The sequence below is a fragment of the Arvicanthis niloticus genome, chromosome 2, assembly GCF_011762505.2.
Source record: "Arvicanthis niloticus isolate mArvNil1 chromosome 2, mArvNil1.pat.X, whole genome shotgun sequence".
Lineage (NCBI taxonomy): Eukaryota > Metazoa > Chordata > Mammalia > Rodentia > Muridae > Arvicanthis > Arvicanthis niloticus.
In genome coordinates this window covers 132779363-132850157 of record NC_047659.1, presented here as the reverse complement: position 1 = coordinate 132850157, position 70795 = coordinate 132779363, and the positions used below count along the sequence as shown (strand labels likewise).

The window sequence follows — 70795 nt, the reverse complement described above, 5'->3', positions numbered from 1 at the left end:
ATGGTAGTGCACACCTGTGTATCCAGCACTGAGAGGCAGAGGCAGGTGGATCTCTGTGAGCGAGTTCCAGGTCAGTGGAGATTGCACTGTGAAACCCTGGAAGAAGAAGAAGAAGAAGAAGAAGAAGAAGAAGAAGAAGAGGAGGAGGAGGAGGAGGAGGAGGAGGAGGAGGAGGAGGAGGAGGAGGAGGAGGAGGAGGAAAAGGAGGAGGAGGAGGAAGAAAAGGAGGAGGAGGAAGAAGAGGAGGAGGAAGATGAAGATGAAGAAGAGGAGGAAGAGGAAGAAGAAGAGGAAGAGGAGGAGGAAGAAGAAGAGGAAGAGGAAGAGGAGGAGGAAGAAGAGGAAGAAGAAGAGGAGGAGGAAGAGGAGGAAGAGGAAGAAGAGGAGGAAGAAGAAGAGAAGGAGGAGGAGGAAGAAGAGGAAGAGGAGGAAGAAGAAAAAGAGAAAAACAATCAACAGGCTTGGAGATCACTGAAGATTCTCCTCTCTCTCAAGACCTCATGAACCCTTTAGGCTCCTTCTCTGTCCCTGGTGCCAGGTTTATTATGTAAGCAAAAAATAGAAATAGATAAGAAAAGGAGGGGGGTATCAAAATTGCCCCTCTATAAAATCTGAAATGCCACGTGAAACAATAGCTATAGATTATACAAAAAGGTGGGCAGTGAGAGGCACAGGGCTTTGCTCAGACCCATCAAGGGAAGATTATTTTCCTCCCGGTAATACGTGAGTATTTTGTTGTTATTTATTTTTGTTGTTTTCTATTTTGGAGATAGGGTTACATCGTATGTTGGTCTAGAACTTAATATGTAGCCTTGAACTGGAGGATCTCCCTGCCTCAGTCTCCCAAAAGCCACACTCAGCTCCATGGCTATTTTTTTTTAAGATTTATTTATTTTTATGTATATGCTTACGCTGTTTTACACTGTCTCTGTCTTCAGACACACCAGAAGAGGGCATTGGATCCCATTACAGATGGTTGTGAGCCACCATGTTGGAATGTGGGAATTGAACTCCAGACCTCTGAAAGAGCAGTCAGTGCTCTTAACCACTGAGCCATTTCTCCAGCCCCATTGCTATTTTTTTAAATAAAAAATTACATAAATGTGTGTGTGTGTGCACGCGCACGTGTGCATGCACACTGGCACACACATTTGTGTTCCATAGGACACATCTGGAGGTAAAGGACACTTTTGGGAATCACAGGTCTGCTTTCACCATGTGGATCCAGGAAACCACATTTAGGTTGTGAACTGAGGAGATGGCTTGATGGTTAGGAGTTCTCCCCTTTATAGCATCAATTCTCTGAGTTTGAGGTTTTTTTCATCAATAATAACCTACTTATCAAAGGTGAGTCTTTTGCAATAACTAGAACTAGACACTTACCATGTAGATATAGAAATGAAATCAAACACCATCAAAAGTCCACCCTGAAATTAAAAATAGATTTGTTTGAATATTCCTAATACAAACAGAAATAATTCACAGAGTACAAATACATACACATAGGTACAGAGCCAAACAGTCTATCTAGTTTTGTTTGTTTGTTTGTTTTTAAAAAACAGAATTTTGGTTGGTTAAATTACCAAGTTCCCTTACCTTCACATTGTTGAGATAGACAGTATTTTCAATTATTATAATCTTAGGCATACTAGTTATGTTACATCCTAGTCAAATACAGAGAAAAAATAAATATATATTAAACCCAGCTCATACTGGCTAGGCTTTGAGGTTATCTGTGGTCCAGGAGTTTTTCCCTTAATGGCTTTACCAACCATTTCTGTTTCTTTTTTTTTTTTTTTTTATTTTTTTTTTTTTATTTTTTTTTTTTTTTTTTTTTTTTTTTTTCGAGACAGGGTTTCTCTGTGTAGTCTGTCCTGGAACTCATTCTGTAGACCAGGCTGGCCTCAAACTCAGAAATCTGCTTGTCTCTGCCTCCCAAGTGCTCGGATTAAAGGCGTGCACCATTCTTGTTTCTTAAAGATGCTTTTCCAGCCTGCTACTCAGCCTCATCTACATCAGATCCTAGCAATGCACCTTTCAAACAATGTTTGAAATTTGATACCTGTGTACATGAAATCTGATGCTTAGTCATTCTGGGAATCCTAGAAAGAATGACACCTTACACTGAGCCTTTGGAAAGGCTGATTAACTGATTAGAACTTCACTGATTACTAAGAAGAGATTGGAATGTTGCAGGTCCAGAGCCTATTTACAGTTTTCCTTGGGCTATTTTTATCTCTTCAGTAGTCATGCATTCCTTCCTCACCAGTCTAACCTAACATCCTGTGATTAACTTCACAGGCCTTTGGTTTCTTATCTTCCACCAACCCAAAGGCCAAGGCTACCATCAGATAGCATCAGACTGAAAGAAGAGATTTTCCTTCCTCCTCTTTGCTGTAACCTGTTGTCCACAGTGTGTTGGACCTAAAGATCTAAACCAGTGGACGCACTCCCCCAGAAACACAGACAGCAGATTCAATGCAATAACAGAGGTGTGTTGATGATAAGATGATGACCAATATACTGGGGCTCCCTTATTCACAGGTAAGAGGAACCCCAGGCTGAAGCTAAAGCAGCTTATATACCATTTTTACAGAGTTCACAAAGACAGTTAAGCCAGCTGGGCGGTGGTGGCGCTCGCCTTTAATCCCAGCACTTGGGAGGCAGAGGCAGGCAGATTTCTGAGTTCGAAGCCAGCCTGGTCTACAGAGTGAGTTCCAGGACAGCCCGGGCTATACAGAGAAACCCTGTCTCAAAAAACCAAAAAAAAAAAAAAAAAAAAAAAAGGACAGTTAATTACTTTTCAAACAATAACCGTAAAGGATTTCAAATAGCCGTTCCCAGGCCCTTAGAGTTTCTAGGAAACTCAATGTTGCACCTTATCTTTACATAAAGAGGGTCAGCTTAAGTGGCTTCTGTTTATCCAGGTGTACTGTGTTAAGGGCTCATCTCTCTGATAAACTCTTGGGCCGGTCTTCCAGGAATGTTTGAGTCTTTGAAATATGCTCCTCCCGGGATGTGCCTGGGGGCAGCTAATATTTGAGTGTATACCGAAACTCAAACTTAAGGATCTTTTCATTTTAAGTTCAAGCTGAGACCTTAAATTACATTCTTACATTTGATCTGTTTCTGTGATAAACACCAGGACCACAAGCAATTTGAGGAGGATATGGTTTATTTCAGTTTATAGGTTAAAATCCAGGAAAGGAGCTCAAGGCAGAAACCCGGAGGCAGCAACTAAAGAAAGATCAGAGATCTTTCCTTACAAGCTTGCTCTCTCTGGCTTGTGTTCAGCCAACTTTCTTACATAGTCCAGACCCACTTGACTAGGGGCAGTACCACTACAGTGGACTGGGCCCTTCCAAAGCAATAAAGATTTGTTAGCCGATCTGATCATAAGATTCCCCAATGTTTCCACCAGTGTATTTGAGACTTGTAGTTTATGACTTCATTATTTTATGTGATGGGTGATTTGCCCACATGTGTGTCTGTTCACCATGTGTGAGTGCCTGGTGCCACAGAGGTCAGAACAGGGTGTCAGAGACCCTGGGAAATGGAGTTACAGAAGTTACAGGAGTTACATGGCTGCCATGTGAGTACTGGGTCCTTTGTAAGAGCAGCCAGTGCTGTTAACTGCTGAGCCCATAGTCCTGGCCCCCTTCTTTCTTTCTCTTTCTTTCTTTCTTTTTCTCTTTTTTTTTCTTTTGTTTTGTTTAGGTAAAGTCTCAAGTAGCTCAGACTGGCTTCAAACTCCATATATAGCAGAAGGTATCCTTGAATGATTTTTTTTTTTTTTTTTTTAGACAGGGTCCCTCTGTGTAGCCCTGGCTATTCTAGAGCTCCCTATGTAGACCAGGCTGGCCTCAAATTCTCTTCTGCCTCTGCCTCTCCAGTGCTGTGATTAAAGGTGTACACCACCAAGCCCAGCCTGACCTTGAACCTCTTATCTTCCTCTCAATCTCACTTTGTGGCCTTCTAGGAATTTGGTGGGAATTTGACCTTGAGCTAGGACAAGGAAGTAGACTCAAGATTGGACACAGCTGAGGAATGTGTTCTTTGTATCTTGGGTCTTGTTAAGACTCTGACTACAGTAATCATGAGACCTTTGTCTATGTGTTTTTGTTCCTTAACTTCTTTGTTTATGCCTTGGGACTGACCATATTCTTTGTATGTACCTAGAATGGTATAAAAGCAGAATGGGAAAAAAAAAACTAAACCCACTTCAGCCTCACCACTGGCTAGAGTCATGTTATAATGTTGTCTCATTGTCTTTTCTTTCTTCAATCCTTGCTCCTTCCCTTGAGACCCTGTTGACTGACTGAACTGGCTTGGCCACTCCCTCTACAGGCCAAGCACTAGGACCCCAGGTGTACACCTCCAAGCTTAGCCTGACCTTGAACATCTTATCCTCCACCCTCTACAGGCCAAGCACTAGGTGTATGTAGACCATCCGGCCTGGTTTATGTAGTGGTGGAGTTCAAATACCAGACAAGCACTCTGCCAACTGAGCTACAATCCTCAGCCCTTAAGTATACTTCTACTAAAAAAAAAAAAAAAAAAAAAAAAAAAAAAAAAAAAAATCCTCCTATATATAGCATTTCATATTACCTATTGAATGAAATTGTTGGTTTTGGGGTGGAAGCCGAGAAAACTCATTTCCAGAGACAAGCTTAAAGATGAAAGCCTTATTTTCGGAGCACTCAGGGAAATGGCCATTTTGGAATCTGAATTTCGTTCTCCAAGGGAGACTGTACATTTTTAAAGGATGGGAACACAAAGCAGGGGGTAAGGGGGTATCGGGGAGCTGCAGTGTTATCCAGTTGTATTTTGACATCATGGGTTAAGCAAGGGAGAACCCGTTGGAGACTGGGCACCTGGCTTCAAGGTCCTTAATCAGCTTTTGCAGCTAGGTCTTCTGGACTCTGGCCTGGAATTTTAGAATGATAAGGGAACAAAGGAGTGGGCAAACTGCATAGTCAACTAGGGCATAACCGGCAATGGTTTTATATTTTTATAACTTATGCATGTTGGCTTAGATAACAGAAATTTCTATATTCTTTACTGGCTAACAGACAATTAAGAAAACATTTGGACAAGTGGGATAGGCATTCGTTCCTAGGCCTGGGAACATGCCCTTGTTTGGCCCTGCCACCAAGATAGGGAAGTTGTCCCTGAAATATCTGGACTCAGACAATTGTTTACAACAGAGGCTGCTCAGCTGAAGGGAAGTCCCCAGCTCCCTTAGGGCCTGAGACCTTGAATTTAGAAAACTAAATGGTAGCACTTAGCATATGTTTCTGTTGCTTGTTCCCAACAAAAAGAGGACAGGCCTGCTCCAAGGTATGGTTAAGGAGAAGGTTTTTATTATAGGTAAGAGAGCACAGCCAGAGGCATCTGGAAGAGTCTAGGACAAGAAGAGAAAGTAGTGGGCTGAATTTGGCCAGCAGACTGAACCAGCAGAGGGAGGGAAAGGGGGAGGAGGGAGGGAGGGAGCTGGAGAAATTTCCGGTAGTGTGTGGGGTGAGAAGAGTGGCTTTTTTTGTTTGCCTGGAACTCTAAGTAGCCTAGGGTAGCTTTGAACGCCTGATCCTCCAGCCTCATCCTCTTTAGTGCTGGGATTACAGATGCTAATGATGATTATTAAATGGCCCAACATAGCCTGTTTGCCTCAGAGTTTGCAAACATTCCATCTCTCCATAACCACAAAGTACTGCCCTGCCACAACTCAACAGTCTGGAGGATCTTTATTTAATACAGATGTCGCTTCTTCAGAGAGGTGCAGTTCGCAGGGGACATGCTATGCCTCTCTGCACCTTTGTGTCTCCTCAGATCACCAGCGCCCCAAGCGAGCCCAGAGTTGTATGCCATGAAGCCTCCGTGGCCTCCGCAACCCCAGCAGCCATACGCCCACCTTCCCCTCAAGCGCTGGGCTCCTCCTTCTTCCCTGAGTGGGCCGTGGGCGGGGCCACTTGATGACGTGGACTGGGCGTCCTGCGAAGGGCGGGCCCTGTTTCCGGCTTGAGAATTCGTCGCGTTTCTGAGGCGTCGCCTCAGCGGGCAGTTAGCCACCGAGCAGGGAGCTGGTCGGAGCGGTGGGTCTCGGCCCCAGCGTCACCATGGGGGCCGTCCTCGGCGTCTTCTCCCTCGCCAGCTGGGTGAGTCCCGAGGCCTCGATCCTCCGGGGCCGTAGGCGCGCGGGGAATGGCTGTCAGGCCGCCCAAGGCGGACCCTACACTCTCTGAGGCTAGCAGAGAGGAGCGGCCAGGCCCGGGACTGCCCGAGCCTTGCGAAAGCCCAGGCCTGATAGGCGACGTCCCGGGGTCGGGGTGCGATGGCCTAGGTTGCTCTCGGTGTGGGCAGAGGGTCGCGGGAGGCCGGGCCGCCATTGTTTACAATTTACGCCCCGCCCCCGCGAGCCTTCCGGACCCTGGGTTCCGGCGGCCAGGCGACGCCGGTGTTCCAAGGCGGGGGTCACGAGTGGGTTGAAGGCGGCATCATGAAATTTAGGGTCACTGGAGTCATCTTTCTAAATAGTGTAAATAGAAAATTTTAAATTGGCCAGTATCTCAGAATTACATGGGACCGTGAACTCCCAAGCTGCAGTTGCGCGTAGCGATGAGAGACACAATCAAGAGCGCTCCCCAGTCCCCCTCCCAGCCTGCGGTCTTTGCCTTTTTAAGCTTGTATGGATTCATACTCGGGGCTCTTCTCCCCTTTCCTTTTGTGAGAGGTACGAGGAGTCCCAGCGCACGCTGGTTTCTGAATAGAGCCTCTTGCTGGGTTGCATCAAGTGCCGACTTTTGTGGTCATTGGTAGCGAGCGCCAGCCCACAAGACTCGAGCTAGGGTGTTTCTCTTGGGGGTCTTACACTATAGCTCGGCATATGTCAGCGCTACAGAATGGGTTTGGGATCGAGGATTTTAAGTCAGCACCACTGCAGGTCGCCTGCAAAAGAGACTGGCTGTAGGCGTTTATTTAATCAGAAGCCCCGCGGCCTAAATATTTTGGGATTAAACACCCTAGCATTCCTCTCCACCAGAGCTGTAGTGAGGATAAAGTGAAGAAATTGGTCAGATCACTTTGTCAATAGTAGAACATTATTTTTTAGAAGTTAATTTTAGGCTCTCTTTAACCTACGAAATAATCTAACAAATCTGCCTCAGAGGAACATGGTAGCTTGAACTAATGCCTAATTGTTTGCTTCTTCCCGAACTGATATAATGAACCAAGGACTCAGTCTCTGCTCATGTCAATGGCATGTCTCAGGGCAGAGGTAATGTCGCAGATATCTTGTTCATTTTCCTCTGGTTTAAAACCAAAATCTGAAAATATCCTATCCTTGTGTTCATATCTAGAAACTCCTTGCATATTTTGTTAATTCAGTTTTTACCCAGCAGGGGGTTAGTATACCATAGTGAAATGAGAGAAGAGAATAATAGGAAATTAAAGGCTGTGGAGGGCCAGGCATGGCAGGTCATTTGTTACCTCAGCACTCTGGGAGACCCTGTCTCACAGCAGGGAGGTGCAAATTGTAGTTTATGGGTAGGTCTTTAGAGGCTGTGGGTTTAGTCTCCGATTGCCAGAACTTAACCAGTTTCCCACCCCCCACCAAAAAAAGGGTGGCAGGGTATCAAGGAGCCAAATCTCATAGATACCCATTCTATGCTTTTATTTTTTAGGTAATGTCTTTTGTCATTTTGGGTGTTTAAGATCCAACCCAGAACACTCATCTCTGAGAGTTCCTCCAGCTATAACTTCCAGTCCAGTCTTAAAGTCTGGAATTAAAGATTTCAAAGGACTTTTGTATTTGTTTAATTTTGCCTTATCGAGATAGGTCGGCAGCTGCTCCCCAGCATCCCATGCTGGCCTTTTCTTCTCAGTCCTTCTGATTGAGCCTTCTGCTGGGATTGTAGGAGTGTACCACTCTTGGCAAAGAAGTTTGGTCTTTAATTTTTTTAAATAAGGTTTTACTTTGTAGCCAGGGTTGGCTTTGAACTTGCAGCAAGCCTACCTCAGCATATCTAGTGCTGGAACTACAGGTGTGAGTCCCCACTACTGGTATGTCTTAACAAAACTCTTCAAATTATTATTTGGGGGACAAGATTTCACTGTTAGCTCAGGCTGTCTGGAACTGCAGGTCCCTCTGCCTCAGCCTCCTGAGTGCCTCGGTTACAGAAGTATGCCACTTTCCTGGCTTGCTTTTTTTCCTGAAAAGAGTATATGTAAGACTGAGTTCTTGCTGATGAGTGACAGACAGGTGATTAGGTCTTGCTGCTTGTATGTCTGACTTAGGAGGGAAAGAAGAAGAGGCAAAGGGGGGATTTTAGCATGAGGACAAGGATTTTTGTCTTTTGAAAACCAAAGTGAAATAGATTTGTGGTGTTTGTTTTACATCAGGATGAGAAATATTCTCCCCTACCTTTAAAACATCTCTTTAAATGGGATTTGTGGCCACATTTTCTAGAAATTGCTTCTTTTAAGTCAGATGAGAGAGACTTTGAGGCTAGTTTTTTGCCCTGAGCAACAGAAAGTTGAGTTCTTCATTTATGAAATAGAGAAAAGATAGCGCATATAGTAACAGGTAGATTGCACAATAGTTACTAATTTCCTACTATGCAAAGGTGTAAAGTACAGGCTCCTCTAAAGGGACTTATGACACAGAGAAATAAAAAGGTATATTGGTTAGGTTTTTTTACTGCTGTAAACAGACACCATGACCAAGACAGCTCTTATAAGGACAATATTTAATCGGGGCTGGCTTACAGGTTTAGAGGTTCAGTCTATTATCATCAAGGCAGGAGCATGGCAGTGTCCAGGCAGGCACGGTGCAGCAGGACCTGAGAGTTTACATCTTCATCCAAAGGCAAACAGGAAAAGATTATCTTCTAGGCAGCAAGGAAGAGGGTCTTAAAGCCCACACCTACAGTGATACACCCACTCCAACAAAGCTACGCTTCCTAATTGTGCCACTCTCTGGGCCAAGCATATACAAACCATCACAATTGGTTTGCTGGTACTTGAAAGCAAAGTACCACAGATTGGTATAAGCAATTGCAATGGGTGGAAGCAGATCTGATATTACGGTTGCTCAGGGTTGTTAACTTCTAAGGTTAAGCAGAGACTGTGCGCCTCTGCCCTTCTGGTTTGCTGATAGTCTTTACTTGTTTTGGCTTGTAGATTTGGGCTTCACAGGCCAATAATGCCAGTATGCAAAGAATTCTCCAAAGACAGAAGAGGACAAGAGAGAGCTTAGTAGATACACTACAGTACAGCTGCTGCAGGCAAAACAATAGAAACTACTGTTCTTTCTAAGGGGCTACTTTCATGGGACTGTGTCGCAAATAAATAAATAGAGTTGTAGTGCCCTGGGTGGCTATATGAGGTTCATTTTTTTTTTCTTGGTTGTTAGGCAAAAGTCTTATTATTTCCCTGAAAAATAAATTTTACAGAGTAGTTTGAATTAACTTATCTGTGCAGAGTTGTCAGGTGTTTCTGGGGGTCAAGCTTCAAGCAGAATCTGAACCCTACCCATTAAAGAATGGAGTAGGCTGGGAGTAGTGGCATATGCTTTTGATCTCAGCACTCTGGAGGCAGAGGTACGTAGATCTCTGAGTTCAAGGCTAGCCCAGTCTGGTTTACAGAGCAAGTTCCAGGACAGCTAATGACTGTATTGAGAGAACATGTCTCCTAGAAAAAAAAATTGGAATGGAATTTTCTGGGGTTTTGTTTGTTTGTTTGTTTGTTTTTGTTTTGTTTTTTGTTTTTCCAGACAGGGTTTCTCTGTGTAGCCCTGGCTGTCCTGGAACTCACTCTGTACACCAGGCTGGCCTTGAACTCAGAAATCCACCTGCCTCTGCTCCCAAGTGCTGGGATTAAAGGCGTGTGCCACCACCGCTCAGCGAATTTTCTGTTTTTTATTGTTTTATTTGTTTTTTCCCCTGAGACAGGGTTTCTTTGTGCAGCCTTGCAACTTGATCTGTAGATCAAAGTAGCCTTGAACTCAATATCTGCTTGCCTTTGCCTTCTGAGTTTTGGGATTAAGGGAATGCACCACTATGCCAAGAATGGAGTTTTTTACAGTGGTATTTGAATGCCCTAAAATAAATTTTAGCCAGAGCTTTTTAAGGTTAATTCTTCCTGCTTCTGTTCAAAGGCAGCACTCAGAGCAAAAATAGCCTTGTTGTGAGATTAGAGTAGTTCCACCCAGTTGTGTCTTCATCTAACTTTCTCCTGTACCTCAAGGTGGTGTCTAAATTGTTCCTTTTTCTCACATTGGTCTTATTGGGTCTTAACAGTTTTGATATGTTTTGTTTTGAGATAGAACTGCAAGATAGCCCTGGGATTTGTTTTTGTAGACCAGGTTGGCCTCAAATCTTTTGCTGCTGTCTTTGCCTCTGCCTCTCAAATGTAAAGATTTTAGGCCTGCACCACCATGCCTGGCTCAAAACACCTGAATTACAATCACCAAATTTGAACTATAATTTGGCTCTTTTGGACTAAGGCTGACTAGTCTAGTTCACTCTTCCTGTTGGACATACTACAATATATTGAGGCCTTTGTAGGTCAGGAATTGTGCTGTTTACTTTATATTCTGGACATGCATGCCATTCTTCACAGTGACCTTGTTCACATGATAGGTGGCATTAGGCTCATTTTACATCTGAGGGAACTTTTAAGTTAATCAGCGTGCTCTAATACAAATAGTCTGATACATTTGTAAAAGCTGTAAAGATGATTGTTGAGACCATGTCATAAGACTAGAATCATCTTTTTTGTATTTAAATGTTTTAGATTATGTGTAGAGTGTTTTGCCTACATTTCTGTCTATATACCACCTGCATGCCTGGTGCCCACAGAGGTCAGAAGAGAAGTTTGGATCCCTGGAACTGGAGTTAGCTGGTTGTGAGCTACCATGTGGGTTACTGGGAATTGAACTCCAGCCTTCATGACAACTGCACTTAGCTGCTAAGTCATCTGACTAGCTCTAGTCATCCACTGTTGATAGTTATTGGTTATAAATCTGTATTAACTTATTCTTGTACTATGATTGGATGGTCTCAAGTATCAGTGCAAGTTGGGTAGTTCCAAACAAGCATGTAATGTTGTCTTATTTGGGAGGTGAGGTGATGTTGGCAGAGAGTTTCACCGTATAACCTTGGCTGGCCTAAAACTTACTATGTAGACCACACTGGCATCAAATTCATAGAGATCTGCCTATTTTTCTTCACAAGTACTAAAATGAAAGGCATGAGCCACCATGTCTAGCCATAGTAATGTTGCCTTATGAAACCTCACTTGGGGAGCCAACAGTAAACAAAAAGTAGAATTGTTTCTATTTTTATTACATTGTTTTTACATAACGTGTTCTCTGTGAATATATTTTGGAAGGTCTTTCTGTTTCAGGCACAGTGTGGTGGGCTCATTTATTGTAGTAAAGTCTAAAGGAAGAATATTTTATTAATGACTCCATTTTATAGAAAGGAAACTAGGGTTAAGTACATTTTTGCTAAAGAGGTGGAAATAATATTGGTCCAAAAGCCTCTGCATTTTTACTTTGTCTTACCTTGTTTTGTGTTGTGAGACAGACTTCTTATGTATTCCCAGTTGTCTTTAAACTTGTGATACTCTTCCATAAGCTTCTTAAATGCTGAGAGTGGGCATGTGTGTTACTGTGCTTTGATTTTCTTGAGCCCATGTAACCTTGAACCTGTGGTCCTTCTGCCTCTGCCTTCTAAGTGCTGGGATTACAGGCACATGCCACATTAAATGGGGATTCTGTTAACACTTCTAATCCCCAGCTGGCCTCCTAAGAGCAGTGAAGGAGCTCTCATGGCCCATGGTGTTGCTCTTACAGGTTCCATGCCTCTGTAGTGGTGCATCATGTCTGCTGTGCAGTTGCTGTCCCATCAGTAAAAATTCCACCGTAACTCGGCTCATCTATGCTTCTATTCTCATCCTTGGCACTTTTGTGTCTTGCATCATGATGACAGAAGGCATGCAAACTCAGCTGAAGAAGGTAAGTAGAAGTTAAAGTGTATTAACCATGTGGTTTTTTTAAAATTTTTATATTTCACAGTACTTGTAATTTTTACTGTTATACTTGATCAAAATAATTTAAAATAGTTTTTTAAAATTTATTTTCTGTATGAGTGTTCTGTCTACATATATGAATGAGCATCAAATGTGTCATGGTACCTGCAAAGGCCAGAAAGAGGGTGTTGTGTCCCCTGGAACTGGAGTTATGGATAGTTGTGAGCCTACTATACCTACTATATGAATGGTGGCATTGAAACCCCAGTCTTCTGCAAGAGAAATCAAGTGCTTCTAATCTCAGAGCCATCTCTCCAGTCGTAGTAATTTAAGGCATTTAACATTGAGCTTAAAACTTACCTATGAGATGTTAGTCTTCTTGTAGACATAGCAGTCAGAATGAGCATTGTTGGGCTCTGATCTAACCAGAGAAAGACAGAATTTAGAAATCACTCTTTTCCTTGTTTGTGTAAATTTTAAGCTTACATTAGTACTTTACTTTGGAAGGAGTTTATTGTAGCTGAAAAATGTTGTGGGGGAAAAAGGAGATAACATCAGGAAGGTGGGTTAATTGAGGACTGAACCATAGCCTCATCCTGAGTCCTGCCACTCAGCTAACCCTGTTTAGAAAAGGGCTTACTAAATGACCCAAGTTAGTATTTTTTTAATTTAATCATTTATTTATTTATTTTTTTTTGGGGGTTTTTTTTTTTTTTTTTTTTTGAGACTGACCCAAGCTAGTCTTAAACTCACCATGTAACCCCAGTTGGCTGGGAACTTGTGGTCATCTTACTTCAGCCTCCCAAACTTTGGGATTATAGGGTTAACTGTCATGACCATTTTGTGTGTGTGTGTGTGTGTGTGTGTGTGTGTGTGTGTGTGTGTGTGAGATGTGTACGAGTTTTTTGGCTGCATGTCTGTGTGTGTGCGCACAATGTGTGCTTGGTGCCTTTGGAGGTGAGAAGAAACCGTTGGCTCCCCTGGAACTGGAGTTCCAGATGGACCGTTGTGAGCAGCCATGTGGGCATTAGGAACTGAATCTTGGTCCTCTGCACAAAGAAGTACAGAGTGCTCGTCATTGCTAAGCAGTCTTTCCATCTTAGCTTTAGTTTTAAATGTGATCTGTATATGTTCTTAGGTAATAAGATTGTAGTCAATTGGACATCAAGGAGAGAAATCTCATAGTCTTGAAATTGATAAGGGGGGACTCTTATTTATTTTTAACAATTCCCTGCTTCATAGAGAAGTAGCTTTTTTTAAATTTTATTTTGATATTCTCATGGCATTGAAATTCCTTGCCTCCTCAGATTCCTGGATTCTGTGAAGGAGGATTTCAAATCAAGATGATTGATACAAAGGCAGAGAAAGAGTGTGACGTGCTGGTCGGTTTTAAAGCTGTGTATCGGATCAACTTTGCTGTGGCCATCTTTTTCTTTGCCTTCTTTTTGCTCATGTTAAAAGTTAAAACAAGTAAAGATCCCAGAGCAGCAATACACAATGGGTATGTAAGATTGTCTTTCAATGTGTGTGCTTCCTCTCCCTCAGCAGTTAATATGCCGTTGGTATGGAAACAATGGAATACTTAATCAGTGGTCAGATGTACACATGAACAAAAATTGTCATAATTTTTGAAAGCTTTCTTTTAGGTTTCTAGATTTTTATTTTAGGTTTTTCGAGACAGGGTTTCTCTGTGTAGCCCTGGCTGTCCTGGAGCTCACTCTGTAGACCAGGCTGGCCTCGAACTCTGAGTCTCAGAGATCTGCCTGCCTCTGCCTCCCAAGTGCTGGGATTACAGGCATGCGCCACCACCGCCCCGCTAGATTTTTATTTTAAAGTACCTTGTAAAATAGGTCAGACAGTGCGTAGACATTGTTTTCTTCATTCAGAGATAAGCATGTATTTGAGACATACATAATCACACATGAGCATACACACAGCATACATACACAGTAAAAAAAAGAAAAAAGTATATGGGCTGCTGACTCATTCTTTTGGTTCCCCTTCTGACCACAGTTCCTCTCTCACATGTACTTCTCAGCTGGAAGCTGGTGGGAGCTTTGTAAATACTTTGTTTTTTATTTTTATTTACTTGGTTTTTTGAGACTGGGTTTCTCTGTGTAGCCTTGGCTGGAACTCACTGCAGACTAGAGTGGCCTTGGACTCAAAGATACGCTTGCCTCTTCTCTAGTGCTGGGACTAAAGGTGTACGTCACCATTACCCAGCAAATACTGTGTTTTTTATAGATGTTGTAACTGAGATTCAGAGAAGTTAAAATATTTTACCTAAGGTCTCTAAGCTGGGAAAGGTTGAAGATAGGATTTAAGTTATATGCGTTCCATTCTCAAAGCTTAATACTTCATGGTCTGCCATGCAAGCCACATTGACTGGTTGGTTTGGTTTTGTTGAGACAGGACTTCATCAGCTCAGGCTGGCCTTGAAATAACTCTTAAAGTTACTCATAATGTGAGTGACTTATCTTGCATGCTAATTGTTCTCTCCCAGAAATTATCCAACTCTTCTGATGCCCAGCTCTGCCTCCCACTAGTAGCTACTAGCAAGCCACCCATCATTGAATTACCAGATTATTTTTATCTAATGCCATCCTGCCGTGGGACTACTAGCCCATATACTAAGTCACACATAGACTGGGTATTGAAGAAACTCCTCCAAGTTCCCCAGTAACCTATCCTCCAGGATCTTTTCCATCAGGGTCCCTTCATATAATGCTGAAACTCTTGTGTTCTGGGGGAACTGAAGGGAACTAATGGCTTTTCCCCTTTAGGACCTCCATCTTGCTATCCATAATGGTTGTCTGTTATGGCTACGTATGGCTATGATACAGGAATGCTAATGATGCTCATCTGAAGAGTTGAGTCTCCTCTTTGTTTCTGCTGGACCAGTATAACTTGCTTATACTACTGTGTGTGTGTGTGTGTGTGTGTGTGTGTCAGAGGTTAGATTGAACCTAGGGCCTTGCATGTTCTGGACAACCATTCTACTGCTGAACTCCAACCTCAGCCACTTTTTTTTTTTTTTTACTTTTTAATTCGCTTTACTGAAACAGGGTTTTGATTTATTCTGTAGCCCATGCTGTCCTGGAATTTGCTATCTTCATACTTCAGCCTCTTGAGTAACTGGGTTCACAGGCATGTGTCACAAGGCCTGGTTTAATGTATTTTGTATAAAATATTGAGTGAAGTAGACTGGGATCAAATGAAGAAACAAGCCTAGATATTTATGTTGCAAATACTAGTTAGGCTTATATTTGTAATCAGAAATGTTTTTTTCTCAGTGTAAGAATGAAAATTCATGTTTCATAAGTGAATTTTTATATTTTAATAGGTTCTGGTTCTTCAAAATTGCTGCCATTATTGGCATCATGGTTGGATCTTTCTACATCCCTGGTGGCCATTTCACTAAAGGTATGACTTAATACTGAGGGGTTAAGATGCACAAGTCTGGTGATTAAGAGCTGCACTTCTGTTAGTGATTTGTAGGATGGCTTTTAAGACATGATGTCCAGTTGTATAACTACATATTCAGACAATGATGGATTAAAACCAGGAGGAGTCCACTTCTCAGCTTTTCTAGAACTATATGTTGTTACTATTTAATAGTTTATCTTCTCATAAGAAGAAGTTCCAGAGAGCTTGTCAATATGAGAACTAACATTCTCATGCTGCCTTTTCCCTGTCTTAATTTGCTTCTATACCCTTCTTAATTTGGTAACAGGTGACATCTGACAATCTCCCATGTGGTTTTCCTACTCCCACTAAAAATAAAGGAAGTTATTTGGAATGTGAGAGCCTATTGAAGTGACTAAGTAACACACACCATCTTGTCCTAACTGTGTTTGTATCTGCCTGGACACCCCTGTTTCACCCCCAGTAGCCACATCTATTGCATTTAGACTGTCCATGATCTTGATCATGGTTTAGATATATTAACCGAGATAATTTCATTTGTGCAAGCTTAAACAAAACTAAAACAACTAGAGGAAATACAAATAAATTGTCATGTGTTGTCTGGAAAATATTGCTAAGCTTTGCAGAAAGACAGAAAGACAGATATTACTCCAAGCCCACTCAAACACTGATGTAATTGCGGTTTTGTCTTTAAAAATAATGTACCTGGGCTGGAGAGATTGCTGAGTAGTTAAAGAGCACTGGCTGCTCTTCAGAGGTCATGTGTTCAATTCCCAGCAACCACATGGTGGCTCACAACCATCTATAATGCGGTGATCTTTTGGCATGTGGATGTATATGCAGCAGAGCAATCCCATATTAAATAAAAATTTTAAAAAGGACAAAACAACAACAACAAAACCCAAAAAAAAAACAATGTACCTCTGAGCTTGAGCATCGAGAGACATTTTGGAGGCATTAGCCTATTCTTTTTTTTTTTTTTTTTTTTTTTTTTTTTTTTTTTTTTTTGGTTTTTTCGAGATAGGGTTTCTCTGTGTAGCCCTGGCTGTCCTGGAACTCACTCGGTAGACCAGGCTGGCCTCGAACTCAGAAATCCGCCTGCCTCTGCCTCCCAAGTGCTGGGATTAAAGGCGTGCGCCACCACTGCCCGGTGCATTAGCCTATTCTTGGTCTGTCCATTTTTACAAGACTTTTATACTCTTAATGGGCTAATGCATAGTCTTGCAGATTATTTCACTAGGCTTCTTTTGGTACAAACTAAAACAAGTTTTAAAAGGGCTCAGAGGGTGAAAGGTAATTGCCACGAAACCTGATGTTCAGCCTGAACTTGATCTTTATTATCTCGAATTATGTAAGGAGGGAACGGAGTCACAGAAACTGTTCTCTGATGTTTGTGCATGTGCGCATGCGCATACACACACACACACACACACACACACACAGATAAATTTAAAATGCTTTTAAAGGCATGAAATCCAGCATGACATTCCTCAACTACCTGTAAATTTGAAATGATAACAGTCATACTGTACTGCTGGAGATAGATGATTGAATCTTTTATGCTGTTGATGACTGCTCATAAAGTTTGGCAGTCACTCTGAAATGTTATTCTTATGGTGAGAAATAACTTTTCTTTATTTACAGTCTGGTTTTTTGCTGGAATGTTGGGGGCCACTTTCTTCATTGTCATCCAGCTGGTGCTCTTGGTAGACCTGGCTCACTCTTGGAATGAATCATGGGTAAATCGAATGGAGGAAGGAAACCCAAGGCTCTGGTATGCTGGTAGGTATCTGTACTCACCTCAGAGCCTCATACTGCTGTCTTAAGTAGGATGTATAATAATGTCCCCCAGTTTTAAATATATAAACTCTCAATGTAAGGTTTCCATTTATGTATGCACGCAGCTCCTATGGAAGCCAGAAGAGGGCATCAGATTCCCCTGGGACTGAAACCCATGACCTCTGGAAGAGCAGCCAGAAGTGTTCTTAACCAAGGAACCATTTCTCCAGCTCCTATAGTTGCCTTTTATAAAGCTGGGTCTTGTCAGTTATGCCTGTTGTGAGTCGTATGCATTACTGGAAGATGAGCACACTACATACAGTTAGTTGTATTCTATAGTTTATAATGTGACTACTTCTGTTGAGGTGCTAAGCAAGAACTTTCAGATTCAGAATTACACAGCTAATTGATTATCCTTGTAAATGGAAAGGAACATTTCTGCAGATTATTTGAAAGTAGCAGATGAACTGTTTTCCCAGACCAGGGAGGTCATCTCATTATTTGTGAAGAGAGCCAGGTTAGAGTAGCCAGTGGCTACAGAATGAAATTGTCTCAAAAGGGGCCTGTTTTATTCTGCAGTCATTGTCCCTGGCATATAGTTACTATCAGCTCTGACCTTGTTTGAGGAGATGAGCTCTGTAGTTCAGGCTAGCCTTGAACTTGTGATCCTTCTGCTTTAGCTAACCAAATAATAGGATTACAGGTACCCACCCATTACACCTGACCCTGAGTGTGCTGTTGAAAGACATACACATTTTTACTTAGTGGATTTTGGAGTTTAATGGTGAATCATTTCAAAATAGTATGAAACTTTAACCTTGGGGCATTTCAACATTTCCTGTGGCTTATTGCTCACCATAGGAATGAATTGGGTGTCATCAGTTGTACAGTGTGGAAGAAAATTGACCTTTCTTCCAGCCATGATTGGGGTGGTGAACACTGTTGATACTGTTTTCCCCTTTCCAGCCCTGCTGTCCTTTACAAGCCTCTTTTACATCCTTTCCATCGTCTTTGCTGCGCTGCTCTACGTCTTCTACACCAAGCCCGACGGCTGCACAGAAAACAAGGTCTTCATCAGCCTGAACCTGATTTTTTGTGTTGCAGTTTCTATTGTATCCATCCTCCCCAAAGTTCAGGTATGGAGGTTCTCTGCTTTCTCCTGTGAAAGAATTAATGTGGCTAAGCTTAAATTTCAGACAGGGACAACACTGGTTATCAGTCCTTAGTGAATCAGTGAATTTATATCAATGGCTAGCTACTTAATATTTCTTCATATCATGGTTAAATCTTTGTAATTATAGCTTAGTAAGCAGAAGCAGGTATGTACTATTGAGTGGTGATATTTTTTCCTTTTTTTCAATTTTTAATTTTATATTTTGAGATGCTCTCACATTATAGCCCTAGCTGGCTTAGTACTCACTATACAGGCCTTGAACCTCAGGACCACCTTGTTGGCATGTGGCATCATGCCAAGCTGAGTTCCTATAGTGTGATAGCATTCATTTACCAATCATTCAAAACGAGGTGACTTTGGGCTGGTGAGATGCCTCAGTGAGTAAAGATGCTCCCTGTCCTGAGAACTGACTCCTGCATTTTGCCCTCTGACTTTCACACGGCCACATACAAGGGTGAAGTGGGATAATCCCTTAAGGACTTGGAGGCTAATCTAGAAAACTATAGTGCAGCCCTTTCTCAAGAAATCAGGAAGAAGTGTCTGAGATGCCTCAGCCAGTAAAGGTGCTTGCCAGTTGACCTTAGTACCATACCTGGAACCCCGTAGTGGAAGGAGAACCAACTCCTGATCTCCAAACTTGAGGTCTCCCACCCCCACACACACACACACACACACACTACATATTTTTTTAAAAAGAGCATGAAGGGCTAGGCTGTAGGTTGGTTGGTTGGTAGAGTCCTTTCTCAGCCTGCACAAGGCCCTGAGTTTGATCAGCAGTAGGGAAGGTGCGGCATAGATGTAATCTTATCCTCTGGAGGTTCGTGCTTAAGGATCAGTTGTTCAAGGTCATCATCTTTGGTTTAGTGAGTTCAAGGCCAGTCTTAGATTACATGAGATCCTGTCTCAAAATAGAATTCTTTGTTAGCTCACATTTAATTACTTGCCAGACATGGTACATCTCCAACCCCAGCAATGCTGTAGGTTGAAGCAGAATTGAGTTTGGGCAACAGTATCCAGAAAAAAAAAATTAGTATGAACAAAGAAAACTGAAGATTCCAAAAAGTGGCAGGTCATTTAGCTAACTTTTGTGGTATAGTTGAGCAGATTTTTTTTTTCATATAGAATCTAGAAAGCCAGGCAGTGGTGGTACATGCCTTTAATCCCAGCTCGTTGAGATCCAGGACAACCAGAGCTTCACAGAGAAACGGAAGGGCTGCCTGTCATCTTCCTGTCAGGAAGAGTACGATTTCAATTTCTGACAGTTGACTGCATCCCATGGAGGCACACGGGCTTTCAGAAGGTCATCCCTTGCGACCCAGTGACATTGTTTCTGTTTGAATTCCACAGGAACATCAGCCTCGATCTGGCCTCCTTCAGTCCTCCATCATTACTCTGTATACCCTGTACCTCACGTGGTCAGCAATGACCAATGAACCTGGTAAGGGGGTGGCTGACTCTTGATAAGTACTCTTGGTAGCGTGCACTCTAGAGCTGGAGCAGACGTGGCACAAGCACTGCAACTAGCCTTTGGTTCCTGTGGTTCCGTCTGCTCTCACCAGCCCATTGCACAGTGTAAGCTTTATCTAACCTAGACTAAGTCACACAGTTAGGAGTGTTAGGCAGGGGTGAGCTTGTTTGGCCTTTTGGCGGAATTTGTTTGTGTCCCCCCAACCCCCCATGGGACTTGATTAGGTCCCTTTTTTATAGTCCTAGCTGTCCTGTAACTGGTTATATAGACGGGCTGGTCTCACAAAGATTCTCCTTTCTCTGTCCCCTGAGTGCTGGGATTAAGGAATGACTTTCCGGTTCTTCTAAGCATAGTTAGAACTGGTGTGTGGACAAGCCAAGCTCTCTGATTCATTCTTGGTGTGAATGAGAGTGAGCTATAACTGATGTAATGTAACACCCAACTCCATTTCAGATCGGTCCTGCAACCCCTCCCTTATGAGCATCATCACACACTTGGCCTCACCAACCGTGTCTCCAGCAAACTCAACCACTCTTGCTCCTGCCCATGCTCCACCATCACAGAACGGACACTTTATGAATTTGGATGATATTTGGGGACTGATTATCTTTGTTTTCTGCCTTATATATTCTAGGTAAGTTCTAGGTAAGAGGTGCTTAATACAATATTCTCATGAAAGTGAATAATATATTGTTTTTAAACCATTGTGAAGAATTAAAATAATGTAGGGAGTTTTTGTTTGCATTTTTTTTGTTTGTTTGTTTGTTTTTTCAAGGCAGGATTTTTCTGTGTGTCGCTGGCTGTCCTGGAACTCTCTTTGTAGACCAAGCTGGCCTGGAACTCACAGAGATCTGCCTGCCTCTACCTCACCAGTGCTGGGATTAAAGGCATATGCCACCATACCTGGTTCAGTATAGTTCTTTTTAAATGAAAAGTAGTTTACATATCTTTGCAAACCCAGCTGTGTGTTTTTTAAAGTTAAGAAAACTTGTGGTCATAATCCTCGTGGTCTTCTGGAGGTATCTATCTTCATAGAAGATAAAAAAAAATCTTCATTTGATTATAGATGAGCTGGAAAGGGATATTCAAAATTATCATTTAAACACAATCATTTAAACACAATGATTTGGGCAGAAAGTATTAGTTGGAATGTAGAGTGCTTGTCTGGTGTGTGTTAAGCCCTGGGTGTGATCTCCATAACTGTCATAAGATTTTTTTGTAAGTTCTTATTTCCTCATTTATATTAAGTAAAGAACTGTAAGTTCAGTAGTCCCTGGCAGAAAGACACAGATACAACTTGCTTCATTTGTACCCACTCTCCCACTCATTTCATCTTCCCATACAATACAGTGTATTAGATTACTAATATAAAAATAAGAAACATTTAAAAATTAGCCAGGATAAATGTATTTCTATAAATTGGCAAAATAAGAAAGACCAATATATTCTCCTTTTGAATCTACTTTTACCACAGGTAACATTTTGATATATAATATTTCAGACATTTATCATCTTAGTCTGAGGAGCCTTCCAGTTTATGTATAGATTTAAGTTAATTTTTTAGCCATTTTGTGTGAATGTTTTCCTGGGGGAGCAATGGTTGCACCATGTGTGCATATGAAGGGTAATAGACAACATGTGAGACATGAATCTCTCCATGTGGGTCCTAGGTGCTGAATTGAGATTATCAGGCTTAGCAGCAGGCACCTTTACCCTCTGAGCCATCTTGCTGGCTTAGAGATCAGCAGACTGTAACCCTCAGTTAGGCTGGCTATTTTTGGGCTTTTCATTGTTGAGACAGGAGCTCATATCCAGGCTAGCTTCACACTTGCTGTATAGCTGACAATAGGCTAGAATTGGTCCTTAACCTTCCAAGTGGGTAGGTGTGTGCCCACTGCATGATACAGAGGCCATAGGACAGCTTTCAGGAACTGGTTTTCTTTCCCACTCTGCATTCCTGGGCAGGGCTGCACACACAGTATGTGCCACCATTCTGAGCTCATTTGTTTCATTATCTGCAAAATGTCTTGGGTTTTGCTTTGGTTTCATTTACTTTTATTTATGTGTGTATGTTTGTCAGCTTGTCTATGTGCACTCTTGAATTCCTGAACCTTCTATATCAGCCCCTGCATGTTGACATTCTAGCTCCACCATGGTGTAACTTGAGCTATAGAGATAGGTGCCTTCTGTATATAGGTCGGCTGAAATCAATTGCTAGCTATTTCTTTTTCTTGTCAAATTTCTGTAGCTAGAACTTTCAGTACAATGTTAAATAGTAAATTCAAAACTGGGATCTTTTCGTTTTTATATTTCACCATTAAGTATGAGGGATGTCAGCTCCATAAGTTGAAGAAAAGTGTATATTCCTACTTTGAGTATTTTCATCTTGAAAAAATACCAAATTGGGGCTGGAGAGATGGCTCAGTGGTTAAGAGCACTGATTTCTCTTCCCAGAGGTCCTGAGTTCAATTCCCAGCAACGTGGTGACTCATGACCATCTGTAATGGGATCTGATGCCCTCTTCTGATGTGTCTGAAGAGAGTGATGGTGTATCCACATACATCTTTATTTTATGTAAGGGGGGAATACCAAATTTGGTCACATGTTTTTTCTTTTTGGTTTTTCGAGACAGGGTTTCTCTGTATAGCCTTGGCTGTCCTGGAACTCACTCTGTAGACTAGGCTGGCCTCGAACTCAGAAATCCGCCTGCCTCTGCCTCCCAAGTGCTGGGATTACAGGCATGCGCCACCACTGCCCGGTGATGTTTTTTCTTTCTTTTGAAATAATCATGTAGTTTTTGTGCTTTCTCTGTATTTTTTATTTACTCATTAACTTGTTCTTTAATGAGCATTTACAGTGCTGGCAATCCAGCGATGACTATAGCTAGCAAGGCAGGATTGACAAGTGTTGGGGCAGGACACCTAGAGAGAAGTGAGAGGAAGTTTCTCACCCAGCCTAGAAAGGGATGATGTCAGGGAAGAATTTCAAGAGGCTATGACACTGAGACAGAGACGTGAAGGATAATAAGTAAGTTAGCTGGGAAGAGCTAGGTAGGTGGTACAGGACAAGCATAGCAGAGGCACTTGTATAGTTGTAGCACAGACCTTGGGCAGCATGTTTGTGGAAGCGAGCCATGGAGTAGCAACTATTAAGAGTACCGTCCTGGAAATAGCAGGCAGCAGGTTATTGGGCAGAGCTTTCAGCAGGCTTTCTGTGTCCTAAGTAGGAACAGCCCAGAAATAACTACACATATGTGAGCAAAAGAATCATTTTCTCTAAAGCACTTCCATTTTGATGTGACTTTCTTGGGATTACTTTCCAGCATCCGTACTTCGAGCAACAGCCAAGTTAACAAGCTGACCCTCTCTGGGAGTGACAGTGTTATCCTTGGGGATGCCACCAATGGAGCCAGTGATGAAGAAGACGGACGGCCTCGGCGGGCTGTAGACAATGAGAAGGAGGGGGTGCAGTATGACTACTCCTTTTTCCACTTGATGCTCTGCTGTGCCTCCTTATACATCATGATGACCATAACCAGCTGGTACAGGTAGGAGGCCTAGACAAAGTTGGAAGAGTACTCGGCCCGTGGGAATGCCCATAACATCTGTGAACTGTCCTTACTGTGGAACCCTTTGCTGCCTCAGAAGAGGAAGCTGTCTGTAATCAGTGTCCTTCTCTGCAGTCCTTTCAGTATCTTTGAGATAGTCTAGCTTCAGACTTCTAGTTATGCTATAGCAACCTGACTTCTGGGATTCCGAGAATGTGTTAACATCCCCTGCTTGAAGTACAGCCCAGTTGGAGTTCTTTGCAGTTCTAATTATTCGTGGTTTTTTTCTAGACTAGTTATTTAAGAAAATCATGACATAAAACCATTCAGTGTGACCTTGATAATTTTTTTCTGTGCTTTTAGAGAGGCCATATTAAAGTGTTCTGGTCAAAGTAATGATGTCCTAAGGAAGAACCATTTCAGGGACTGCATTTCCATTTGCCAGTAATTAGAGTCATTCAGATGGTACTGAGTGACATTGCTATAACATGTTACTTGAGAGTCGGAGTCCTGTGGCCGTAATAACTGAAAGTAGCTTCTCAACTCCATACTAGAACAATACTAGGGTTAATGGTACCAGCTAAATCTCACTGTGGGGTTTCTTGGTGTTGGCCAGGGTGGGTGGAATGGAGGGATGCAGCTTTGCAATACTAATCTCTTTCTCCCTACTCTCTTGTTTTCTTAGCCCCGATGCCAAATTCCAGAAGGTATCCAGCGAGCGGCTAGCTGTATGGTTCAAAATGGGCTCCAGCTGGGTGTGCCTCTTCCTTTACCTCTGGACTCTTGTGGCTCCCCTGGTCCTCACAGGTCGGGACTTCAGCTGAGCTCAGTGTGTCAAGGACACTGCTAAAGCTGAAAGAGTCTCCTTTCCTGAAAATGCATATCCGTTTCATCAACTAGACTATTAAGTGAATGCTTTGCAGATTTGGCTGTCTTCAGGTTTATATCAAAAGGCAAGATTGAATAATGCTTGATGCAGAGTCTGAGCTGTCATATACATACATATATTATGTTTATTTGTAAGGCTATAGCACAAAGGGAACATTTTTGTGTTTTAACATGAACTACAGCTGTGCTGTGAAGAGAATTCTTTATAAAGACCTGTAGATTCCTACAACTTTTAAGTTGTAAGTTAGAAGATTGTTGGATATTTAAGGCTATCTTTAATATATTTCTATTACAGTCTCCTTAAAAACCAAAAGGGAATGCATTAATCCACCTTTCCCTTCTTCAGAGGTGTAGCGTCCTGGTTCTTGGCAAGGAATTATGTATGTAGGTTCGTTCCCAGAAATGCAGCTGCTCATAAGGCGGAGAGAAGGCTTTTGAGTTCCTTTACTTACTTTTTATACTACACTGATGCTGCTTGCTAGAAGTCTGTGGCTTTGTCAGATGTGTCACCCCAGTAAGTGCTTTGTAGATCTGATTAAAATGAAAAGTTCACTTGGGAAACACTGCAGTGTTATGTAATGATCTTGTTTTTGAGTGTGTAAAAATCAAAGGCATGTCAGTTTATTACATTTGCAACATAAAAGTACCTAATTAAAATAGATATTTAGTTTCTTGTTTGTTTGTGTATTTGTTTAGAAAGGGTCTTTTCCATATAACCCAGACTTCCTTGGAACTCAGACCATCCTGTCTCAGCTTCCAAGTACTGAAGTGTAGGTCTGTACCATCATAGCTGGTTCCTTCTTTTTTTCTCTCCCCATGGTTTTAAAAGTTTATTGTCATGGCAGAAAATGGATGTGGCTGTACCCCACCTAGTTTCTTAAGGCTCCTTCTGCAGTGGGGTTGATAGGCTTTCTCTTGTCATGGTTTGCTTGTTCGGAGAGCCTGACATCAGTCTGACAGTTCAGGCAGGACGCTCCTCTTCTAACACTTGAGACTTGACTGGTAAAGTTTTAAGTTCATTTAGGAACTGTCTTGGGATATTTACTCTGGGAAGACCAAAGTAGGTAAGAAATAGTTTAGGCACTGTCAAAAAAGATATTCCTGAAAAGCAGTATGCAAGGAGGGTATGATAAAACAGGCTTTTCAACGGAAACTCTCCTAGTATTGGTTCTGCGCTATGCCCTGTCAGGTGAAGACAAGACAGACGGACATTCTTCCATCTAAGGAAAATGAGCTGACCTGCCTGGTAAATGACTACTGAAAACTCATAAGAAGAGATCCCTGGAAAGAGTCCAGCACAGTGACTCCCTTGAGAGAGTGCCTTTAGGATTTGTAACTTTGGTTCACACCAGGTACTGAGGCCATTCATCTGACATTTGAAATAGAGATGTAAAGGGGCTTGGGGAGAAATTGACAATTTAGACAATTTCCACATTAGTATTTAAGGGGATAGGGGAGACTGATTTCTGTGTAGATAGGTTCTATTTGGGACCCTAGTTGTGTATGAAAAGGATGGAGGTGGTTCTTTCATATGATGAATGGGTTGAGAGTCAGACCTCTTGGGTCTGACTGAGCTCTGCTATTTTCTAGCTATTGAGTGGCTGTCTAATGCTTACTGGGTACATGTTGTGCTTGTGACCCTGAGCACTCTGCCTGGGCCTCAGTCAGTGCTTAGTACCAGAGATTGTTTGAAGATAAAGTTGTCTCAGAATGGATCTGTTATAAGAATGTTTGACAGAAAGTGCCAATGTCACTATGGATTAAAACAAGACTAAATGTACTTAGAAGGTCAGAAGTGTTTGGGGTTTGTTGGAGGCTGGGTTGGATGTGCTCCTGGAGGACTAACCAGCTAGTCACATATAGATGGCTAAGAGTTGGAGGCTAGGGGAGCCGGCACCGACAGGGGTCGGGACCGATGTCCTTTAGCATCATGTGCGGAAGTCAAACTGGAAAGGATTTGTGGAGCAGGTAGTTTTGGCTGTTAATCGTAGCTGTGTGAGACAAATGCCTGTGTTTAACAGGAGGAGAACCAAGGTCAGTCCTCTAAAGGGCCTCAACTTCAAACAGTTCCCATTCTTTGCCTTATATGATCCAAAATAAATGGAGTTCTAAACTAAAATAATGTAATAAAGTTCAATAAAGGGGTTTTTTCCCACCATGATACCTTTGAGATAAATTTGAAATAGTAAGTTCTCTTAAAAACAGGGAGCAGTTACACCGTTGCTTGGCTACACTCTGGCTGTTAACACAAAACAGTCATTCATTTCAGTCTCAAGTGAATAACATATCACGTGCAGAACTGTACACGGAAGTGAAGAATGCTGGCATTTTGAGTAAGCCTGTGGGCATACTTCCGAACAGGGCATTGTTTTGAGTTATCTCATTTCAGATGAGTCCACTTGATATTTCATCAGACTTATCTGTAGATTGATGACCCTGACTCAGATCAGTGGCATGTGGTAGGAATTCATCGAAGGCAACAGCAGAGGCTAGTTACAGCTGGGGGAAAACTAGTTGGCCCATCTCAAATTAGTTTACTTTCTAGGTCAGGGGATTTCCATCTGTGGACCCCTTTGCAGAGGGGTGATGTAGATGTTGTTGTTGAACAACCCTTTTACTGGGGTCTCCTAATAAGATTTATATTACCATTCATAATACTAGCAAAATTACAATTAGGAAGCAGTAGTGAAAATACTTTTATGGTTGGGGGTCACCACATTATGAGGAACTATATTAAAGGCTCGCATCCTTGGGAAGGTTGAGAACCACTGTTCTAGGTGAGTCTTTGTTTGGAAATGGGGTCTTGCTGTAGGCTGCACTGCCCCCAAACTCACTCTGTAGGTCAGGGGTACTCTACAGTTTCAGCCCCCCTGCCCTCTTCTACTCCCTAAGCACAGATGGACTGTAGACAGCAGCCACCTCCCCCACCCAAAAATTTTATCTTTATAACCAAAGGCGATGCCAAAAATGGCCTTTGGAAGCCAGGGATGGTAGTGCATGTGTATAATCCCTGTTACTCAGCCTGCTAAGGCTGGGAGATCACAAGCTGTAGGCCTGACTTGGCTATAGGTCATGTTTCAGCCTGAGCAAAATAGGGATCTCATATCTTAAAATTAAAAAAGAAAAGAAATAGAGGCATGTAGTTTAGTGGTACAGTGTTTGCCTAGCATGTATGAGGTGCTAGGTACTGTCTCTACTAACACTCCTTTCTCCCTATAAACAAGCCATGGGCCTGGTAGGTAGGGCTTTTGAAATCCTAGACCGACCCATAACAGTAACTATAAGTAGGACATAACTGTAAGTAGGACAGCCCTTTTGTCTATGACAAATCCTTGCTTGATTGTATTTTTCTTCAACATAGGAACAAAGCTAAGTATGCTGCTAACAGGTGATCTCTGGGTCACTACCTGGCAATCACATAAAACCTTCACTGCCACTGACTGTGGCAATGTTCAACTAGTGCCATGTGCTTAGGCAAAGTTCTGCCTCTGATCAGGGAGAAGTACTGTCAGTCCTCACAACTGCCTTAAAGTAGAGGTAAAGTGTCAGGCTGTTTTCATCCTAGACTGAGAAACAGGCTTCCCTAGAGAGACTCCCTTGAAGGGCTGGCTCTACTGTGGTATGTGCACTTTTGCCTCATCGGAAGGTAGCAATGAGCTTGCATCCGGTGCTAGAGTTAACTGACTCAGTCATCATGCCAGTAGGCTAGTCATGAGGACCCAGCTGCTCTCTTCTGGGGCATTATGTCTCTTCCATAAACAAACAGCAGGTAGCAGCTTAGTATGTGAGGCACAAGTCCCAGTCCAGTACCCTTCATAGTCTGCACCCGTGTATAGAAAGGTTACAACTTCAGTCTCTGAGAAGAAAAACTATTGGGGAAGTGAGTAATGAGGCCACACTCCACTGAGGACATTACAGTCAGGAGAGGGTCATGGGGTACCACCCTTCCCTAAGTATCTATAGACAATGGTTGCTAAGGGGGAGACATTTTCTTCAGAAGTGTAGCTACACGGGCAAATGGTGTATACTCCTGTAAGTACCCCTAACTTACTGAGTAAAAGAGGGGCTAGTTAGGAAAATGGGATCAGCGGGAAGGAGAGGATAAGAGACAGTAAGGATATAAACAATACATTACATGCATGTATGAAAACGTTATAATGAAGCCATTCTTATGAAATGAACCCGAAGGAGCCAGGCCTGGTGGCTCATGCTTGCAATCTCAGCACTTTGAGAGGTTGGGATAGGATTGCTCTGAGTTTATGATCATCCTGGACTATAAGGGTAAGATTTTGTCTTAACCCAAAAGAAAAATGTACACTGAAGCACACCCATGACCCCTGTTGGGGGCCGACTTTTAGCAGAAAGCGGCTATCAGCTTTGTAGCCATCTTGAGCCATACACCCTGACATGAGACTTGGATTACAATAGCCTACAACAGCTGAGCACACTCTGATAATCTTGGTTTAGACACCTTGAGATTAAAGGTGTGTGAGATTAAAGGTGTGTGAGATTAAAGGTGTGTAATTTAAGAGTGTGATTTAGAAGTGTAGAGATCAGATTTAGAGACAAGACCTAAGGGCATGATTAAAGGTGTGACCAAAAGGCATGGCTTAGAAGTGAGATATAAAGGCGAGAGGCAGACAGAAGAGAGAACAGAGAATCAGACACTTTAGAGAGAACAATTTGGAGTAACAGAGAATCAGACACTTCATTGAGTACAACTAGGAACTAGGAACTCAAGACTTGGGACTTGGACTAGGAAGAGAGACTGAAGAATAAACAGGATTCAATCACACTCTGTCTGGTCTCCATTCTTCGAGTCCGTCCTCACTTTCTCTCTTGCTGAACCCCGACCCGAGGACCGGAGCAGCAGCTTGGGCTGGAATACAGTGGCCGCCCAAACGCGGTGCAGCTGGGGCCTCAACATTTTGCTCAGGCCGAGACAGACCCCAGCACAGGAGTGTGGATGCAGGATTGTAAATTCAGTAGCATGTTTGGTTAATGTATCAGGTTTGGATCTGATTGGACTACATAAGACCCTGTCTTAAAAAAAAACCCAGTTAACACAAAAAACCACCCCCTCCAAATATACTTACACATCTGTACATTTTTCCAGAAAACAAGCCAATTTCTGATACTTTTTAATTTTTTTAAGGAATCGAGTCTCACTTCTTAAAGCCTTTTGACTAAGATCAAATGGCTTGATGGTGGTCTGGCTCTTGTCCAGTCTAACCCCAAACCTCAGCCTCAGCTAGAATAGCAGGGACTAAGGCATATGCCAGTTTATTTGGCTCAGTTTCTCTGATTCTTCCCTCTCTGTTCTCACAGGGATTGTTTACATGAGTGTAAAGAGAGATGTGTGCCACTAAATTCTTATCATGTCCTTCTGATGCAGGTAATTTACATATGTGGGCCCCACTTTCCTCAAGGGGGCAATACACTTTATTCATGGTGTCCAAAGATTTAAATGAGATTATGTTCTGTGTACTTGGCACACATGCCCAGCCCATAGGAGCTCTTTTGGAACGATTAATTTGCATTAGAAGGATTCAGTCCAGAGAAATACCTGTCTTGAGAACTGAAAAATGTGTATTTCTCTACCACTGAGTGAAGCCAAGTGTATTTCTCTTCATACATAGCTGGTGTCGTGATCTTCAGTGGCAACTAGTGCCTGTCACAATGCCCCTTCCAACCTCATCTACAGGGCTCAAAGCTGCCCTCAGGCCCATAGTTAGGAAACCTTTGTCTATTCAGGTCATCAGGACTACATAGTGAGACTCTGTCTCAAGAACAAAACCACAATACACTCAGCTTTACAGGGATTTTTATTTTGGAGATCAAGTCATGCATACTAAAATTACATATTTTTACCATTTAGAAAAATGCACTAGAAAAATAAACTTTTTGTCAAAACACTGAAGTAGGTGAATCCACCATATGTGCCTATACTCAAAGCCAAACTGAATTTAAGTTTGAAGTAAGGAATGTGACCAGGGGCTAAAATGGTGGCCTAGATTGGTCAGGAAAATAGCCCAGCTCCCACCCATCAGAGAGGGTATCGGAGGTCTTGGCCACTGAGAAGTTTCAAGTATTTTTTTTACCTATTGGGTTCCTATGTAATATGCCAAACAGCTGAGGCACATCCACAAGAATCCAAAGTGGCTACCACTAACTGCCTGATGGGAAAATGTTGAAAACATAGACATAGGGCCCCAGGTAATTGAAAACCAGTAAATCTGGTCACAAAGCAGTAAATGTGACTCCACCTGCAAATCCCACTGGACCTTCCTGTGGAGCAAGTTCCCATTGAGAAGAAACATTTGATGGTGCTTCTTGCATTTGAAGTTGAGCATTTCCGAGGCAGGAGAGCAGAGAAAGCAGATTTACAAACTGAGCAGATCAAGTACTGAGAAGCCTTACCAGGGTGTCTCCCGACTACCCATGTATCTGGTGTTCCTGCCTGACATGACCACAGCACAACTATCCTTACATCAACTGAGTTATAGGTTTCCTTCCTAAAGGAGGTGCCGTGAGAAAACCCTTGATGAGGTATTATAATACCACCGCAGCAGTGTAGCTGTTGCCGCCCAACTGAAAAAGCAAGTTCCATGAGTAATCTCAAGGATGAAATGACATCTACCCAAATTACCTGCTAGGTAATAAAGCCGTTTCAGATATTCAGAGGGAATGGCTCCAGTCCCTCCAACTCAGAAGAAACTGCACCCTAACCTGAGGTGCTTACAAGCCGAGGGTCAAGTATGAGCAGTCCAAACCCACCTGGAGAAAGCCAAGGTTTGTGAAGCCAGCACTTCTGGCTGTTTCTGTAGATTTTATCTGTATTTCTGCAGAATACGTACATTTCTAGGAAGCTGAACTGAACTCTGTAGGGGACTTGAGAAAGAGAAGACAACTGTATTCCTAAACTAGGACATTTCAGCACCAAGCAGAATAGAGTGTTCTTATGGCCAGAGGCTCAGAACAGGATTCAGAGTTCAGCATACAAGCCCCTGTCCAGCACTCAGGGTGTTAATGTTCCATCCCTTTCTCTTCAATTCCACATGACCTTGAATTTAGGAAAAGCTGGTTTCCAGCTGTCTGAAATGTCTAGCACTTTACCCTAAAGTCAGATACTTCCAGGCTCTTGCTCAAGTGCTGGCTCCACCAGTGTGCTCCCCTCAGCTGAGGCCTGCTGCACCCCTGCTGCTCAACAGCCGAGTTGCTTTATTTTACACCAGGAGGTCCTGGTCTCTCAGCCAGCTTCAAAGCTGAGGTGCCAAGACAGGTCTCTAGAGTCCACAAGCAGCAGTAGGGACATAGCAGACCCAGACTCCTTAGAGGCTTGACGGAATGGCTCCCTCTTGGCCTAACCAGAAAGGCCTGGCAAACAGGCAACATTTCTGCTCTGAGATTTCTCCCCAAGAGTCTGGTTGTCCGTTTGTTAAGTCAAGGAGACCAAGAACTAGCTACTGATGTGACACGATTAAATTTAGGGAACCTGGTAGGACTGAGGGATTCATCTTTTCCTTTGTTTTTTCCTTCTGCTTTCTCCCAAACCACCTAAGCAAGCTTCTAATAAGACTCTCCCATCAAGACTGCTGGGAGCCATCTTGGGTCTTTTCAGGTGTCTAGGTGGCCAGGAGCTAAACCACATAGCAGAAACTCAGCAGCAGATGGTCTCAATGGCGGTCAGGAGGGGTGACTGGTGCTAAAACTCGGCCAGGGCCTAAAAGCTTAACAACTAGCATCTATGGTGAAAAGAATGTTCCCCGGAAGTGGCATTATTGAGGTAAGTTTCCATAAAGAGCTTCTGCAGACATTTTGGGAAATGTTAAGAACCAACTGACCTCTGATCTCCAAGCACTGTATGAAAGCTATATGCAATGCCTGCTTAGTCTAGGAGATGCACAACCAATGGTACTTGACACATAATTACCAAAGGGAACAAGTCAAAAGCTGGGAGATAAATCACCTCACTCAGTGCTTGAGTTAAAGCTAAAATCTTGTCAGGTGTCTATAATACCCAAATGCAGAGCTAGCATTCTGGCCAGCTGGTCCTCCCACACTAGACAAACACTGCAGTGTGCTTGGGAGGGCAGGGCCCACAGGTGAACCAGCAATAACCTGCCCCTGTATGTTTCCAGGGACAAAGACTGAAAGAGCCCAAATGTGGCAGTTACTGTGGGTGTTTCTAATGCAGTGTGGAAGGAGTTGGCACAGCATCTGGTCGGCCTCACCAAAGCCATCCCTCTCAAGTTTACCCATCATTCTGTAACAGCAGTTGGTTACCACCAACTCCCAGGACCTACTAATTTCTTTAAAGGCAGGGCCAAATGATGATATTCCTTTACATAAGGCTTGTGTACACAGACAAAACAAACACAGAGACCCACCCACCCCTAGGTGGTCATCTTTCCAAGCAGAAACCTAACAAACAACTTGAGCAGCCCCAACGGCCCTCATTCCATGTAGCCTCACTTAGAGACGACAGCTGAGGCTCACGTCTGTGCAGACACACCTGACCCCTAGTCAAATGCTTTTTAGCCAGTCCTGGAATCCAGTATTTTATGTTGACCTGTGTGAGTCCATGGAGAACCGGACCTAAGGCTTTACAGGTTTGGGAAAAGTTTCTATTGCAAGATATAACCCTGGAATTCCAGGGATGCTGTGAGGCCTCTGGCTTCCAAATTCGATCTTTAAGTACTGCCCGGGCCTGGGGTTTACCACTCAGTTAACAGTGCTTCCCAGCCCCAGCAGTGACAACTGGGGCCTGAACCTTGAACTTTGCTGATGAGCAGCAGAGGTCCACACCTAGGGTTTATGGGAAAGAGACTCAAAAGTTTCACATGTGGCCACCTTTCAGGTTGACAATTGTTTCAGAGTCCTGATCAATCACGTTATCTTCTCCTATTCTTTTCAGAGTGACTTTGACCCTTGTTCTTTCCAAGATGCATAAGAGAGATAGAGCTCTCTTATGCAGAGTAACAGTTGCAAACAGAGTACAAACATCTGGGAATCGCCAGGGCAATTTCCATGTTTTCCCTGGAAAAACCCAGGTAGTCAAAGGTCTGCCTGTGGTGTGCACGCTTTAAATCTCTACAGGAGATTTAAGCTCCAAGCAGCTGCACAGCGATGGAGCAAGGGCCTGGCATCTTCAGCCTGTGCATGTCTAAGGAAGGAAGGAAGTGCACATGGTGACTCTCCTGGAAGAGTACTAATAGCAGGAGTAGAGCTGGGACTTCACGGCTCGCATGGAGTCGTCACACTGTGCATCTGAGATCAGCCCTTCAGGTAGTAGGGGCTGGCCCAGGAGACTGTCGCAGGCAGGCATAGGCTGGCAGAACTCTTTCACAAAATCCTCCTCTGAGGCCAGCAGCACCGCGTTCCAGGAGGCAGTGTCCAGCTCTCCAGCTGTGCCCCCATACTCCTTGGGAAGGATATTCCGTGGAAGGTTTGTGTGGAGAGAGTTCAGGTTAGATCCATGGAGGAAGAACTAAAACAGAACGGTATAAAAGGTAGTCAGCAGCCGGACAGTGGTGGCGCACGCCTTTAATCCTAGCACTTGGGAGGCAGAGGCAGGCGGATTTCTGAGTTTGAGGCCAGCCTGGTCTACAGAGTGAGTTCCAGGACAGCCAGGGCTACACAGAGAAACCCTGTCTCTAAAAACAAAAAAAAAAAAAAAAAAAAAAAAAGGTAGTCAGCAGCTGTGATCACAGGCACAAGATCGGGCCTTTCAACATGCCATCATGGGGTTTGGGGAACATGAGGCCTGCTCCTTCCTTGAGGAGACATTTTCTTCAGTGTTATAGCCATTTATGTGCCCAAATTCCTGTAAATGGCCCTTTATTCAGGACATTGTAAATAACCCTAAATAAACTTATTGGATCACTAACACAGACAAAACAGACATGGAAGTAGAAGAGGGATGTAGAGAGTGAGGAGGACAAGCTGGCCACAGGGAATGACAATGACATCATGCAGCTGAGGATCATATTAACACGTCAATTGTGCTGGGTTTTTGTCAACTTGATACAAGCTAGAATCACACGAGAAGGGAGAACCTCAACTGAGGAAAAGCCCCTATCAGACTGGCCTGTGGGACGTTTTCCCAGCCCTGTGAAGGTGGTTCTGGGTATAAAATGGCGAATAGGGTAAGTAAGCTTTAAGGAACAAGCCAGTCAGCAGCATCCCCCCAGTCTCTGGTTCAGTTCTTCCCTCATGTGCCTGTCTTGGGGTCTTGCCCTGAACTTCCTGCCTTGGCTTCCCTCAGTGGACTGTGCTCAGGGATATGGAAGCCAAGGTTATGGGTTTATTACAGTATTAGAAACCTAAGATACTAATAAAAACACTTTCTAAGCACAGACACACACATGCTGGGGGAATCGGTAATGAATCAATCTCCCTGTGGCTCAAACATGTGCTCAAACATGTGCTCAAACATGTGCTGAATGATAAAGGCTCCTCTGCCCCAGGTGCCTGTAACATTTTTTTTTTTTTTTTTTTTTTTTTTTTTGGTTTTTCGAGACAGGGTTTCTCTGTGTAGCCCTGGCTGTCCTGGAACTCACTCTGTAGACCAGGCTGGCCTCGAACTCAGAAATCCGCCTGCCTCTGCCTCCCAAGTGCTGGGATTAAAGGCGTGCGCCACCACCGCCAGGCTTGCCTGTAACATCTTAATCCCCCACTGCACACCCCACTGAGTGGACCGTCAGTCCAGCCATGACACAACTACCACCCGACCAGTCCTGTGCCACCATCATTTCTCAGAGCCTCCCATCAGCCTTCTACTTGGCCTCTCAAGCTGGAGCCTTGACCCAGAACAGTATGGCTGTTCAGTATGGCTCAGGTAATGTCACTGTATGTACAGTCTTATTGTGGGGCCACCAGGCCTGTCACAGACAGGCCCTTTAGTTTCTCAGGCTTCACCCATCAGTCTCCCTACCACTTAGCCCTGGCCACACCAGCTTCCTACCTGCTCTTCCAGCATGCTGGGCATCCCTCCTGTGCCTCTGCGTTATACTGTGTTGGTCTCCCAGTTGCTGTATGGCTTACTCTCATCTCACAAGTCTCAATGGCACCAGCTCTCACTACCCAACAAGTGCACAAGCCCTTCATCTTACTATTACTCCATTCTCTGGAGCATCTTTCCCGAGTGTGAGGATCTTTGGGCAGGGATTTAGGCCTGCTCTTCCGTGTTTCATACCATCTAGAAGTTGGTTGATTACACTTTTGAATGAGTGAGCCCTGAAGGGAATACATGAGCAGCATGGGGACCACAGAAGAGGATTTCAAAGATGCAACCTGTCTGCAGATAGAGTCTTTAGGAGCTGTGATGGGTACTGTGAACTGTCACAGTGACTGAATTCCTTGGTAGACTGGACTCTGGGCATGCCTGTGAGGGATTATCTTTATTAGGTCAATTGAGGTGAGAGCTGGATCCTGGTCTGCATAAAATGGAGAGAGCAAGCCCTGGCTTCTCACTGTGGATGCAACTCAACCAGTTACTTCAAGCTACTGTCAACAAACCCTTTGTCCCTTAAGTGGCTTTTGTTGGGTGTTTATCATAGCACAGAAAGATAGGACAGGAACCAACAGGGGCTCACACCCAGCCAGAACTTCTCAAGTCTTAACAGCAAAATTACCAAGGAGACTTAAAAACCACTCACACCAGGTGCCACCCCACTCTGCTAACGGGAAGGGCCTGGGAATCTGAACTCAGATTCTAAGTTTTAGCTCTTACAGTCTTGAGATGATCTATTTCTGTATGCTTCTTTTTGAAAAGATATGAAAGCGGGCTGGAGAGATGGCTCAGAAACGAAGAGCGTCTACTGCTCTTCCAGAGGACCTGAGTTCCACTCATAGCATCCACTTCAGGCGGCTCACAACAGGCATGCAAATCCAATTCCAGGGGAATCCAATGCTCTCTTCTCAGAAGAGAGCTCGCACACACACACACACACACACACACACACACACACACACACACATTAAAATTAAGAGATCTTTAAAGCTGGGCAGTGGTGGCTCACACCTTTAATCCCAGCACTTGGGAGGCAGAGGCAGGTGGATTTCTGAATTCGAAGCCAGCCTGGTCTACAGAGTGAGTTCCAGGACAGCCAGGCTTACACAGAGAAACCCTGTCTCAAAAAACAAACAAACAAACAAACAAACAAAAAGCCCCCAAAACAAAAACAAAAAAAAGGAGAGAGATCTTTAAAAACATAAGACCAAGTGTGAAAGTGAACCCAGTGTTTGGAGTGACCTCAATGTCTCTGAGTGGGAAGGAGAATAAAGACACCAACCACATTTCCATCAGTGGTCCTGAGAGAGATGGACAGAGGAGGGGCCCGTGTGGCTCAGAAAGGAAGACTCTTCTTTAAGTGTCATCTAGGGCTGGCTGCGGAGTATGGTAGATCACTCACCAAGCAGGCATGAGACTAAGAGTTAGCAATGATCGACTGGATCCATCAATCCAGCTGCTTTGTGAGCTACTCTTTCCTTTTTCTAGTCCCTCTTACACATAAAATACAATCCTGGATAAGCCAGGAGACCAGGAAGTCTCAGTAGATTAGATAGCAGAGAGGCAGTCTAAGATAAAAATCCCATCTTCATCCTGGGCTACATGAGGCTCCATTGTAAACACAACATCCTGGTCCTGTTCACCCTATTCTTACCAGTTCCATCTTCCCCAGAGAAAAAGGATGGAACATGTTTATCTGTACCATATGCTTTCCAAATTAGTTTCTGGACAAAAATGTTGTTATTCTAGGTGTCACAAATAAATCAGGTGAGGAAAAAAAAATTGAGGGAATTTTGTTGTTGTTGTTTTGTTTTTCGAGACAGGGTTTCTCTGTGTAGCCCTGGCTGTCCTGGAACTCACTCTGTAGACCAGGCTGGCCTCAAACTCAGAAATCCACCTGCCTCTGCCTCCCAAGTGCTGGGAGAGGGAATTTTTTTTTTTTTTTTTTAAAGTATCACGTATAAAGGATGTCACTTACCCTGTTTGCAATTTTCTCCTTGAGAAATGGTTTTATGATGGCAAAAATGCCCTTAAATATCCGAGGTTCGTTCACTACGTGAACTGCTTTTATTCGAATGGGGAAGCCATCCTGTGTGGGGGAAGAGCACCTTGTTAGAACATCCCTAATATCTATATACCATCCCCTCCGCAGCTCCCCTTCCCATCTAAACCATAATAGGCCCAGCGACAATCTGGTCTGACTCTCACTGCCTCCTCAGAGCCAGCCCTGGTCTGAACAGACAGGAAGATAAATCGTGAGAAGGTCTGGGTCAGAAGAGCTAGGCAAAGGGGTGGGGAGCCGCTCTCATAGAAGCAAGCAAAGGCCCAGGTTCACAGAGGAAGAGCTGGAAAACAATAGCCCTCCCAGGTCGGAGCTGCCCCAAGCCCATTCCCCAGGGTGTGTCAGACATGGTGTGAAGCAGGGCTGCTTGGGAACACTACGTGAGCCGGAGGGATCTGGTGACCTACACAGTCAGATACATTTCCTTAGCCTCTCTGGGTGGCTCAAGCTTGCAATCACAGCTATGCAGGAAGCCAAGGTGGGAGGGTTATGAGTTCAAGGCCTGCTTAGAATACAGAGTATGGTGGTTTGAATGAGATGTCCCCCATAGGCTTGGGCAACTCATCACTTGGTCCCACTTGGTGGCTCTGTTTGAGAAGTTGAGAAGTGGCCTCCTGGAGGAAGCATGGCCCTGGGGATAGGTTTTGAGAGCACACAACCCCACACTATTCTTGCTCTCTGATTTGTTCTTTCAGCTTCTTGTCCGGCTACAAGGTTTGATCCTTGATACAAGGATTCCCTGCTATCACTGACTCTTATCTCTCTGGAGCCAAATGAGAAATAAACTTCTTTTCCTGTAAGCTGCCTTGGTCATGGTATCTTATCATCACAACAAAAAAGTAAATAATATACAGAATAATTCAAGGCTAGCCTAGGCTCCTTGGGGAAACTCTGTCTCAAAATAAAAAGTGGGTGTTTGTTTTTAAATGGCTGGACTGTGGCTCCAGTCCAGCCATTGCCTAACATGCAGAGCTCTAGGTCTATTCAAAAAAGAAATGCTTTGGGCTGGAGAGATGGCTCAGTGGTTAAGAGCATTGACTGCTCTTCCAGAGGTCCTGAGTTCAATTCCCAGCAACCACACGGTGGCTCACAATCATCTGTGATGGAATCTGATGCCCTCTTCTGCTGTGTCTGAAGATAGCTACAGTGTACTCATACAAATAAAATAAATAAATCTTTAGTTTAAAAAAAAAGAAAGAAAAATGGTAGAAGCTAAGGAAGATCAGACATTCAAATTTACAGTGGTGGAGCTATGAGGCAGGAAGATCAGGTCAATCTTTGGCTATATATCAAGTTTGAGGCCAGCCTGGACTACAAGAAATTCTGTCTCAAAAAAAAAAACAAAATAAAATGATGACCAAAATACAGAAGTGGTCTGTTTAAGTGAGTCAACTCACAGCAGGGGCCTGGACTCTGTGGACCCAGGGAAGGGCAGCTGAGCCTCGGGCACCTCACAACTCACAAGAGGCAGCACCCACGGGGCAGCCCAGTGAACAAGAGCTCAGCCTTCCATAACTGTGGCACATGGAGCAGGGATGTGCATGTATGTTCTCTAGGTCTCAGCTGCCATATCCATCAAAAAGGAAAATCAATTCTTGCCTGCCTCACTGTGTTCCATGAAGGACTGATCTGTAATGACAGCACAGGGCTCTGTGAACCGTTAAGCACAGATAAGAAGTTCCTTCTGCAGGCACAAAGAACTGAAGTTACTCTCACTGCCTGTGGAAGGTCGGGTCTGTGTAGTCCTCCATGAGATGGTAGTAAGTGGACAGGGCTGAGGGGAAAGCAGAGCCCCACGGCAGGGGCATGTGGTGACCAGGGGCCATACCTGAAGGATGCCAATCACCTTTTTGGCTATAAAAGGCCCAAAATGAGATGCTTTTGATAAGCTCACTCCCTTGTAGTCGGCCAGGATTACGATCCCGTTCACCTGGGTCTCCTCGGACTGAATGAGTTTTTCTAATGTCAAGTATACGGCTCGGATGTTCTCGGTAATGGGGTAGTTGCTCGGTATCCATCTGTCTGGGGTTACAAGAGATGGACAGTGTTACAGAATGAATACAGACAAGCGCTCAGAGAAAGACGAGTCTTCAGCTCTGCAATGGAAGAGAATGGTACTCCGCACCATGGTCCTGCCCGGCAGCTGGCATCTGGGGCTAAAAGCCCCGATGGCTCTAGAGGTTAAAAGCCTGGGCTGTGAAGTCAGACGTGGCAACCTCCGACCTTTACTAGCTGTGTGACCTTAGGCAAGATGCTTCAGCACTCTGAGCCTCTGTCGCTTAGTAAACAGGTAAGGACACCTGCCCTCCTGGCCACCTCTGCTTCCTACTATCAAGTGCTATTACATCACCACAATGACTGTTCATTCTGGACACACAAGTTGCACAGAACTGACTTGACTGACGACTCCAGGGTGGGTGAGAGATGGGGACTGGCTGGCCGAGCTGGTGTGACACTCTTGCTAGGTCACACAGAGCCAGACTTAATCTAGGGTGTGGTTCTTGGGAAGGGGAAGCTCTCCTCCCTCTCACAGCAGTGATGCTGCAGGATCTGAAATCCAGGGCCCATGAAGGCCTGAGCTGCTCTGACAACGAAGCCCAAGCCAAGGCTGGCAAAGGTGGAATCACCTCTCGAGTCCAGTCCCCCCAAGTCTAACCGAACCCAGATGTTGCCTGAGTAAAGGAGTTCTCGTTTCAAGTGGTCCAAGCTGGCTTTCAGGCATTTGTCATTTGCCACATAAAGAGTGAGCCCCCATTCATGCACACTTCTGGCAGTGTGGCAGGATGGAGCACAGCCATGTTCTACAAGGCCTCTCCTCAAACTCCTCCTTGCAGAATGCATGCTTCATTAATATTTGCATATTTAATGATTCCTCTCTTTGGGAAAAGGGGTGGCACAACAATGGTATTGTTGACTCTCAGTCACTACTTTTCTGGCTGGGATGAGGGGGTTGAGACAGTCTTACTCTGTAGCCCAGGCTGCCCTTGAACTTTCAGTATGCCTTCTGAGTGTTGGGCTAACCGCCATGGGCCGCCATGCCCAGCTGGTGCCTACTATTGTCAAGAAAATCCTTACCAAGACCTTATGACAGGGGCTGTGGCTCATGCCTGCACCCTCAGCTCTTGGGAGAAGTTCAGGTCTTCTTCAGCTACATAGAAAGTTAAGGGCCAGCCTGGGCTACATGAGACCCTGTCTCAAAAAAAAAAAATCACCCCTAAATGCTGGGGAGGGGTCCCCAGTCCTCAATTATGTGGCCACTGGTAAGATCCCCATGCTCAGGTAAATAATCCCCAACCTATGCTCTTGATATAAGCAACTCTACTGAAATGCAGCAGGCTCTTCCCACCCACCCATTCCCTGAGGGGGTGGGGGCCGGTGGGGGTGGGCACGAGCACTGAGGGCTTCTTGGGAAGAAGGAGCTTGGGGGAATTCAGAGGGAGGGGTAATAGAGGAGAATGGGAGATTATGATCAAAGTAAATATATATATATATATATATATATATATATATATATATGAAATCATAGAATACATTAATAAACAAAAGTTCACTTTGCTAGCAGTGGATATTTAATGTGCACAAAATAATTTTCTTTTTAAAAATGTTTTTGGGTATGTGTATATAATACATGCACCCAATTATGTGTAAGGGGACACACGTGCTATAGAGCATGTACGGGAAGGAGTCAGAACACATTCCTGGATTGACACTTTCCACTTTTACTTGGGTTCTAGGGATCTGAATCAGGCCTGTGGGGGCAAGTGCTCTTACCTACTGAGCTCTCTCACCTGCCCTATGCAGAATTCTCATAACCAATCTTTGCCAAACTTGGTGATTAATGTTCATGTGAATTAAGCCTGCTCTATGTAGCATAGAATCTTTTGATCACATCTATCTCAAAAACACTTAGAAAAAGGCAAAGTGGAGCCCGTCACTACAACTTCACAGGGAGGCTTCTCCCGAAGAAGGCGGGGCAGCAGGGAGAAGTCCAGACCTCATCCAAACACAAGGACAGAAGTCATCTCATAAGCTTAGCTACGAGCCAGGAGGAGGCTCGGCCAGCAAGGTGCATCTGACCATCTGATAACACTTTTATGAGGTGAGCTCACAGCAGCAGGACAAAGCTTGCTGGCTGTTTTCTAGGTCTCTTGGTGCTCAGAAATCTGCACTGCTTATTTTAAAATAAACACCTAATTTCGGAAAGTGCCTAGCACAGCAGGTAAAGCGCTCCAGCTGTCTGGCACATGGTACGGGAAGAGAAGGGTCTAGACTGTAGGGATTGTTTATAAAAGGCTACAAGGACATGAGAGGCTTCCAGGAGGGAAACCTGGGGGCAGCTATTCAGCAAACACCCTTCAGGTGACTGCAGGCAGAGGCTGCCAGCGTGCTCACTGCGTGGCCTGCTTAGGAGGGGTGCTGTCATCTAACGCTCATCTCTCCTGGGTGTTGCAATGAAGGGAGCCGCAGGCTGTGAGTGGAGTGAAGGCCCCTGCCTCAACTGCCCGGGTGCCCAGGAGACAGAGTTAGGAATCACAAGGCTGGAGTTCACTGGCTAAAACATTCTACATTTTCCCTCTTTTACATTTTTTCTCTTAGGGTCACAATTTTAAATGTTCTTCCCTTGCTGTAAATGACTGCCAAAGACCTGAGAAGAGCCGACAGATGGGGCAGGACCATGCTTTTCTTTCCTGATACCTAAGTGGCCACCTCCAGTCTACTGTTTGAACAGTGCCGTCAGTGGGTCAGAAAGAGGAATAAGCAGATGTGGTGATGCTTACTTATCTCTGAGTCTACCACAGGTCTCTGTGGAATGTTAAAAAGATGTATTGTTCTTTTTTTTTTTTTTTAAAGTTGGGCAAATGCTTTTCCCAGCATTGGGGAGGCAGAAGCAGGAATATCTCTAAGTTTGAGGTCAGCTTGTTCTAAATAGCAACTTCCAGGAAAGCTAGGGCTACATAGAAAACACTCATCTCAATAAGTAAGTAAGGAGAGGGAGGGAGAGAGACAGAGAGAGAGAGACAGACAGACAGACAGACAGAGACAGAGACAGAGACAGAGACAGACAGAGACAGACAGAGAGAGAAGAAAAAGATGTGGCTTTTAAAAAGGAAGCTACACCAAGAACCACTATGAAGTGCTGGTATCAGCAAATGAATCAAGGGGTTTTGGTCATAGCTCAGTGGTACAGTCCTATCCAGCAGGTGTGAGCCAGGGTTACTCCCAACACTGAAAAAAAAAAAAAAGGTAAAAATAAAGTGAATTCTGTCGAGGTTTAACCCAACAGAGGAGAGGAGGGGGAGGGAGGCAGAGAACAAGCGTCTTTCCAGGCTTCTGCCCAGCCCACACCGGCTCACTCAGACCTGTACTCAGCCCACTCAGAGGAGGCGCTGGGAGGGGTTGGGCAACTGTGCCTGCATCTGTGACCAAGATTCCTGAGCCTACCGCACTCTCTTTTGGAAATCTGAGTTTGCACTGACAGAAGCTCACTCGGAAGCCAGGTGGCCTGAGAGCTGACAGGGGCCAGATTTTACTTTGCCGCCCTTTGGAGGAAAAGTATGAAGAAGCTATCTGTGCCAAGCACAGACAGGGCTGGAGGCCTGTGCCCTGGGGTCCATGTTCTGGTCATACTGGTGGCATCTTCGATTCGGTAGATCTGGGAGCTATTTCTGCCTCATTAAGTCAAGGCTTCCTTGTTGTCCTTAGGTAGTCTTGAGGATGGTTTTGCCATCTGTACTCAAAAGAGCTTTGAGGCCAGCCATGATGATATACACTTAAAATCTTAGCACTTGAGAGGTAGAGGCAAGAGGGTCAGAAGTACAAGATCATCCTCTGCTGCACGGTGAGTCTGAGATCAGCCTGGACTGTTTTAAAAAGCCAAAAGCAAAAAGAAAAGACCCTTCACTAAAACAAGGAAGTGGGGGACTATGAGAGGAAACAGGGTAAAGGACAGACCCATCCCAGAGACACTCCCAAATACCTGGTCGGATGCAGAGGACATGGCAGCCCCTGGGGTCCGTGTGGGGCAGCACCGTGAGAAATCCAGAGTTGAGAACGTCTTTCAGGGCTGATGGCCTCAGGTTGCTGAAGACCTCTGGCCAGCTCCGCCTGCAGCCATGGTAGTTGACCAGCAGCTGCAGGGCTCTGTCATAATCAAACTTTCGGGCCCTCAGAAAGCGCAATAGGAAGGCATCATCCAGCGAGGTACTCAGGTATGGGTATTCCTTCCGCACCATGTCTCGAAGGGCCTGCACATCCCGGAGTCTCCACTCGGGCTTCTCCTGAAGCTCTTCCCTGGCTTTGGTGACCAAGTCTTCTGTCAGTGAGCACACATAGCCAGGAGGTTCCGACGGAGGCGGTGGCAGCTCATTTTCGGAGAGTGAGGCCACAGAGGGGCTGGTTCTCAGAGAGTCACTTTCTTCTGACATTAGCTATCAGGGTCCCTGCTGACACACAGGCCACAAGTGAGGTTAAGAACATGAAGCATGAAGCCAGTGGTGGTGATGCATGCCTTTAATCCCGGCACTCAGGAGGCAGAGGCAGGAGGAGCTATATGAGTTCAAGGCCAGCCTGGTCTACAAGTGAGCTCTAGGATAACCACAGCTATTACACAGAGAAATCCTGCTGAGAGAGAGAGAAATAGAGAGACAGAGACAGAGACAGAGACAGACAGACAGAGACACAGAGAGAAACAGAGAGAACACGCACCTTTGGTTGATGGTGTGACAGGTAACTTTTGCCATACAACCCTAAGAACCACAGTCTGATCCCAAGAACCCACAGAAAGCTGAAAGAATTAACCCCATCTGTCTCTGTACCCTCTCCTTGGCATGTATGCATGTAATTTTTGAAGGTGAAGCATTGTTCACATGGAACCCCAGGAGGGGGAAATGGGGGACTGGGAGGTTTTTTGACGTTACCTCAGGGAGGTGAGTCCCTAGGAGGAATGATCACGATCTGAGTCACATGCCTAAGTCACATCCAACAGCTAAACACTATGTCTTCTTGGAAGAATCTAGAGGCTCAACTCATCATTACACAAATGTGAATGCAAACAAGCACCATTAAGATTCAAAGCCAGTACCAAAAAAGAGGGGAAAAAGTCTTAAATACTGGTGAGAATATAAATTGAACCCTTCTACAGAACAGTTTGTCAATACTGAAATTCAAAACTAGGCTGGATGATGGTCCAGTGAGCACTGTTTTGATCCCCAGTATCCACAGAAAAGCCAGGGAGAGCTGCCTGTGAGTCTGTAGCCTCAGTGCTTGGGGATGCATCGGGTAGAGACAGGAGGCTCCCTGAAGCCCATTGGCCAAGCAGACTGTGGAGCAAGTGAGCTCCAGGTTATTAGACTGTCTAAGCTGGAAGGCCAGCAAGACACCAAGCCTAACAATGGGAGTCTGATCTCGGGAACATACGTGGTGGAAGAAGAGAATTGGCTCCCACAAGTTGTCCTCTGATCTTCACATCCACACTGTGGCATAAACATGCCCCACCTTGTCCCATGCAAATTAATAATTGATAAAGAAAGACACCCAACACTGACATCATACATACACATACACACATACACACATACACACATACATACATACAGAGAGAGAGAGAGAGAGAGAGAGAGAGAGAGAGAGAGAGAGAGAAACTGATACAGACAGACACAGGTCTTCATGAATTGACATGGAGGAGGAAAAAGCCAGAATACAGAAAACAATCAGATTTGTGTGGAAGGAGATAAAAAATTTACCAACAGTTATCTTCAAGAAATAGATCTGAACAACTGGACATTTAAGAAAAATTTTTTAAAAACTATACTGGTTTTTATTTGTTTGTTTGTTTTGAGATTCACTATGTAGCTCAACATGATTTGGAACTTGTCAACCTCTCGTCTCAGCCTCTAGATGCTGGGATTACATGTATGTGACATCATGTTCAGCTTACTTGAATTTTATTTTTACAATGTAACTTACTACAGTGATCATGGAAATGTGTCAGATCTGCTGCTAAGGAAACAGAACCAAAGGGCCCAGCTGTTGTCTTTTCAGAGACACATTATCCACTTAAGGCCAGGCTTTGTACAAACACCCTTCAATTCTCCCAGCCAGTGAGTGACCAAGAGAGACATGTGTGGCTCCAAGAGGCAACTGCAGTTCAAGGTCTCTGTCCCTCTGGCTAGATTCTTCCTGCCTAAACCTCCTTCACAGGGGCCAGACCTGCATTACAGACTGAAGGTTCTTCCTTTGTCATCTGCCTTCCCTTTGCCTGTGTAGATACTCCAATAAACTCCACACACTGCCTGTCCGTCCATTGATACTAGGGCTTGCTTGATACTGGGAAAGCCTGCACTAACTCCCTACTGGATGGAAAACAAAGGAGGTATCCTGGGAATAAGCTAGCCGCAGGACTCCCTGGCTGCAAAACCTAAGCCTCTGTCCATGAGTGGACACTGATCTTCCATCTCATGCTCAACAAGGAAAGCAGGGCCATCTCAAAGATCTTGTACATACCTGTAACGCCCTGGCTAAACTCCTGGTCGACTGCAGCCAGTGGCCAAGCAGACCACTCCCTCCATATCTTAGGGTTGCAAGTTCCATCTCGAATTCCAACCTCTAGCCCCACCAGTTTCTTGCACGTGCTTCCAAAGGTATATCCTCATTCTGTGCATATTCTGGTCCCTCTCAATGATATGTTCCTCCTCCGGCTCTTCCCAACCCACATAGACTCACCCTAAGTCCTAAGTGGATGACACACATGCACCCAGCAAATATCAAATACTTATGATGTGCCAGGTTCTTTTCCAGGCACTGGGGTTGCAGACGTAAAGAAAAAAAAATCTGTTTCATTGTGCCAGTGGAGATGGGAGACATTTCTAACCAGAATAGCCAGTCCATTATCATGAAGAAGAAAAGCGGGAGGTGGGATCAGGTTTGCAGTTTTAAATAGTGCCGTCAGGGAAGGTTCCCCTAGTAACACTTGAGCAAAGATGAGAAGAGAGGATAAGCCAAACATATGATATGGACAGTTGAAGGTATCTGAAAATACCTGGCTTTTCTGAGAAGCAAGATGCCCAGTGTAGCTAGATTGAAGGAAGCAAGGTGAGAGAAAGCAGGTGGATTCAGAGGCCTATTGGGGGCCAGTGGCTAGGGTGCGTTAGGCCCGTGAGAACTTCAAATTTTTGTGCTGAAGTAAGGCAGAGCTGGTTTGACATGATCCAATTTCTACTTAAAAGGACAACTCTACCGTCTCAAGTATCCATGAAGGGTGAGAATTGGCTCACTTGCAGCCCCAGCCTGGCTACCTGCGTTCAAACCGTGGAAATGAACTTTCCAAAACTTATAAAACCCATGTAAAGGTGGAGGGAGAGAACCAACTCAAGGCTGACCTCTGACCTCCACGTGTGTGCCATGTCATGTACACCCACACATTCCAGAAAGTGCTAGTGAGAAGTAACTTTAATTTTTAAAATGAACTGCAGGGAAGTGATGATCTAGAGCAGTGGTTCTCACCCTTCCTAATGCTGCGACCCTTTAATACAGTTCATGTTGTGGTGATTCCCAATCATAAAAGTATTTCAATTGCTACTTCATAATTGTAATTTTGATAGTCATGAATCGTAATGTCACTATCTGTGTTTTCCAATGGTCTTTGTGATTCATGACCCACAGGTTGGGGACCACTAGTGTAGAAAGTTCACCAACAATCCAGGCTAGAGGAGACAGTGACATGCTGAAGTTGGCCTCCAAACTGTCTGAGCTGCCCGGGTATGAGCTCTGTGGACTAGCACATCTCCCATTCTTGACATGTGTGTAGGTAATCAGTGTGTGATACCTAGGTCTTGTTCATTAACCTGAATGTAGCACCTAAAAAGCTATTAAAACATATAGGCCCCACATCATAAATATTTTATTTTAATGCACCTTACAGAGGTGTGCAGAGCAAGGGATAGGACAATCCTGACCTCAGGGGATCCACCCTGGGCTGTTTCCATGGCAACCTGTTTCCAACAGGTAGGTGCCTGGAATCCCAGTTTGTTGCCTGAGATTGATTGCAGTGCCACAAGCTATAGAACTAGCTTCAAAGGCCCTCTCCTGTCTCTCCTTCCCTTGACAGGGAAGACAAACTAATAACCCACCATTCCTGAAATATCTCACACATCTGACATCCTCTGTATGAATGAATACTCCTCTCCATGTTAGCTGCCAACGGGACAACTCATCCATCTTCAAGGCCCAACTGTGATGTGATCTATTCTGTAAAGCCCTCCCCCCTCCTCCCCCCCCCCCCCCCCCCCCCCCCCGGCTTCCTCAGGGTGAGTTCCTCCAGGTTCCCACAGCACTGGGTTCCTATTTGTCGTCAGAAACGTTTGCTCCATGTCACCGATGTTTACAGGAAACCCTTCAGAGTCAGTTCCCACCCGTTCATTTGTCAAAGAATTCCTGCTCGTCTCCTGTACGTGTCAGGCACTGTGCTGACTGATGCTAGGGACACAGCAGAAAACAATAAAGCCTTGCTTCATGCAGCTTACATCACGGTGGACTGATGCAAAGAGGTCAGACATACTTGAGGGGTTTGCTTTGAATCAAGCTCCGCACTGTACATCAGTTTTCTTATTTCTTCCTGTGTGTTTGTTGCTGGAGATAAAACCCAGGGCCTTGCACATACAAGGCACCACTCTACCACTGAACTAAACATTTCACCATCCCAATACTGAGCGAGCTGATTGTCATCAGTTTCCACTTTACAAAGGAGGGAGCTGACCTCCTACAATGTGAATCGCAACAGGCCAGGGAACTTGCCTGTGGAGTCAACACAAGACCCAGTGCCGGCTCATGACAGCACCCAGTAAACATCAGGGGGAGTATGGCAAGCCCTGTCCACTGAGGCAGAGCGAAGAAGTGTCAAGCCCCACCCTGGCCTCATCATCTCTTTCACCTGCAGCTTCCTGTTGTATCCCCAAGGGCTCAGCTGTGGCTGTCAGCCTGGGGAACGACATGATGGACAAAAGATAAAGCCTGACATCCTCCCCACCTGGAGTCATCTCTTTCTCTCTCTCTCTCTGGAGCATTCCCTCTCGTCCACAACAACAGGAGGCAGGAAGCCATCTCTCTCGGAGCCCCAGAGACCTCCGAGCCGCTGACAGCGGTCCAAGGCCCCTACTTCCGGTCTTCGCCCCCTCCCCAGGTGTCCCCATTTCCTGGGGTCTCCCGCCCCTCTGGCCCACTTCCGGCGGTCTCGCCCTCTCCGGTCCCTATCTCTGGCCCCTCGGGGCACACACGGGCTCGTGGGCACTCACCAGCCCGGCGGCGGGCGGAGCGCGGGTCACGGCGGCAGGAGCCTCGGCTGGCAGCGCGTGCAGAACAGACCCGCACTCCCCAGCCGGCCGGCCCGGCCCTCGCGCCGGAAGTGACGTTTGAGTCGCGTGTAGGCGGTGCCCATCCGGGAGTGCGCATGAGTGAACTTTGCAGCGTTGGCTTGGGTCTTATCACCACCTGGTGGCCCGGGCTGTGTAGCTGAGTTGGGAATGTGGATGTGGGGGAAACTGAGGCCTGGGGGAGGAAAGCAGCTGCTTCCCTGGAACATACTGCCATATGCCTAGTGTTCTACATCATTTTCTCATTAAGTCGTCGTTTTTTTCCCCAAATCCCCCTGCTTTGTGACAGAGAAGTGGCAAAGAAACCAGCTTCAGAGCTAGACCTCAGGATTATCATTTTGCAGGACTACTCGGTCCTCAGCTGACATCTGGACTGGCTGCCTGTTGTCAGTATGCCATCAGCTAAGCCACTTTGGCCAAGTGCCCTAGCCTTCTGGCCTCAATTTCTTCATGAATAACACGATTCTGGCCTTGGACCCTGACTCAGAAACTAACTAATTTCTGTTGTGGGGCTCACAATGTTGTCTCCAGACAACAGTAGTTTCAAAGGGAGTTACTAGCTCCACGCCTGGCCCGTTAACTACCCTCATCGCACATACCCATGGTTTGTGCAACTGTACTTTAGGGGCAAATCTCTGAGATTCCTCTCTCAGGTAGAATAAGGACAACAGACCATTTCTAGAGAGAAATTCCATCTGTCCAAGAGAATGTCAGATTCAAAGGAATGACCTTAAGTTCCCTCATCCTTACCATACGGTACGGCTAAGTGGGGTCCTAGAGTGGTGGGAAGTGACCTTCAGGGACATAAGGACACGTGGATTTTGCCAGATGTCAAACTGCATATGTGGGAAGAGTGTGAGGTAGAATCCTGGGAATCCTGAATTGTGTTGAAAGAGTTAAAAATTTTTAAACCTTCCACAGATGGAGTCAAGAGTGCAGATCAGCTTGTTCTGCGTTTTGGGTCCTAGGAAACTAGCTATCCACAAGACAAAATAGATGATAGATTGAATAGAGTTCAGAGCTGGGAGTTCAAGACAGTATGACCAAGCGCTATGGGTACCAGGAACTAATAGGGTTTGAGCTGAGAGTTCTCAGCGTGCCCATACATCCTGGATACCAGGAACTTGGCTGATTACGTATAGGCTCTTAGAGAATAGCCTGTTCCTTGTGCCCTGTCACAAACTGAATAATGGGCTGGGACTTTCCACAGGTACTCTCCAATAGCCCTCCCTTACCCCCCCCCCCAGTTGTGGTTTTGGGCTTTAAATTCTCTCTGTCTCCAAAGCCCTGGGGTCAGACCTCATTGCCCCTTCATGGGCTACAGGTCTTGACTTCAGTATACTGATTAAAATATGCCTCTTGCTGATTACATCAAGTTTGGTGTCTTACAGTTAATGGGTGGCCGCAAATTCCCGAGGCTTGGGTGAGGTCCTCCATTCGTGGTGGTCTTACAGTGTTTATCTGTTTTTGTTTGTTTTTAATAGAGCGTGTCTCTGTAGATGAGGCTGGCCCCCAACTCATGACTCTTGTGCTTTTGTCTCCTGAGACAGTAAGTGTGTGCCACCAACCCAGGTTACAAGCCATGAGACTAACAATCCTCGGTTCTCTCCAGTCCCCAACTTGTAGGCTGCTAAATAAAATATAGAACACTCAGTTAAATTTGAATTTCAGATAAACAAAGGTCTATTTTTAAGACTAGGTGCCTTATGTAACATTTGGGACACATACTTTAGAAATGTTTGTTTCTCAGTAACTCACATTTAAATAGGTGTCCTGTTGCTCCTCTGGCCCAAATCTAAGTGTTAGTTCCCTGTTCCACTTATAACAAATTACTCCCTGGTGACTTCAAATAACACAAATGTATTTTGTTGCTTTGCTAAAGACATCAGGGAGCCAGCAAGGCTACTTTCTTTCTGGGTACTTGTCCTTTTCAGCAGAAGCTTCTGGTATTACTTGGTCCGTCATGGCCTTCCTTACATCACTCTGTCATCTTGTTTCTGATGTTGCCACTGCAGCTGACTGACTCCTGAATCCTCTGTGTGTGTGTGTGTGTGTGTAAAAGAGAGAGAGAGAGAGAGAGAGAGAGAGAGAGAGAGAGAGAGAGAGAGAGAGACTGAGACTGAGAGAGACTTGTTTGTTTGGGATAGTGCCTCAGAGTCCAGCTGGCCCTGCTGGAACTTGCTGTAATCTAGGCTGACCTCAAGTCCACAATCCTCCTGTGTCAAGTTTGGAAGTCCTGGGATCATAAGTGCTCATGTCTCTTATAAGAGTCATATTCAAATATTTGGGAAATCAAGGCATTGTGGTGCACACCTTTAGCCCCAGCACCAGGGGAGTAGAAAGCAGGTGAATAATCTCTGTGTTTGAGGTCAGCTGGCCAGTCAGGACCACAAGTAAGATCCTGTCTCAAAAAAAAAAATTGTTTTGCTTTTGAGACAGTTACTCAGGCTGGTCTTGAACTTTTAGTTCTCCCACCTCAGCCTCTTGAGTAGAAAAGATCAGGACACACCTCACATCCAGCTTGCTGCCATTCACTTCTAAGAATGTTTACAGTTTCACTGGGCCCATTACTAGGAGAGCCCAGCATAATCTCACCATCTGAAGGTCCTTAATCACATCTGTAACATGTCTTTTACTCCATGAGATAGTCACAAATTCCCGAGGCTAAGAAGAGGACATCTCAGGGGACAGGACATGATCCATCCACCAGAATCTACTAATCTTAATTCAAATTGTATGACGTTGGTCAAGCCATTCAGACTCCCAAAGCATCTAGATCCCTGTGCTGGTTAGTGTTATCTGTCAAATTCACAGGATCTAGAATCACCCGCGAAATGGATCTCTGGGTGTGTCTATAGGAAATTGCTTTAACTGTGGGTCATTGAAGTGGGAAGACATTAGTTGGGCCCATTCCCTGGTTGGGATCCTGGACTGTGGAGAAAGGCAGCTAAGCAGCAGCCTATGTTCACTTCTCTCACTCTGCTTCCTGACAGGAACACAATATGATCAGCTACCTTAATGGCCTCTGTACCCTGAATTGTGAGCCTGAATAAACTCTTCCTCCTTTGTGTGTGTGTGTGTGTGTGTGTGTGTGTTTTGTTTTTTTGAGACAGGAGCTCTGGCTATCCTGGAACTCACTACATAGACCAGGCTGGCCTAGAACTCACAGAGACCCCACTTTTCTCTTCTTCTCAAATGCCAGAATTAAAGGTGTGAGCCACCACAACTGGCCACCAACTCTTCCCTTCTTAAGTAGCTTTGTCAGAAATAGAAAGGTAACTAACATAGTCTTCATAAGCCAAAAAAAAAAAAAAAAAAAAAAAAAAGCTGACTAAATGGGCTCATAAGACAAAAATAAGAAACTTCTCTCAAGATGCACAAATAGCAGGAAGCCTCTCTAGCAACGCTTTAGCTCTGCTGGCCTAGGTGTTGAGATTAGGCCTCTCTCCAGATGAACAGTTTACTGGTGATCCTGGGAGCCCAGCCTGCACTTCTAGATGCTGACAGCAGGGGGAGATGAGCTTGGCAACAATGGTCAGCTTCCTCACTCCTAGTGAAAATTTAAGACAGGCAGAAGGGTGTCAGATAAACAAGACAGGAGAAAGAGTTTTCTCCTGCTGAGCAGCTGTAGACAATGAGGCTCTAGGCTCATGTCATATACCTAAATATATATGTATATACATAACATATACCCATATATGTATGTGTATATATATATATATATATATTATATATATCTTTCTGTAGATGTTTATATGTAATATATATTACACACACACACACACACACACACACACACACATCCTTATAATGCTTATACTCTTGGCAATGGGCGAGACGGTCTTTACAGAACAGGAGATTCCATTTCAGAAAGGATCCAAGATGAAAGACTCAAGTCCATGTCTATGTCAGTGTAGTCCCGAATGAAGAGAGACTATATGCTGCTTGTCTCTTTGGTTTCAGGGGTTAAAAGACAGGTTCGGATGAAGGAAGGACCAGAAGCTGTCCACAATTACAATGAAGTAGGTGAGCAGAGACTTGAATTTCTGTATTCTTTCCTGTCTTGGACACTCAGAAGTAACCAACCTGGAACATCACATTGAAAGGACCCATTTCCATGTACACAGAAGAAGGTTGTGAGCCTTGTGTAAGGGCCCCTTGGCGCTCCAAGGAATGATGTACAGAGATCTGGTCCACTGTGACTCGGAATGTTTGCTAGCTGTGATCACCCACTCCAGAGCAGGAGGTCACCAAAGGTCAGCTTACCCTGCATCCTGGCTTGGAAAGATGCAAAGAACTGCTGCTCTCTGAGTGTCCTTGCTAGTGTGCCACAATGGCTTGGAGCGCCCGAGCTGTTGTTGCAAGCTGTCTTTACCTCAACTGTCTTTACTGGAGATTGTGGCATGACTCAAGAGATTATTTTTAAAAGAAATATGTAAGTATGTAGATGCAGCTCACAGGTATCTATACCTTTGCTTTTGAGACAGGGGTATCGCTCTGTACCCCTTGCTGGCTTGTAACTCACTGTGTAGAACACGGTGGCTTCAAACTTACAGCAATTCTCCTGCCTTTGCTTCTCAAGTTCTGGGAGTACAGGTATGCGCTACCACACCTTGCAACAAACTATACTCTTTTAAAATTATGTTTGCTTATTTTGTGTGTGTGTGTGTTAGCACACACATATCACAATACATTTGTGGAGGCCAGGGGTCAACTTACAGGTGTGAATTCTCTCTGCCCACCATGCAGGTCAAGGCCAGGTCCACAGGCCTGGCAATAAGTATCACCACTGATCAAACTATCTTGCTGGACCCTCTATTTTTTTTTTAAGTTTAATTGTTGTTATTGTTGTTTTTGAGATGGTCTCGTGTATCGCAGACCATCTTGAACTAACATGTAGTTGAGGATGACTCTGATTCCTGTGTTATATCTTCAAGGTGATTACAGTTATGAGTGCTATGCTTGTCTTGAAATAAGTCGGTTTTTTTTTTAATTAATTTTTATTTGTATTTTCTGCTTGTGGGTGTTTTGTCTGCATGTGTGTCTGTGCAGCACCCTCGGAGACCAGAAGATAGCATTGGGTCCCCTGGAGCTGGAGATATAGATGATCGACAGCTGTCATGTGCTGGGAGTAGAACCCTGGTCTTCTAGAATAGCAGAAAGTGTTCTTCATTCCTGAGCCATCTCTCCAGAAAGATGGCTTGACATAACTCTTTAAGCTCTAAATATAATATGAATTTCTATATCCATTTTGGCTTTTTATAAAATCAAGTTTTTAAAAAGTGAAAGTCAGCCGGGCAGTGGTGGTGCACGCCTTTAATCCCAGCACTTGGGAGGTAGAGGCAGGCGGATTTCTGAGTTCGAGGCCAGCCTGGTCTACAAAGTGAGTTCCAGGACAGCCAGGGCTACATAGAGAAATCCTGTCTCGAAAAACAAAAACAAACAAAAAAGTGAAAGTCAAATTGCTTACCTCCCTAAGTACATGTGTACACGTGGATGTGTGTGTGTGTGTGTGTACTCAGGTTTGTGGTTTCTGGTAGCAGTTGACATGTAGTAGGCACTCACTAAATATGAGTCCCCTGTGACTCACGAGAAACACTTCTCTATGACTGTTGTTACATTACCAGCATGGTTAGAAATGCTTAGTGCTTACCAAGGCTTACTGTCTGCCAGCCATGGGTCCCAGAGTGTCTAAGATAATGGGCCCCTCACAAAGCTCCTACTTTTTATTTCCATTTTTACAAGGCTCAAAGAAACTACCTGTGGCCACAAGGAGCTGATAAAGTATTTTAGGTTTTTTTTTTTTTTTTGCTTCCTTTTATTTTGTTGGTATTTGTTTTTAAATTTTCATTCATTCATTCATTGTGTGTCTGTGTTTGTGTGTGATATGTGTGTATGTAATATGTGTGTTCCAGTGGCACATGGTACACAAGTAGGGGTCAGAAGTCAACGTTTTAGTGAATGAGGTTTTTTTGGTTTTTGGTTTTTGTCCCTTTTTTCTCTCTACCTTGGGAGTCCTGAGGATCAAACACAGGCCACCACACTTGGCTGCAAGCTCCTCCACCAGCTGAGCAGCTAAGTTGTGTCACCAGCTTTGCAAATGTCTCCCTCCTTGAGCATCTGTTAACTGAGGTCCTCAGGGAGAGGTGGGACCTCCTTTATTAGTTCGATTGTGTGTGGGGAGACACACATTGAACCTAGGGCCTCATGTATACGATGTCCACACTACGTTATGTCTGGCATTCAGTCTATTTGCAGTAATAACTTCCTTTACTGGACACCTGCCCCCCATGGATGTCGTGAAGTTCTTGGGGAGGGGACCAGGCTGGAACTCTGAGAGGCAGAGGAACCTGTCCAAATTACAAAACAAGTAAATGGCTGTGAGCATTGGGCGCTGGAGCTGCGGGATGGGGAGGGCTCGCTCTAATTCTTGGGATTCTAAAGAACAAAACATTCCATGCTCTTCAACAAACTCACTTGCTGGGTCTGACCCACTCTGAGGTCAACAGTTGCCCAATTAGTGGTTTGGAGCCCAGCTTGGCTGGAAAAGTGTCCAGACCTGGGCTGGGGGAAGTTAGAGGCTTGGCAAACACAAGAGAGATGTCTGACTTAAATGGGAGGGTCGTGTGAAGCCTGTGACCCTGGCCTGGCATACCTTAAGTACCAGATCTTCTGTTTCTCTGCGTGCCACCTTCTGCTCAAGAGGCTGGGATCAGGCCCTAGAAGGGAGGATCCGGGTCTTTGAATGGGCTCAGCCTGGTGGATTTCCCAGAAGAGGTCAGAGCCATCTGTGTTTTTGTGGTCACAGATTGATCTTCCTGAGTCAGCACGGCTGCATGGAGGGACAGGATGTCCTGTCTGTTCCCAGGGGCTTTGGATCCTAGCCAGACTGAATATTTTCCAAAACATGGCTTGAAACGGTGATGCGGCAGGGATAGGAAAGATCCCACCCCTTCCCCATCAATGTCAGCCCAGGAGCTCAACTCTCCTTCCATCATTCCAGAACATGGCCTGGACCTAGTTCTGACCACACACCTGGCACTGTGCTAGGTTCTCTGTACTCTACTAACCCCACCGAGGCACTGTGGAGCCTCAGCTCTTCTGAATTCCATGCGGCAGCTGAGCAAACAGACTCAGAGGCAAGGCCATACTCTCAACATTCAGAGGGCTGAGGCAAGAGGATCTCAAATTTGAGGTCAGCCTGAGCTATATAGCGAGTCCAAGGCCAGCTTGGGGTTACACCTTGACAGTGAAATCTTTTCTTTTTTCTTTCTTTCTTTTTTTTTTTTTTTTAAAAGATTTATTTATTTTATGTATGTGAGTACACTGTAGCTGTCTTCAGACACACCAGAAGAGGCTATTGGACCCCATCACAGATGGTTGTGAGCCACCATGTGGTTGCTGGGAATTGAACTCAGGACCTCTGGAAGTGCTCTTAACCTCTGAGCCATCTCTCACAGCCCCCGACAGTGAAATCTTGTTGAAATAAGGGAAGAGAAAGGAAAAGAAGGGGAAGGGAAGAAAACAGAGAGGTCAGGAGACTTGTAAATGGTCATGCAGAGAAGGAATTGCAGGTCTGTGCTGGGAGTCCTAGTGCATCAGATCTGATGATGCTCTATAATTCATTGGGTCACACACAACATCAGAACAAGCCCAATGGATAAATATCACTGTCTCCTGAAGAAACATGAAAAGCGAGACTCAGTAAGACGGAAGTGACTTGTACAAAGTTGGGGAAAGCTCCCCAGCAACATTTTTCAAGGGTACAGTGCCAAACTTCCCACTGCTAAGATCTGGTCATGAGCAACAGAAGCCCCTCCCCTTCCTGTGTTTACCCACAGGTTTCCTGGGGTGGGAGGAGGGAGGGTAGGGTAGAGCTGCCATTTCCTGTGGAAGACAGAAGAGAGGTGCTATTTGGAAAAATTAAGTATGAGAGTTTGACACAGTGACAGCTAGGGCTGAGAGGAATGGGCTGCCTGGCCTTGGAAAGTATCCGCATTTGTCAGTCAAGGCCAGTGTGTTTGAGGGTTTCCCACGTGTGCTGGCGTGGGCAGAGATTGCCTACAAGAAGGACTCTGCTTGGCTCCTATGACCAAAAGATTCCTGGAGGGAAGGAGGGAGACGGTAGACAGCAAGACACAGGGGTGGGATCTGGATTTCTAAGGGGACCCCACTATGCATACCCTGCAGGAGAACTGTATTCCCCAAGGTCAAAGGTAGGAGAGGCCTGTGTGTGCAGCCATCTCAGTGTGCACGGACGTCTCTGTGGTGCCCAGCTAAATCGGAAACCTTCAATGTCTGCTGGGTCCAGAGAGTTGGAAGGCAGCCAGGCTGGGGAAGCTCAGGGTATTCTTACCTCCCCAGCTCCTGGATGGGCTGTGGAGGAGGCTTCTACCTGAAGCAGGTTGGGAGCTTGTATTGGCAGCTTGGCTGGGCATTCTAACCTGAGATTATGAAGTTGTCTTTCTGAGCAGAGGAGCTATGAGGTGAGTCTCCTCCCAGAGATGGGAAAACCATTTCTCTACAGAATACATTTTTGTTTTGCTTTGTTTGTTTGTTTTTGGAGACAGGGTTTCTCTGTGTAGCCCTGGCTGTCCTGGAACTCACTCTATAGACCAGACTGGCCTTGAACTCAGAAATCTTCTGTCTCCTGAGTGCTGGGACCAAAGGCATATGCCACCACTATCCAGCTTCAGAATACATTTTTTAAAAGAGGATTTTCGGAGTGGGCTGGGAAGATGCCTCCATTGGCTAAGTGCTCACTATGCAAACATGAAGACCTGACTTTGCATTTCCAGCACCTACATAAAATAAAACAAACAAAAAAAAAACAACAAAACAAACAAAAATCGAGGGCTGGAGAGAGAGAGAGAGAGAGAGAGAGAGAGAGAGAGAGAGAGAGAGTGTTTCACAGTTAAGGACACACGTTACTCTTACAGAAGATCCAGGTTCTCTTCCCACCACCCAAATGGAGGCTCACAGCTGTCTGTAACTCCAGTTCCAGGGACTCTGATGTCCTCTCCGGGCCTCCATGGGGACAGTGCACATGCTGTGCACAGACACCCATGCAAGCAAAATACAGATACAATAAACAAAACAAACGAAAGCCAAGTGAGGGACTGTGCAGCTGTAACCCTGTGCAGGGGAGGCAGAGACAGGCAGGTCCCAAGGGCTTGCTGACCAGCCAGTCTAGCCAAATCAGCAAGCCCCTGGGTTAGTGAAACTCCCGTGAAGGAAGATGGCAGAAAACACTAGATGATTTCTTCTGGTCTCAAGCGGTAATCATGTATACACATGTGCGTGTCACACACACACACACTTTCTAGAAATGGATAGTGAGAGATTAAAAAAAAAATAGAACTGCCTTGCTAGTGTCAGAGGTAGGGTTGTGCAATGGGCTGCTCTGACTGAGTGGAAACCTTCCCTTCCCTCCCTTTTTCTCATCAGGGTCTCACTGTGTAACTCCAGGCCAGTCACCTTCCGAGTCTGTCACTGGACGCTTGCCTACTTAGAAGACTTTCTCTTATGTCTTCCTCCATATTGTCCCCCAAGTGTACCTAGGAGGCCTACACTTGAACCTGAGGGATGTGGGTCAGAATCGCAGCTCTAATCTTGGAGCTTCAGGTTTGCCATCTAATTAATAATAACCGACAACTCCCCCGGATTGTCTCGAGGATCAAATGAGAGTTAGTTCACATTAAACCATCAGCACTGGCCCGGCACCATAAAGCTCTTAGTAAACCTTAGCTGTGACCAGCCTTCCTCTGGCCAGTGCTTTCCAACTGTTCAAGTCTCGAAGCCTTTGACTCAAGCCCTTTCTGACCAGCTGTTAACTACATAGGAGATGCCGGAAGTTCATCGTAGTAGGGGAAAGGAGAAGATAATAAAAGAACATGCAATCCGAAGGTCGCCCGAAACACCGAGGAAAAGCAGACATGTGCATCTCCGTGTGGTTGCCAAGAGCTAACTGTAGTTATCACCATGTGATTTGGTTTGGTTTTGAGACATGGTCTCATCACTATGGAACCCAGGCTGACCTCGAACCATTAAGCCTCCTTCTTCAGCTCCCCAAATGCTGGACTAGCAGATGTAAGCCACTGTGCTGATTACTAAGGTGAAAGTATTTTGCAGCCCAGGCACTGTGATGACAGTGCTTGAAAAGTCAGATCACGTTTGCCTTGGCACCTGAATCCAGAGCAGATAGAATGGTTCCCGGCTGAGTTTTCTCTGGCACCTTCGGGGAGAGTACCATGGCATGGCTGAAGCTGGACTTGGGACCCATTGGGTTAGTGTAGGTTTGATTTTTTTTTTTTTTAATGTAGCCTTGCAACAAAAGAAAAGCAAAAGAATTGCCCTTTGGAATCAAGATCTCAAGCTTGTAAATTGTTGTAGTCATTATGAAAATCAGTATGCAGGTTCCTCAAAACTCTAAAAATAGATCTCCCACTTGATCCAGCTACAGTACTCCTGGATATCTCGCCCAAGGAAGCTATGTCAGCATTCCAGAATGCTATACAGGTTTATTGATGCCCGGTGCATGATAGCCAAGGGCACACAGCAACTGATGAATGGCTAAAGAAACTGTGGCATAAATACACCATGGAATTGTATTTGACTGTAAAGAATAATGAAAAGATGGCCTTGACCTTCTGATATCCTCTTGAATGCTGGAATTACAGGGATGTGCCACTGTGTCCCATTTTACGGGACACTGGAGATCAAAGCTGGCGCTGCTGCCTGCCAGATGAGTAGTGGACTAACTGAGCTACATCCCAGCCCTGGGTTCCTTCAGGAACAAACTTAGTGTAGTGGTGCATGCTTGTGATCCCTGCTCGTGGGGAGTTGTCCAGTTCAAGGACAGCCTGGGCTACAGAAAACTTTGTTTCGAAGAAACAAATAAAGAACCCAAATGACAAAAAAAAAAAAAATGCTCCCCCCCCCAAAAGAATAAAATTATGTCATTTGTAGAAAAATGGATGGAATTGGAGACCATCACATTAATTGAAAAAGCTTGGAAAGACAAATACCATATATTTTATAAAATGTGGGATACGTATTTAAATATACAATACATAATTAACATACTATATAATGAGACTTCCATGTCTCATAATATATATGAGACATGGAAGAAGAGAGAGAAAGGAGGGATGAGAGGGGCTGGAGAGACTGCTCAGTGGCTAAGAGCACTGGCTCTCAGCACCTACATGGCAACTCACTACCATCTATAACTCCAGTTCTAGGGGATCTGATATCCTCTTTTGAACTCTGTGGGCACAGGCACACAGGTGGTACACAGACGTATATGTAGGCAAAACACCCATAGACATAAATAAGAAAGAGAAAAGAAAACATAACTTTTTTCTCTTCTTTTTTTAAAAAAAAGATTTATTTATTTTGTGTGAGTGTTCTAACTGCACGCACAGCTATGTACTAGAAAAGGCAGATGGCTCTGAGCCACCATGTGGTTGCTTGGAATTGAACTCAGGACCTCTGGAAGAGCAGCCAGTGCTCTTAACTGCTGAGCCATCTCTCCAGTCCCAAAGTATCACTTTTTAAAGAAAAAAAAATGTAGAGAGTCTAGACTTAACTACATACATGTGTATGTGCAAACACATATGACATGAAAGTAGGAAAATTATCAGGGTGAGGTGAAAGTAGACGGGGAGTAAGAAGAGCAGTGGGGGCTCAGTCAAAGCACAGTGATATATAGATATATATAGATATAGATTATATAATAATATACAGTGATATAATATATAATATGATATACAATATATTATATGATATATGATATATAATTTATCATATATAATAGAATACAATATATTATGTATATTTTTCAGACAAAGACTAAGCTTGGGTGCAAAGGTAGCTTTTGCAGTCCCTAGGGTGTTATGACAAAATATGAACACTTGGGGGCACTCCAGCCAATCCTCAATAGAGAGATGGTAACACGTTTGATAATAAAAAAATACGGAGGGGCCAGCAGGATGGCTCAGCAGGTGAGGGCACTTGCCACTCAAGCCTGAGGACTTGGGTTTGGTCCCTGGAACACACACAGCATGAGGCTAGCGCTAACTCCTGAAAGCTGTCCTTTGACCTCCATTCCCAAGTTGTGGCAAGTGGTCCACCCCAAATAAATACATTAAAAAAAAAAATCACTAACCGAAAATCACTATCATTTCACGACCTGAGCTCTTCCTGTGAAATCCTAAGCTGTGTGTGAGGGTCATGAGTCAGATATTTGGTTTGTTTGGTTGTTGTTTGGTTTTGTTTTTGAAACAGGGTTTCACTGTGTAACTCTATTGGTCCTTGAACTCTCAATGCAGGCTTAAACTGGCTTCAAACTCACAGAAGGCCACCTGCCTTTGCCTTCTGAGTGCTGGGATTAAAGGCATGTACCATTACACGTGCTACCTTCTCATTTTAACTTTGTAAACATCCCATTCACTAGGCACTATCTTAAAAAAATTATTTTTAAAAAAGTGTGTGTGTGTGTGTCTGTCTGTCTGTCTGTCTGTTGGTCTGTCTAAATGTATGGCATGTGTGTGCCAGTGCCTGTAGGGGTCAGAAGCAGGTGTTGGATCTCCTGGAGCTGGCAGACAACTATGAACACTGGGAACTAAATTCTGATCCTCTGGGAGCACAGCAGGTGCTCTTACCCAAGAGCCACCTCTCCAGCTCCTCCCCTGTAGTTAGACAGTTATTGAGGATTTGATGCATAGAATCTATTGCTTGTCTGGATTTTAAGACTGTTTCTATAGCATTGTGATTCACACTATTAAGTGTACAGCTTCGTGACATCAGTGCACAAGTTGGCTCAGAAGTTGGAGATGAGTTACCTGGACCCATGGGACAGTCTGGTAACTGCTTCCTTAGCTTGGCCAGCTCTCTCAAGTCTCTGAGGAACGATCATCATCTTGAACTTTGCCCTCTGTGTTTTTCCATATTGTTCCAACTCTTGTGAGATACAGGTTCCATTTTAATTAAAAACCATATGGGGCCTCTAAGGAGAGCCTCTGGCACCTAAGGATGAGTTGGAAGTACTGAAGGCCAGGCTGGAATTCTCAGAGGGTCTAAGGGGCATGCTCCTGACAGGCTTGTTTGGGGGAGACCCCCATCCCCAGAATTGGGGACCTAGGGTCCAGGCCTGGTTCCTTCTTTCGGTCCCTGTGACATGACGTTGTGACTCACTGGTGTCCCAGTCACAGGGTGGCCCTCAGTAAATACCTGCCTGATGCTAGGTTTACCTTACCTCCCTCACTTCCCCTCCTCTGCTCGCTGCTCTTCCCCAGGGCCTGGGATGACGTGAGCTGATCAGGTGTAATGGTTAGTGGTCACAGGTGATTCTTAGCAAGGGAGATACCGAGCATGCCAGACCCAACTAGATGAGTAACACATGGTGGCCCGTGGGGTCCCAGTGTGGTCCCAGAAATTATTCCCCCACCCCTCCCCCACCCAATATGTAAAGGAGATATCAGGCCTCTCCCCAGGCAGGGATGATGGGAATTTTCTGTCCATGTTCCCACTTACGACTTCAGTTCCTGTCGGGGCTGGGCCCTCAGGCCATAAATCGCTGTAGTCATTCTTCAATATCTGGCAGCTCAGCGTTTGTCAGGAGCCTGTCTCCGTTCTTATCTCGTACACGCCTTGGCATTGCTTCGACACTTTTTAAAAACAGCAGTCTTGTAAGCAGGGTGCCTTGGTCATCTCTTTCTTTGGAGCTGGGGGACCCCAACTGTGGCTGGTGGAATGAGGGGCAAGAGGGCTCAAGCTTCTGGGGTGTGAACTCCTAGTCTGTTCCCTCTGGGGTCCAGGGTGGAACCGGATGTGCGGGTAAAAGCTGTGGGAGAATTGGGAAATGGGTGGTCATTTAGAGCCAGCACAAAACCAAAATGAGGCTCCTTTGCTGGGTGACCTCAGGCAAGAGTGCTTCTTCTTCTTCTTCTTCTTCTTCTTCTTCTTCTTCTTCTTCTTCTTCTTCTTCTTCTTCTTCTTCTTCTTCTTCTCCTTCTCCTTCTCCTTCTCCTTCTCCTTCTCCTTCTCCTTCTCCTTCTCCTTCTCCTTCTCCTTCTCCTTCTCCTCCTCCTCCTCCTCCTCCTCCTCTTCTTCTTCCTCCTCCTCTTCTTCTTCTTCCTCCTCTTCTTCCTCCTCCTCCTCTTCTTCTTCCTCCTCCTCCTCCTCCTCCTTTTCCTTTACCATTAGTGAGAAGGAATGGGGATCGTTTGCTTACGATGACACTCAGGTGCCCTTAACCCGTGAGTCTGTTGCATTAAGAGTTGGGACTTGGGGCTGGAGAGATGGCTCAGCAGTTAAGAGCACTGGCTGCTCTTCCAGAGAGCCCAGGTTCAATTCCCAGCACCCATATGACAGGCTGTAACTGTCTATAACTCAGTTCCAGGAGATCTGACACCTTCACACAGACATACATGCAGCCAAAACGCCAATGTAGATGAAATAAAAAAAAAAAAATAGATTATATATTTTTAAAAAGGGTTGGGACTTGGATTTGACCCCAGGAACAATTTGGGTGACTCCCTTGCCATCTCAGATCTCCCGTCTCCCTTGTTGTATAAGAGCCCATTCTTGTCTGCCTCATGTCTTGGCTCTCTCATTTCTATTCCCATTAGCCTTCTGGAGCTCCTCACACCACTGTCCTCCCTATACTCCACCCCACCTCCCAAAGGTTTCTTTCACCAGCTCTAACAGACCCAGGCTGGCAACCAAGTCTTTAGGCATACAGGTCATCAGGGGACTCTTACGATGCAAACTCACCAAGGAAATCCCTTTGGTATAATTAACTTACTGTGATTTGAGTATTCACAGAGTATACAGCTCAAGCAATTGAAATGCCTCTCCCAGCCAAACACCCTTGTCCTCCGCTTTGATGTCTTCCTCCTAATCTGTCCTTATGCTCCTGGTTTCCCTGGGTTTATTGGCCTCAGCACCTCAAGGGGCAGCAATGTTTGTTTGTTTTAATTTTATGTATCTGAGTGTTTTTACCTGCGTGTATGACTGTGTGGGGTGTGTTCCATTAGGTTAGAGGTGATTGGGGTGCTGGAGTTATGGAAGGTTGTGAACCGTGTGTGCTGGGAACAGAATCCAGGTCCTCCTGAAGAATAGCCAGTGCTCTTAACCTCTGGGCCATCTCTCCAGTCCCAGCAGTGGTTTTTGGAGCAGTGGCAGAGGAGCCACCCGGGCAGACAGAACAAGAAGGGTCCTGAAGATATGGACCAGCATTGCTGGGGTAAGAGGACAGGGGGTCAGGTCGGTGGATGGCAGAGGGGGGCTTTGGGTTTGTTCTTGTTTGAGACAGGTCTCACTGTGTAGCCCTGGCTGGCCTGGGACTCATTGTGTAGACCAGGCTGGACTGGAATTTGCAAAGATTCCGCTGCACCTACCTCCTGAGTGCAGAGACTCCTCTATGTGCATCACCACATGGGGCTAGAAACCTGGATGCTGCTCTGTGGGGCCTGGGGAGGTGAAGTGGGGCTAAGAGTGATTCGTGTTTCATGTGAACACTGCAGAATGTGGATGCTGGGTTCATCTGGGCTTAGGGAGGACAGGAAAGAAGGCAAGTGTGGATGTCCAGTAGGGAGGACCGGGGCCAGGGGAGGGAAGGGTGATGAGAAGAGGCGGACTTTGGATGTTTGGGTGGTGGAGTTGCCGGCAGCTCCCAAGCCACAGGCCCTGCTAACCAACTCCTCGCCCCTGTCTGTAGTATTGTCTGAGTGACTTCTGGATAGAGCGTACCACTGCGATTTCACAGAACAGGCCCTGAGGACTTCGGTGCTGAAGCTCTGACTAGAGAGAGGGTCACTATCTACCCTAAGGCAGTGACCACAGTGCCCTGCTACCTGCTGGGAGGCTAGTACTTCTCACAGACATCTCATGTACCCATCAGTGCCCAGGAAATCACCTTGAAGGGAGCCTGCCTTGCTGTCTCTTTCTGACAGGCAAAATCCAGAACCTTCTTTGTTTCTTTGCCATAAAACCTTTTACCCATGAAAGCTGGTCATACAAAATGTACAGAAAATTCTAAGTTTAGGGCAGGGGTGTGGCTCAGATGGTAGAGTACTTGTTTAACACACATAAGGCCCTGGGTTTGATCATCCGTACCCCATAAACACTGTCTTTAGCCTCTACACATTAAATGCCTGGCACAGTTTGGCAGCAGAAAAATAACTCCAGGGCTGGGGATATAGCTCTGAGGTAGAACACTTGCCCAGGATGCAGGAGCCCTGGGCTTCACTCTCAACACTGCACGGGATCAGAAAGGCAAAGGAAGGACAGCTCTAGGGAATGGTGAGAGACCCAAGGGACAGCAATAGATGCCAGAATCTCAACACCACACACACATACACACACGCACACAACCTGCAAGCAGCACAGAGCAGTGATGGTGGCCCAGCCCAGCAGTAGGTGCACAAGTAACACCAGAACAGAAGCAGAAGCCTCAGGCAAGGACAAATGTAGGCATCTGCTAGCTTCCTCTCACTGTTTGTGAACTCCAAGGAATCTTTGTTTTGTCAAATTCTCCCAGAATGCATGAGGACACTTCTTGGGGTGGGAGGGAGAGACTGAAGAGCTGATGGTGCGGTGGAGTCATCAGTGGAAGTTGTCCCAGGGAGGACAGCAGAGGCAGACCCTACAAGACAGGCATTTGAACACGTCTTGGGGCTATTCAAAGCACTGTGTTTTCAGTACTGTCTCCCAAATCTTGTGTCCTTGAAATGTGGTCCCTAACACACCAGAGTTGGTAGGTGGAAACTTTGGGGAGACTGATCGGAGATGATCTGCTGGCGGATTGATGGGCAATAGGCTATTGCAGCAGCGATCTAGAATCCACGGATCCATCCCACCTCATGACGCCCTCCACCGTGTTAAACACAGCCCCGTGGTCCTCAGCACGTACCACCATCACGTTCTAAGGCTGCTCAGCCTCCAAGACCACGAGCTAAGCATATCTCCTGCGTTTTGTCATAGCAACAGAAATGAATCAGGATGCCAGGAGATACGGATTTCGTCACAGGGAAGAGCAGGCAGCATGCTCGGAGTTACAAAAGCGCCCGCTAACCGAAGCGTTTACTTAATCGTGATTGTTTGTTCCATTGATTGACTCTGCTGTGTGTACTTGGTGAAGATCAAACATCCAAATGGGCAAAAGGGCATCAAATGAAAAGCAGCTCTCCCTCTCACCCCTGACCCCCACCGTCCCCCTTCCCGAAAGCCCTTCTCTCCAGACTGGTATCCCACCCCCACTGCAACACCCGTGCTTGCCATGCATCCTCTGAGTGTTCCTGTCAAGATTCCCATCCTTTAGGAGGAGAAACGGGGCTTCTCTCTCTCCTGTCTGCCCCCTCCCCGCTCCTGCTGCCAGTGCTGTGCCATACAGAAAGAACTGAAGGGCTGCAGAGATGGTTCAGCAGTTAAGAGCGTTGGCTGCTCTTCTAGAGGACCTAGTACCCACATGGCAGCTCACAATCATCTGTAGCTAGGGTGCCAGGGGATCCAACGCCCTCTTCTGGTTTCTGTGGGCATTGCATGCATTTGGGGCAAGTACACGCAGGCAAAACTCAGCACATTAAAAACAAAAACATCATGCCGAGCAGTAGTGGCGCACACCTTTAATCCCAGTACTTGGGAGGCAGAGGCAGGCGGATTTCTTCAAGGCCAGCCTGGTCTACAGAGTGAGTTCCAGGACAGCCAGGGCTACACAGAGAAACCCTGTCTCGAAAAACAAACAAACAAACAAACAAACAAACCAAAAACATCTTTTAAAAACAATCTATTGGTTCAGTGAAGTTTTTGTGGGTAAATGGGTTGTGAGATGTTATAATAACAGACCTACAAGACTTTGAAAACCAGACTTGGTGAGGAGAACTGAGATTCCTGTAATCAGTGTGTTAAATTGAGAATCCCTGAGGCTGTGGATCTTTGTCATGGGAAAAATTCTTGCCCAGATTTCTTGACTAAGGACCATTAGTGGCTTAGGAAAGTCTTCATTGTGCCTTTCAATTGGTTTAATTTAGGCTGATGTGTTGTAAGACGCTTGTCACGTAAGCTTGTTGGTCTGAGTTATTGAACTCAGGACCCACATGGTGGAGGGAGAGAATGAGCCTGCAAATTGTTCTCTAACATATGCATGTGTGTTGTAGCATGCACACACTCACATACATGCATGCCTACCTTCTCCATACAAATACATAAATAGATTCAATTTAAAAACTTAAGAATAGCTGAACAGAGCTGGCACCTGCCTTTATTCCCAACACTTAAGAGGCAAAGACAGGTTGAGGCCAGCCTGGTCTACAGAGCTAGTTCCAGAATGGCCAGGGCTACACAGAGAAACCCTGTCTTGAACTCCCCCACCACCAGCAAAAAAAAAAAAAAAAAAAACAAAAAACAAAAAACCTAAGAATATTATCTATCTATCTATCTATCTATCTATCTATGTATTTAGAAATAGCAAGGTTTATTATTAATGTACCATCTATAGACATAAAAACCCAGCAGCCCCCTACAAGGAAGTTTTAAAAACATTAACAAAAAGAGCCTGCACTAGGGAGTCAGAAATCCCGTGGCCTGCCATCCCTGCTTTGGTACCCAGAAGAGAGTGTGACTTTCTTCAAGGCTTCCAACGCTTTGGAGAGTCCAGGGTCCTTTTGGGAGGAGTCCTTGGCATTCTGATTGGTAGTCCCTCTTGGTGTTGAATGGTAACTGTACATTTCACAGTTCTCCTACAAGAGGCTTGTTAAACTAATTCTTGCGTAAGACTTCGACACACAGTGTCCCAGAAAGCGACACCCAAAAGCATGGCCCCTTGACTTAAGCTCAGATGTCAAGATGTCAGGGCCTTGGACAATCGCTTGCGCTTCATCTTATTCCTTTGAAAAAGGAACCAAATATTTTTTTTTCTGTTTTTTTTTTTTTTTTTTTTGTTTTTTTTGTTTTTTGTTTTTTTGTGTTTTTGAGACAGGGTTTCTCTGTATAGCCCTGGCTGTCCTGAAACTCACTTGGTACACCAGGCTGGCCTCGAACTCAGAAATCCGCCTGCCTCTGCCTCCCAAGTGCTGGGATTAAAGGCGTGCACCACCACCGCCCAGCAGGAACCAAATCTTAATGTCTTCTTTTTTTCAGTTTGAGTGTGTCAGCCTCCAGAGTCTCCTTGTTGGGGTTAGGGTCCATCTCCAAGTGTTTTTTTAGCCCCTGGTACTTCTCACAGGTGAACCCAGAGTTTCAATCCCAGCAAGACAAACTCAGAGTTGTCTCCATCCCAGTTACTTCTGTCTTGGTGGCAGCTCACTTGAGTTCTGTTCCTCAGCTTCATATTTAATATTTTTTAAAATCAGAATTAGGGAGGGATTGAATCCAAGATGTTGTACAAGCTAGGCAGACACTCCACCCTGGGCTACATTCCACCCTCTATCGTATTCACATACATGTATCTCAGATGTTCATTTTTACAATGTGTTTTGTATTTATTGAGCACCTAACCACCAATATTTAGTCTCCACCAATATTAATTTATCCACCAATATTAATTTATCCACCAATATTAACTGAGCACATGTATTGGTCAACATTAATATAAATGTCATGCTATGTGACTGAGGCTTCAAGATTAATTACTGTGGTTTAAAGCAACAAGCATGTATTAGCTCATGGTTTGGGGGTGTTGGGCTTTAGGAATGGCTTAGGTCAGTGAGTTCTGGGTTAGTGTCTCCCATGAGGCTGCAGGAAAAAGTGTCACTGGGCCCATGGTCACCAGCAGGCTTGACGGGCTGGGTCATTCATTCTAATGCAGCCCATTCTAGTGTCTGCCCATTGGTGGCAAGTCTCCGTGTACCTCCACGGATCCTTAAGTGTCTTCATCATGGCTTCCCGACACCCCAGAGCAAGGAACCCAAGAAAGCAAGATGGAAGCCACGGTGCCTTGGAAGCTGGAAGCTGCATCCCACTTCTTGTACAGCATTCCTTCAGGGAAGCACTCTTCTGTCTGGAATGACCACCCAATGGTGTGGGCACCAGACAGCTGGGGTTCTCCAGGGTTCATCTTGGAGACTAGTTAACACAGTAATGCTGAGCGAGACTGGCTAAATTCCCGCTCCTGTGGAGTCACCACCCCAGGAGGGAAGGGGAGAGGACAACAATAAACCCATAAGCAAATATACAGATGCTTTTGGAAGTTTTAAGGGCCATGAAGAAAATCAAACACAATGACAATCGAGAACAGGGCTCTGATGCTAAGATCTCAAGCCAAGCCCAGCCTGCCGCCTGCTTTGCAGATGAAGTTTGCATGGCACTCGGCCATGCCCAGTCACTTCAGCTAGCTTAGGGCCCTCGCATGAAGTAGGGGGTAGACTTATGTCGTTGCCTCAGAGGTCACTGAGCTCTTATATCTTGCTACAATTGCAGAAGGCATCTCCAAGAGACCACACTGGAGCAGAGACCCAGATGGGTAGGAGGAAGTGGCTGCTGGAAGAGCAGAGTGTTTCAGAAGGAGGGACCTCAGGAAAGAGCTGTGAAATGGGAATGACACATGAAGACACACAGGAAGTAGTCCAGAGGGCTGGGATGGAAAGAGCACAGAGAGATGACTAAGCATGAGGAGGGAATGTAGGGGAAGGGTCAGGAACCTAGTTATTGGAAGGGAGCTCAGGACCGTAGTGATTCTGAGGTGCTTTTTTTTTTTTTTTTTTTTTTTTAACTACACCTACTTATTTATTATGTGGGGCGGGAGCACACCAGAGCTCACTTGTGGAGATCGAAGAACTGATTGTAGAAGTAACTTTTTCTTTCTGTCCATCCGGGGCATGAAACTCAGGGCAAGCTTTACCACCCACCGTGCCAGCACCAGCCTCTGAGGAGGAGTATTTCTGTTACTTTGGTTCTTGATCTTGAGACTGGGGTTTGCCATGTAACCAAGGCCGACCTTCAACTCATGATCCTCCTGCCTCCAGCTTTCACGTTGTGACGTAATAGGAGCAAACGAGTCCTCCCAGCTGTGCTTGGGTTTTGTCCTAAGTCTGATAGGAGGCTCTGGAGGGGTTCAGTAGGGAGAAATGGGGTGCGGTGGGACTGCTGGCTGAGCCTACTCTGGTTTAGGCTCTCTAAGGTGTGCCACTAAGGACAACTTTCCCAGAACTGTGTCATCTTGGCAGGTAGAAACTTTGACCACACACACACACACACACACACACGCACACACGCACACACGCACGCACGCACGCACGCACGCACGCACGCACGCACGCACGCACGCGCCTCAGCAAACCTGACACCAGGAAGCCTGTTTATTACTACTCATTTTTGAAACTTCTTGCCCTACTTGCTCATCTCAATTCAAGAACTGAGGGAATGGGATGCGGATTCTAGAGCTTTTCCTGACACTGCCTCCCCTGTGGCCCCAGGAGAGTCCCACAACCTCTCTGAGTCTTATTTGCCTTGCCTGGGTAGTAAGGAGATAGTTCAGTCCGCTGCTCTAAGAACACTTTGGTCACGAAAGGTGTGGCTTCCCTCAGCACACACACTAAGCTACCAACCTGAGAAGGCCATGAAGACCACGTGACAGGGTAGTTTGGGTCAGGCTTAGCCAGACTGGTATGGGCGGTGGGACACAGGGAGGGTGGTCCACCGAGAATTCTTCTCTGTGGGAATCCTGAACAAGGTGGCTCATTGCTTCCCAGAGTGGCTTAGACAGCAGAGTTGGTAATAGTCCATCTGGGACAAGACTGAGGAAGGAATGACCTGGTGGCTACTGTGCACCGACTCAGGCCTGGACACTGAGAGAGTGCAGGGTTTGCTGAGAGCTTGTGTCTGTCACTCATTGGGCCTTGGCTCTGTCAGTCATCCGGCCTTTGCCTTGTGTGAGGCAGAAGAGGTTGAACTGAGGTGCTTCAGTTGCAAGAGAGACCAATTGGCGATTTGCTTACTGTTTAGAAAGAAAACACTGCCAATCAAATAGTGACATAGTACTTGCTTGTCACTTAGAATTTTTATTTTACATTTGTTAAGAGAACTTTTGGAGCCGGGCAT

The 70795-nt window shown here is 45.1% G+C and overlaps 2 protein-coding genes across 6 annotated transcripts; one reads left to right on the top strand and one right to left on the bottom strand.

Annotated features, from left to right (window-relative positions):
- The first annotated feature begins 5985 nt into the window (after window positions 1–5985).
- Window positions 5986–24983, top strand: Serinc3 (serine incorporator 3). The gene is made up of 10 exons (XM_034495034.2): window positions 5986–6155; window positions 11855–12016; window positions 13338–13531; window positions 15374–15453; window positions 17101–17238; window positions 18202–18371; window positions 19757–19847; window positions 20331–20511; window positions 23200–23424; window positions 24110–24983. Exons 1-10 carry the CDS (start codon window positions 6117–6119, stop codon window positions 24246–24248), a joined length of 1419 nt encoding a protein of 472 aa, XP_034350925.1. The 5' UTR covers window positions 5986–6116; the 3' UTR covers window positions 24249–24983.
- Window positions 24984–30119: 5136 nt separating this feature from the next.
- On the bottom strand, window positions 30120–48830 carry Ttpal (alpha tocopherol transfer protein like). 5 transcript variants are annotated; one of them, XM_034495406.2, is made up of 5 exons: window positions 48677–48830; window positions 43366–43831; window positions 39217–39410; window positions 37305–37415; window positions 30120–33802 (listed from the first exon to the last, which is right to left on the bottom strand). In XM_034495406.2, exons 2-5 carry the CDS (start codon window positions 43811–43813, stop codon window positions 33524–33526), a joined length of 1032 nt encoding a protein of 343 aa, XP_034351297.1. In that variant the 5' UTR covers window positions 43814–43831; window positions 48677–48830; the 3' UTR covers window positions 30120–33523. The 5 variants fall into 5 exon arrangements, with proteins under 5 accessions (XP_034351297.1, XP_034351296.1, XP_076786308.1 ...); XM_034495405.2 differs by having other exon boundaries at window positions 43366–43828; window positions 48677–48821; XM_076930193.1 differs by having other exon boundaries at window positions 39235–39410; window positions 43366–43828; window positions 48677–48821.
- Between the last annotated feature and the right edge of the window lie 21965 nt (window positions 48831–70795).

Coding starts and splice junctions, on each gene's coding strand:
- Serinc3 (XM_034495034.2), top strand. CDS start 6,117: ATGGGGGCCGTCCTCGGCGTCTTCTCCCTCGCCAGCTGG. Junction 12,017..13,337: donor TGCAAACTCAGCTGAAGAAG/GTAAGTAGAAGT, acceptor TTGCCTCCTCAG/ATTCCTGGATTCTGTGAAGG. Junction 13,532..15,373: donor AGAGCAGCAATACACAATGG/GTATGTAAGATT, acceptor ATATTTTAATAG/GTTCTGGTTCTTCAAAATTG.
- Ttpal (XM_034495406.2), bottom strand. CDS start 43,813: ATGTCAGAAGAAAGTGACTCTCTGAGAACCAGCCCCTCTGTGGCCTCA. Junction 37,416..39,216: donor AGGTGATTGGCATCCTTCAG/GTATGGCCCCTG, acceptor TCCCCCACACAG/GATGGCTTCCCCATTCGAAT. Junction 33,803..37,304: donor AGGAGAAAATTGCAAACAGG/GTAAGTGACATC, acceptor GTTCTGTTTTAG/TTCTTCCTCCATGGATCTAA.